The following is a 72,089-nucleotide window of genomic DNA, read 5'->3' on the forward strand; positions in this document are numbered from 1 at the left end:
AGACCTGCCAGTCTCTCTTTGGTGGGTACCTCTTTGTTTCCCCTGCATGCGGTTCATAACTTCTCTTCTGCGGTCCCTGATCCCAACTACGTGAGCCATACTGTGTGTCATGTTGTGGTCTAGGGGGTCGATATACCTTATGTGGTTCTTTAAAATTACAGTTTCGTGCGTAATGTCCTTCTCTCTGACATTTAAAACATGTTTTCACATACGACTTACCAACAGGGGTCTGGGGTTTCGGCTGATGTGGCCTTGTTGTAAGGGCCTGTATACTTACTGTCATCAGCTTATCCCCCTGTGACTCCCAGTGCCTAATGATGTTCCGATCATGCTCAATAGCGGACTCTCTCAAGGCAGCCACCGAGATACCTCTCCAGCTAAGTTGAGTGGTTTGTACCCTGATTCTCAACACTTCCTTTAACCCGTCCATTAATACAGACACCGCTACCTCCCTATGGTGCACATTATTCTTAATGTCTTCGATCCCAGTATATCTAGCCATTTCCTGCAGTGCTCGATGGAAATAGTCAGAGGCAGTTTCACCTTCTTTTTGTCTAATGGAGAAGATTTTGTTCCACTTGACAACAGTTGGGAAATTTAATCCTAACTGCAGATTGATCTGTTTTACGTTCTCCTGATTGTACTCATCAGTGAGAGGTACTTCTGCATCTAATTTACAGTCAGCGATGAATTTCACGGGGTCAATATTGGAGGGCAAACATGCCTGTAGCACTGTCCGCCAATCTTTGTTATTGGGTTCGGCGGCGTTACCTAGTTCTTTAATAAACTTTTGACATGCGGCTAGATCTTTACTGGGATCGGGAAATTCAGACATAATTGTTCTCAATTCTGTCCGGGACCAGGGGCAATGCATAGCAATGTTCCTGACGGGAGTGATTCCCAGAGCGTCAGTCTTACCATTGGGGACTGCGATCACCCTGACAGGATTCAGTTCAATTACATCACTTTGTGTTGACTCTACAATGTGAGGTGCAATGGTTTCTGCATAATGTACAGTACCGTACTTACCTGTGGACACGACCTCACCTGTCCCTCCACTAGGGGCCTGTGCTACTGCTCTTACTGGAAGGGCCGTGCCCACTTGAGTATCTTGTATGGTGGCTGCTAGAGAGAGTGCCGATATCGTGCTGGGCTCATCTTTTTGGTCGCAGTCCTGAGGGAAGTTTAAGATGGGATACAACTTGCACGGGTTAGCATTAGCATTAATACATTTATCTACTTTACTCTTATCGTCATTAATACATTTATTAAGTGTACTCTTATCGTATACCAGTATGCCATTCTCTGTAGCCATTTTCTCCCCTGTAATGTACGGTGGTGGTGGTGCAGTTGCTATCAGTTTCCTGCTAGGGTTGGAACCAGCTGCTTGAGCTAATCCCTGTTGTATCTCACCCTCCTGTTGCCATAACTGTAAATAATCATAATGTCTAATCCTTTGTTTCCTGGATTTTATCAGACATATCCTTCTCCTTACATTTTGCAACACCTCAGGATTAAAACTGCCTACCCTAGGGAACGGTTCCCTATCTCCCACAGTCATTCGTTCCCATTCATTGCATAAGACCTCTGCGTGTGATCCATATTTCTCACGCATTATGTACCTCGCCGACCCTTTGGGCCGCGGAATATCAACCTGAACCCTGGTTGATCGTCCCTTACTTGAGCAACTGGCCCCCATTCTTTGCAGGTATTGCCTTCTCAGCTAATTCCTACAAAAACCAAATTACTCAATATAAGGCAACGGTGAAAGTTCAACGAGTGCTCTCACCCACTCTCGCCCACGTTGGCCAATACACCTACACACTGTCCGCAGCGCTGGTCGTACCCAACCTAGGGCCCCTGTGTAACCTCTATATACTGAGAGCGTGTGGGAGTATGCTACCCCTCCCAGTAAATATCAGTTGTTGGAGATTTCCTGAGTGAACAGCGAAACTCCCTTAAAATAAAAAAAAACCTGTTACACAAATCACGTTTCGTGTACAATTAGCGTCTATGATACCGCGATTGTACGCAAATTGCGTAATGGGTATCAAGTTGAACTAACTAATGCACACAGTAACGTGCGGTACAGTCGCACTGCGTATAAGTAACTGTTACTTATCCGCTGCACGACCAACGGAATCGATTGTTTAGGCTGCGAAACCTCAGCCGGAGCGTATTCTCTAAACGGGCCTATATGGGTACTACGCAAACCCCCGGGGCTGCGCTCTCACCGCTGACATTTCTCAGGCCACGGTTTTCAGAGCTTCGCTTGACTTAGTCAGCGGATTTCTGACTTCGCCGACCTCTTGGTCTGCTGTTAAACTTGCTACCTTGCTCCTTTATACCTTATCAACGTTAACGTGAGCAAGCCAATTTCACGCCACCAAGTGTTCACTCCACTGGTGTACAATGGGATCCCGGATCCCGGGTTCACAAAACCTTTATTTGCATACACACGCTCGTTCACTCATATACACTTTGATTTTTCTGTACAGAAAATTAACTTTCATTCAGGTGTAACAGCCTAGTCCCAGAGGTGATGCAATAAGAGAAGGATCTTTTAAATTAAATTTTGGACACTGATCAATTTGTGCTATTATCGCGTGGCTACCGTGTCGCCTAAACTAAAACAATGCTATCGTGTGATTTGTATTAAGTGGGCGTACCTGTACGCACGTTGCGTAAAATACGCCACGTGTGTAGGCCTTTGCGTTGCGTACGCAGTCTCGCATGCTGTCCGAGACACGTGTACAAAGGCCGGATACGTCCGCAGTAACACAAATAACACGCTTCTATAAATGTAAACAATATTCAGCTATAATCGCTTACCAAACACCACACAATATCTCCTGTATGAACCTTTATAACTGGGCCAGGCTGCGTGTGTGTTTTACACTTACTCCCATAAATATTACTCTATATTTTTAATTAAATAGCAACAAATTTCTCAGCACGTAATCAATGCTAATGGCAAACAAGCGGGTAGATATGCAAAATACACAAATAAAATACAGGTGTGTGCGTGTGTTACGTGTGTTGCGTGCGCAGTTGGCACCAAACAGAAATTTAACAGATTTAAAAAAACATTAGCTTTACGTTCTTACCTTTCGGATCCCACCAGCATCCCTACAAACCATGCGGAGCAGACGCTTATCTAATCAGCACTAGTGTATCCCCGACCACAAAAAGGCTAACAGGGGATACTACCTTCCCGCCCTTTGCTGATAGATAAAGCCTGCCTTGTCCTGCTAGGCTGCGGATATGAGGAGGACCGGACGATGCCCCCAATTGATAATGTCAAATATTATCTTAAAACATAAAGCTATACACTACTACTGTGGAGCTGCTATGGCCGCTAGACTTATTACACACACTACGGACTAAGTACGCTATTTGCGTACTGAGTACCGTATGGGTACACACTTAGCGTAACAGACGCTGAGCCGTGGGCGTGACGCGCGAGCGGAACGTACGCTCACAGAATGATATACAGTATCCCTTTAAGTAATGAACAGTGTAAGGATGTGCTTATACTTTAAACCTTAGCAGTCTAGTACTGCAACGATGTAATACCTTAAAAACCTTATAATTGCCTATACACCTTATAGCGATTGATACGCTAAGAAAGCCCTTATGCAGAAAAGTGACAACACCACACCGGTTTGTGTAAACCACTGGGCTCTAACACCGCAGCGGATTATTCAGAGAAAAAGGGGTAAACAGATACAACTTATACACTACAAGCTAACAAGGAAATCTAACAGAATAACAGAGAATAATGGCTACAGAGAATATACATACGTGAGAATGTTCGCAAGCGCAACCTGGATCTCAATCCTCCGCTCGTCAAGTAGATAGCGTTCAGAGTCTTGTGTCCGGCCAGGCAACAGTGGTCTTTTTATACACAACATGCATACACAATACAATGGTCACTGTAATCTCATTGTTCATTGGACACAGGGATGTGTCTCTACATTACAGCAAAGGTCATAGGTGGATTTGAACAGGTAGGCGATGTCCTTTCCCAACTGCTCTGGTGGGAGGTATCCTCAGGATTCCCGCCGCATGTGTAATTTACAGCAAATACAGTTAATGTTCATAATCTACTTCTGTACATAACTATACGCAGGAGCGAGCAATCCTTTCCTAACTAACACCGGAATGTTAACCTTAAAATACCCTACAGCCGGATACTAGACATCACCTACCAACCTTTATCTGACCCTTCCTATCATGCAAAGAGGAATCTCTCTGTCCAGGAACTGTTTAAACTAACATTACTCGCTGACATGATCTAGGGGAACAATATCTACAAAATGCACTATTTGGGTTAAATATGCTACGTTCGAGTCGCACGCTAGACGCTCACAAACTCCGTCGTAAATACACATATCATGCGCACAATCGCCGGAGCGATCTTACGCAACTTGCGGGTATGTGTACGCACGGGGGACCAGGTGCACGAGCAGCGTGCATGTGCATGAGGGGTTAGTAACAAGGGATATGTATCATGATATTTTTCGACTTTGACAGTATGCAAAAAGGAGGGATGGTGGTGAGGAGGGGTAAATAATGAGTAGTATGCAAAAAGGAGGGGTTGTGGAGAGGAGGGGTAAATAATGAGTAGTATGCAAGAAGGAGGGATGGTGGTGAGGAGGGGTAAATAATGAGTATTATGCAAAAAGGAGGGGTTGTGGAGAGGAGGGGTAAATAATGAGTAACATAGAAACATAGAAACATAGAATTTGACGGCAGATAAGAACCACTTGGCCCATCTAGTCTGCCCCTTTTTTATTTTATCCTTTAGGCAATCTCAACCCTTTTTTAACCTTGATTCTTTGTAAGGATATTCATATACCTGTCCCAAGCATGTTTAAATTGCCCTACAGTCTTAGCCTCTACCACCTCTGATGGGAGGCTATTCCACTTATCCACTACCCTTTCTGTGAAGTAATTTTTCCTTAAATTTCCCCTGAACCTCCCCCCCTCCAGTCTCAATGTATGCCCTCGAGTTCTAATACTTCTTTTCCTTTGAAGAATGTTTCCCTCCTGAACTTTGTTAAGACCCTTTATATATTTGAAAGTTTCTATCATGTCTCCCCTTTCCCTTCTCTCCTCCAAACTATACATGTTAAGATCTTTTAGCCTTTCCGGGTAAGTTTTGTGATGTAGGCCATGCACCATTTTAGTTGCCCTTCTTTGTACACTCTCTAATGTATTTATATCCTTCTGGAGATAGGGTCTCCAGAACTGGACACAGTATTCCAGATGGGGCCTTACCAATGACCTATACAGTGGCATTATCACTTCTTTTTTCCTGCTACTGATTCCTCTCCCAATGCAACCAAGCATCTGACTTGCCTTTCTCATTGCTTTGTTGCATTGCTTTCCTGCCTTCAAGTCACTTGAAATAGTGACTCCTAAATCTCTTTCCTCCTCAGTAGTTTCCATTATAGTACCCTTGATACTATACTTAGCCTTTGGGTTTTTGAGACCCAAGTGCATGATTTTGCATTTTTTAGCATTAAACTGTAGTTGCCACGTTCTTGACCATTTCTCAAGCCTACCTAGGTCATCAATCATTTGTTTGACCCCTCCCGGTGTGTCTACCCTGTTGCATATCTTTGTATCATCTGCAAAAAGGCATATCTTCCCTTCAATACCATCTGCAATGTCACCAACAAAGATATTAAAGAGAACTGGACCTAGTACAGATCCCTGGGGTACTCCACTGGTATGCAGGAAGGAGGGATGGTGGTGAGGAGGGGTAAATAATGAGTAGTATGCAAGAAGGGGGGATGGTGAGGAGGGGTAAATAATGAGTAGTATGCAAAAAGAGGGGATGGTGGTGAGGAGGGGTAAATAATGAGTAGTATGCAAGACGGGGGATGGTGGTGAGGAGGGGTAAATAATTAGTAAATTAGCAAGAAGGCAGGATGGTGGTGAGGAGGGGTAAATAATTAGTAGTATGCAAGAAGGGGGATGGTGATGAGGGTTAAATAATGAGTAGTATGCAAGAAGGGGGGATGGTGGTGAGGAGGGGTAAATAATGAGTAGTATGCAAGAAGGGGGGATGGTGGTGAGGAGAGGTAAATAATGAGTAGTATGCAGGAAGGGGGGATGGTGGTGAGGAGGGGTAAATAATGAGTAGTATGCAGGAAGGAGGGATGGTGGTGAGGAGGGGTAAATAATGAGTAGTATGCAGGAAGGAGGGATGGTGGTGAGGAGGGGTAAATAATGAGTAGTATGCAGGAAGGAGGGATAGTGGTGAGGAGGGGTAAATAATGAGTAGTATGCAGGAAGGAGGGATGGTGGTGAGGAGGGGTAAATAATGAGTAGTATGCAGGAAGGAGGGATGGTGGTGAGGAGGGGTAAATAATGAGTAGTATGCAAAAAGAGGGGATGGTGGTGAGGAGGGGTAAGTAATGAGTAGTATGCAAGAAAGGGGATGGTGGTGAGGAGGGGTAAATAATGAGTAATTAGCAAGAAGGCGGGATGGTGGTGAGGAGGGGTAAATAATTAGTAGTATGCAAGAAGGGGGATGGTGATGAGGGTTAAATAATGAGTAGTATGCAAGAAGGGGGGATGGTGATGAGGAGGGGTAAATAATGAGTAGTATGCAAAAAGGAGGGATGGTGGTGAGGAGTGGTAAGTAATGAGTAGTATGCAAGAAAGGGGATGGTGGTGAGGAGAGGTAAATAATGAGTAATTAGCAAGAAGGCAGGGATGGTGGTGAGGAGGGGTAAATAATTAGTAGTATGCAAGAAGGGGGATGGTGATGAGGGTTAAATAATGAGTAGTATGCAAGAAGGGGGGATGGTGGTGAGGAGTGGTAAATAATGAGTAGTATGCAAGAAGGGGGGATGGTGGTGAGGAGAGGTAAATAATGAGTAGTATGCAGGAAGGAGGGATGGTGGTGAGGAGGGGTAAATAATGAGTAGTATGCAGGAAGGAGGGATGGTGGTGAGGAGGGGTAAATAATGAGTAGTATGCAGGAAGGAGGGATGGTGGTGAGGAGGGGTAAATAATGAGTAGTATGCAGGAAGGAGGGATGGTGGTGAGGAGGAGTAAATAATGAGTAGTATGCAAAAAGAGGGGATGGTGGTGAGGAGGGGTAAATAATGAGTAGTATGCAAGAAGGGGGGTGGTGGTGAGGAGGGGTAAATAATGAGTAATTAGCAAGAAGGCGGGATGGTGGTGAGGAGGGGTCAATAATTAGTAGTATGCAAGAAGGGGGATGGTGATGAGGAGGGGTAAATAATGAGTAGTATGCAAAAAGGAGGGATGGTGGTGAGGAGGGGTAAGTAATGAGTAGTATGCAAGAAAGGGGATGGTGGTGAGGAGGGGTAAATAATGAGTAATTAGCAAGAAGGCGGGATGGTGGTGAGGAGGGGTAAATAATGAGTAGTATGCAAGAAGGGGGGATGGTGGTGAGGAGGGGTAAATAATGAGTAGTATGCAAGAAGGGGGGATGGTGGTGAGGAGAGGTAAATAATGAGTAGTATGCAGGAAGGGGGGATGGTGGTGAGGAGAGGTAAATAATGAGTAGTATGCAGGAAGGGGGGATGCTGGTGAGGAGGGTTAAGTAATGAGTAGTATGCAAGAAGGAGGGATGGTGGTGAGGAGGGGTAAATAATGAGTAGTATTCAAGAAGGGGGGATGGTAATGAGGAGGGGTAAATAATGAGTAGTATGCAAGAAGGGCTTATAATGGTGAGGAGGGGTAAATAATGAGTAGTATGCAAGAAGGGGGATGGTGGAGAGGAGGGGTAAATAATGAGTAGTATGCAAGAAGGAGGGATGGTGGTGAGGAGGGGTAAATAATGAGTAGTATTCAAGAAGGGGGGATGGTAATGAGGAGGGGTAAATAATGAGTAGTATGCAAGAAGGGCTTATAATGGCGAGGAGGGGTAAATAATGAGTAGTATGCAAGAAGGGGGATGGTGGAGAGGAGGGGTAAATAATGAGTAGTATGCAAGAAGGGGGGATGGTGATGAGGAGGGGCAAATAATGAGTAGTATGCAAGAAGGGGGATGGTGGAGAGGAGGGGTAAATAATGAGTAGTATGCAAGAAGGGGGGATGGTGATGAGGAGGGGCAAATAATGAGTAGTATGCAAGAAGGAGGGATGGTGGTGAGGAAGGGTAAATAATGAGTAGTATGAAAGAAGGAGGGATGGTGGTGAGTAGGGGTAAATAATGAGTAGTATGCAAGAAGGGGGGATGGTGGCGAGGAGGGTTAAATAATGAGTAGTATGCAAGAAGGGGGGATGGTGATGAGGAGGGTTAAATAATTAGTAGTATGCAAGAAGGGGTATGGTGGTGAGGAGGGGTAAATAATGAGTAATTAGCAAGAAGGCGGGATGGTGGAGAGGAGGGGTAAATAATTAGTAGTATGCAAGAAGGGGGATGGTGATGAGGAGGGGTAAATAATAATAAGTAGTATGCAAAATAATGAGTAGTATGCAAAAGGAGGGATGGTGGTGAGGATGGGTAAGTAATGAGTAGTATGCAAGAAGGCGGGATGGTGGTGAGGTGGCGTAAATAATGAGTAGTATGCAAGAAGGGGGATGGTGATGAGGAGGGGTAAATAATGAGTAGTATGCAAAAAGGAGGGATGGTGGTGAGGAGGGGTAAGTAATGAGTAGTATACAAGAAGGCGGGATGGTGGAGAGGAGGGGTAAATAATGAGTAGTATGCAAGAAGGGAGATGGTGATGAGGAGGGGTAAATAATGAGTAGTATGCAAAAAGGAGGGATGGTGGTGAGGAGGGGTAAGTAATGAGTAGTATGCAAGAAGGCGGGATGGTGGTGAGGAGGGGTAAATAATGAGTAATTAGCAAGAAGGCGGGATGGTGGTGAGGAGGGGTAAATAATTAGTAGTATGCAAGAAGGGGGATGTTGATGAGGGTTAAATAATGAGTAGTATGCAAGAAGGGGGGATGGTGGTGAGGAGGGGTAAATAATGAGTAGTATGCAAGAAGGGGGGATGGTGGTGAGGAGGGGTAAATAATGAGTAGTATGTAAGAAGGGGGGATGGTGGTGAGGAGAGGTAAATAATGAGTAGTATGCAAGAAGGGGGGATGGTGGTGAGGAGAGGTAAATAATGAGTAGTATGCAAGAAGGGGGGATGGTGGTGAGGAGAGGTAAATAATGAGTAGTATGCAGGAAGGGGGGATGCTGGTGAGGAGGGTTAAGTAATGAGTAGTATGCAAGAAGGAGGGATGGTGATGAGGAGGGGTAAATAATGAGTAGTATTCAAGAAGGGGGGATGGTAATGAGGAGGGGTAAATAAGGCTTATAATGGCGAGGAGGGGTAAATAATGAGTAGTATGCAAGAAGGGGGATGGTGGAGAGGAGGGGAAAATAATGAGTAGTATGCAAGAAGGGGGGATGGTAATGAGGAGGGGTAAATAAGGCTTATAATGGCGAGGAGGGGTAAATAATGAGTAGTATGCAAGAAGGGGGATGGTGGAGAGGAGGGGAAAATAATGAGTAGTATGCAAGAAGGGTGGATGGTGATGAGGAGGGGCAAATAATGAGAAGTATGCAAGAAGGAGGGATGGCGGTGAGGAGGGGTAAATAATGAGAAGTATGCAAGAAGGGGGGATGGTGGCGAGGAGGGTTAAATAATGAGTAGTATGCAAGAAGGAGGGATGGTGATGAGGAGGGGCAAATAATGAGTAGTATGCAAGAAGGAGGGATGGTGGTGAGGAGGGGTAAGTAATGAGTAGTATACAATAAGGAAGGATGGTGATGAGGAGGGGTAAATAATGAGTAGTATGCAGGAAGGGGGATGTGGTGAGGAGGGGTAAGTAATGAGTAGTATTCAAGAAGGAGGGATGGGGTAAGTAATGAGTAGTATGCAAGAAGGAGGGATGGTGGTGAGGAGTGGTAAGTAATGAGTAGTATGCAAGAAGGAGGGATGGTGGTGAGGAGAGTTAAATAATGAGTAGTATGCAAGAAGGAGGGATGGTGGTGAGGAGGGGTAAGTAATGAGTAGTATACAATAAGGAACAATGGTGATGAGGAGGGGTAAATAATGAGTAGTATGCAGGAAGGAGGGATGGTGGTGAGGAGGGGTAAATAATGAGTAGTATGCAAGAAGGAGGGATGGTGGTGAGGAGGTGTAAATAATTAAGCAGTATGCAAAAAGAGGGGATGGTGGTGAGGAGGGGTAAATAATGAATAGTATGCAAGAAGGGGGATGGTGGTGAGGAGGGGTAAATAATGAGTAATTAGCAAGAAGGCGGGATGGTGGTGAGGAGGGGTAAATAATTAGTAGTATGCAAGAAGGGGGATGGTGATGAGGAGGGGTAAATAATGAGTAGTATGCAAAAAGGAGGGATGGTGGTGAGGAGGGGTAAGTAATGAGTAGTATGCAAGAAAGGGGATGGTGGTGAGGAGGGGTAAATAATGAGTAATTAGCAAGAAGGTGGGATGGTGGTGAGGAGGGGTAAATAATTAGTAGTATGCAAGAAGGGGGATGGTGATGAGGGTTAAATAATGAGTAGTATGCAAGAAGGGGGGATGGTGGTGAGGAGGGGTAAATAATGAGTAGTATGCAGGAAGGAGGGATGGTGGTGAGGAGGGGTAAATAATGAGTAGTATGCAGGAAGGAGGGATGGTGGTGAGGAGGGGTAAATAATGAGTAGTATGCAGGAAGGAGGGATGGTGGTGAGGAGGGGTAAATAATGAGTAGTATGCAGGAAGGAGGGATGGTGGTGAGGAGGGGTAAATAATGAGTAGTATGCAAAAAGAGGGGATGGTGGTGAGGATGGGTAAATAATGAGTAGTATGCAAGAAGGGGGATGGTGGTGAGGAGGGGTAAATAATGAGTAATTAGCAAGAAGGCGGGATGGTGGTGAGGAGGGGGTAAATAATGAGTAGTATGCAAAAAGGAGGGATGGTGGTGAGGAGGGTTAAGTAATGAGTAGTATGCAAGAAGGGGGATGGTGGTGAGGAGGGGTAAATAATGAGTAATTAGCAAGAAGGCGGGATGGTGGTGAGGAGGGGTAAATAATTACTAGTATGCAAGAAGGGGGATGGTGATGAGGGTTAAATAATGAGTAGTATGCAAGAAGGGGGGATGGTGGTGAAGAGAGGTAAATAATGAGTAGTATGCAGGAAGGGGGGATGCTGGTGAGGAGGGTTAAGTAATGAGTAGTATGCAAGAAGGAGGGATGGTGGTGAGGAGGGGTAAATAATGAGTAGTATTCAAGTAGGGGGGATGGTAATGAGGAGGGGTAAATAATGAGTAGTATGCAAGAAGGGCTTATAATGGCGAGGAGGGGTAAATAATGAGTAGTATGCAAGAAGGGGGATGGTGGAGAGGAGGGGTAAATAATGAGTAGTATGCAAGAAGGGGGGATGGTGATGAGGAGGGGCAAATAATGAGTAGTATGCAAGAAGGGGGAAGGTGGAGAGGAGGGGTAAATAATGAGAAGTATGCAAGAAGGGGGGATGGTGATGAGGAGGGGCAAATAATGAGTAGTATGCAAGAAGGAGGGATGGTGGTGAGGAGGGGTAAATAATGAGTAGTATGAAAGAAGGAGGGATGGTGGTGAGGAGGGGTAAATAATGAGTAGTATGCAAGAAGGGGGGATGGTGGCGAGGAGGGTTAAATAATGAGTAGTATGCAAGAAGGGGGGATGGTGGTGAGGAGGGGTAAATAATGAGTAGTATGCAAAAAGAGGGGATGGTGGTGAGGAGGGGTAAGTAATGAGTAGTATGCAGGAAGGGGGGATGGTGGTGAGGAGAGGTAAATAATGAGTAGTATGCAAGAAGGGGGGATGGTGGTGAGGAGGGGTAAATAATGAGTAGTATGCAGGAAGGGGGGATGCTGGTGAGGAGGGTTAAGTAATGAGTAGTATGCAAGAAGGAGGGATGGTGGTGAGGAGGGATAAATAATGAGTAGTATTCAAGAAGGGGGGATGGTAATGAGGAGGGGTAAATAATGAGTAGTATGCAAGAAGGGCTTATAATGGCGAGGAGGGGTAAATAATGAGTAGTATGCAAGAAGGGGGATGGTGGAGAGGAGGGGTAAATAATGAGTAGTATGCAAGAAGGGGGGATGGTGATGAGGAGGGGCAAATAATGAGTAGTATGCAAGAAGGGGGATGGTGGAGAGGAGGGGTAAATAATGAGTAGTATGCAAGAAGGGGGGATGGTGATGAGGAGGGGCAAATAATGAGTAGTATGCAAGAAGGAGGGATGGTGGTGAGGAGGGTTAAATAATGAGTAGTATGCAAGAAGGGGGGATGGTGATGAGGAGGGGCAAATAATGAGTAGTATGCAAGAAGGAGGGATGGTGGTGAGGAGGGTTAAATAATTAGTAGTATGCAAGAAGGGGGGATGGTGGTGAGGAGGGGTAAATAATTAGTAGTATGCAAGAAGGGGGGATGGTGGTGAGGAGGGGTAAGTAATGAGTAGTATGCAAGAAGGGGGGATGGTGGTGAGGAGAGGTAAATAATGAGTAGTATGCAGGAAGGGGGGATGCTGGTGAGGAGGGTTAAGTAATGAGTAGTATGCAAGAAGGAGGGATGGTGGTGAGGATGGGTAAATAATTAGTAGTATGCAAGAAGGGGGGATGGTGGTGAGGAGGGGTAAGTAATGAGTAGTATGCAAGAAGGAGGGATGGTGGTTAGGAGGGGTAAATAATGAGTAATTAGCAAGAAGGCGGGATGGTGGCGAGGAGGGTTAAATAATGAGTAGTATGCAAGAAGGGGGGATGGTGGTGAGGAGGGGTAAATAAAGAGTAGTATGCAAAAAGAGGGGATGGTGGTGAGGAGGGGTAAATAATGAGTAGTATGCAGGAAGGGGGGATGGTGGTGAGGAGAGGTAAATAGTGAGTAGTATGCAGGAAGGGGGGATGGTGGTGAGGAGGGGTAAATAATGAGTAGTATGCAGGAAGGAGGGATGGTGGTGAGGAGGGGTAAGTAATGAGTAGTATGCAAGAAGGGGGGATGGTGGTGAGGAGAGGTAAATAATGAGTAGTATGCAGGAAGGGGGGATGCTGGTGAGGAGGGGTAAATAATGAGTAGTATGCAGGAAGGAGGGATGGTGGTGAGGAGGGGTAAATAATGAGTAGTATTCAAGAAGGGGGGATGGTAATGAGGAGGGGTAAATAATGAGTAGTATGCAGGAAGGGCTTATAATGGCGAGGAGGGGTAAATAATGAGTAGTATGCAAGAAGGGGGATGGTGGAGAGGAGGGGTAAATAATGAGTAGTATGCAAGAAGGGGGGATGGTGATGAGGAGGGGCACATAATGAGTAGTATGCAAGAAGGGGGATGGTGGAGAGGAGGGGTAAATAATGAGTAGTATGCAAGAAGGGGGGATGGTGATGAGGAGGGGCAAATAATGAGTAGTATGCAGGAAGGAGGGATGGGGGTGAGGAGGGGTAAATAATGAGAAGTATGCAAGAAGGGGGGATGGTGGCGAGGAGGGTTAAATAATGAGTAGTATGCAAGAAGGGGGGATGGTGATGAGGAGGGTTAAATAATTAGTAGTATGCAAGAAGGGGGATGGTGGTGAGGAGGGGTAAATAATGAGTAATTAGCAAGAAGGCGGGATGGTGGAGAGGAGGTGTAAATAATTAGTATGCAAGAAGGGGGATGGTGATGAGGAGGGGTAAATAATGAGTATTATGCAAAAAGGAGGGGTTGTGGAGAGGAGGGGTAAATAATGAGTAGTATGCAAGTAGGGGGAAGGTGATGAGGAGGGGTAAATAATGAGTAGTATGCAAGAATGGGGGATGGTGATGAGGAGGGGTAAATAATGAGTAGTATGCAGGAAGGAGGGATGGTGGTGAGGAGGGGTAAATAATGAGTAGTATGCAAGAAGGAGGGATGGTGGTGAGGAGGTGTAAATAATGAGTAGTATGCAAAAAGAGGCGATGGTGGTGAGGAGGGGTAAGTAATGAGTAGTATGCAAGAAAGGGGATGGTGGTGAGGAGGGGTAAATAATGAGTTATTAGCAAGAAGGCGGGATGGTGGTGAGGAGGGGTAAATAATTAGTAGTATGCAAGAAGGGGGATGGTGATGAGGGTTAAATAATGAGTAGTATGCAAGAAGGGGGGATGGTGGTGAGGAGGGGTAAATAATGAGTAGTATGCAAGAAGGGGGGATGGTGGTGAGGAGAGGTAAATAATGAGTAGTATGCAGGAAGGGGGGATGGTGGTGAGGAGGGGTAAATAATGAGTAGTATTCAAGAAGGGGGGATGGTGGTGAGGAGGGGTAAATAATGAGTAGTATGCAAGAAGGGCTTATAATGGCGAGGAGGGGTAAATAATGAGTAGTATGCAAGAAGGGGGATGGTGGAGAGGAGGGTTAAATAATGAGTAGTATGCAAGAAGGGGGGATGGTGATGAGGAGGGGCAAATAATGAGTAGTATGCAAGAAGGGGGATGGTGGAGAGGAGGGGTAAATAATGAGTAGTATGCAAGAAGGGGGGATGGTGATGAGGAGTGGCAAATAATGAGTAGTATGCAAGAAGGAGGGATGGTGGTGAGGAGGGGTAAATAATGAGAAGTATGCAAGAAGGGGGGATGGTGGCGAGGAGGGTTAAATAATGAGTAGTATGCAAGAAGGAGGGATGGTGATGAGGAGGGGCAAATAATGAGTAGTATGCAAGAAGGAGGGATGGTGGTGAGGAGGGGCAAATAATGAGTAGTATGCAAGAAGGAGGGATGGTGGTGAGGAGGGGTAAATAATGAGAAGTATGCAAGAAGGGGGGATGGTGGTGAGGAGTAGTAAATAATTAGTAGTATGCAAGAAGGAGGTATGGTGGTGAGGAGGGGTAAGTAATGAGTAGTATACAATAAGGAAGGATGGTGATGAGGAGGGGTAAATAATGAGTAGTATGCAGGAAGGGGGATGTGGTGAGGAGGGGTAAGTAATGAGTAGTATTCAAGAAGGAGGGATGGTGGTGAGGAGGGGTAAGTAATGAGTAGTATGCAAGAAGGAGGGATGGTGGTGAGGAGGGGTAAGTAATGAGTAGTATGCAAGAAGGGGGGATGGTGATGAGGAGGGGTAAATAATGAGAAGTATGCAAGAAGGGGGGATGGTGGCGAGGAGGGTTAAATAATGAGTAGTATGGTGATGAGGAGGGGTAAATAATGAGTAGTTATGCATAAAGGAGGGATGGTGGTGAGGAGGGTTAAATAATGAATACTATGCAGGAACGGGGGGATGGTGGTAAGGAGGGGTAAATAATTAGTAGTATGCAAGAAGGGGGTATGGAGATTAGGAGGGGTAAAAAGAGATTTATGGTAGACCTAAGATAGTTAAATCTCTTTCTGTGAGGTACACTGGATTCCACAGGGAATAACATCGGGGGTGTAGAGTTGGATCTTGATCTGAGGCACCAACAGGCTAAAGCTTTGACTGTTCCCAGAATGCACTGCACCGCCTCCTCTATAACCCTGCCTTCAGGCACTGGAGCTCAGTTTCGTTAACCAGCCCAATGCAGTAGCAGGTAAGAGAAACGGCAGATGTTAGTCACATAGAACCAAATTCTCACAACAGGAGAAGGGACCAGCGGCTAATGCCATACAAACCCAAAGAAGCTTTGTGCGTCAGGGTGGGAGCCCTGTGGAATCCAGTGTACCTTGCAGAAAGAGATTTAACTGGTAAGTCTGCCATAAATCTCCTTTTCTGCAGGGGGGTACACTGGTATTCCACAGGGAATAACATCGGGGATGTCCTAAAGCAGTTCCTCATCGGAGGGGACGCACCTTAGCAGGTATAAGGTACGGCGTCCAAAGGAAGCATCCTGGGAGGCGGAAGTATCAAAGGCATAGAACCTAATGAACGTGTTCACAGAGGACCACGTAGCTGCCTTGCACAATTGTTCTGCGGATGCGCCAAGGCGGGCTGCCCAAGAAGGTCCAACCGACCGAGTAGAATGGGCCTTGATAGCAGCAGGAGCTGGAAGACCAGCCTGTACATAAGCTTCTACAATCACCATTCTAATCCATCTGGCCAAGGTTTACTTATTCACAGCCCAGCCACGTTTGTGAAAACCAAAAAGTACAAAAAGGGAATCTGACCTCCTGATAAAGGCAATCCTTTCCACATATATACCGACAGCCCGTACCACATCCAAAGACAGCTCTTTGGAGGACAAGTCAGAAGAGATAAAGGCCAGAACCACAATCTCTTGGTTAAGGTGAAAAGATGACATCACCTTAGGTAAATAACCTGGGCGAGTTCTAAGAACCGCCCGGTCATGATGAAATATCAGAACGGGTGGACCTCAGGACAAGGCACCAAAGTCCAAAACCCTTCTAGCAGAGGCAATAGCAAAAAGAGGACCATGGCAGTGAGCCACTTAAGGTCCACCGTCTCAAGAGGTTCAAATGGAGACTCTTGTAGGGCTTTCAGGACAACAGACAAATCCCATGGAGCCACAGGAGGGACATAGGAAGGTTGAATCTGTAATACGCCCTGAGTGAATGTATGAACGTCAGGAATAGATGCAATTTTCCGCTGAAACCACACCGACAAGGCAGATATGTGAACCTTGAGGGAGGCCAGACGAAGTCCTAAGTCCAGGCCTTGTTGCAAAAAATAGGATTTTAAATACCTACCGGTAAATCCTTTTCTCATTGTCCATAAGGGATATTGGGGACAGAATTAGTAAGATGGGGTATAGACGGGTCCAAAGGAGCAAGTGCACTTTAAAATTATTCCACTGGGTGTGCTGGCTCCTCCCCTCTATGCCTCCTCCTACAGCTCAGTTATAGGTAAAACAGTGCCCGAAGGAGAATGACATACATGAGAGAAGGAACATAACTACATCAGGTGTGGTGAGATTTAAACACCAGCACACCAATACATAACTTAGCCAGCAAGGTCTAGAAACATATACATAATCTTAGCCAGCAAAGTCTGGCAACGATAACAGCAACAGCTGAACAGGAACATGCAGAAAGTCACCGCACAGAGGCGGGCACCCACTATCCCTTATGGACTACGAGAAAAGGATTTACCGGTAGGTATTTAAAATCCTATTTTCTCTGGCATCCATAAGAGATATTGGGGACAGAATTAGTACAATGGGGATGTCCCAAAGCTTCCAGTATGGGCGGGAGCGTGCGGAGACAACTGCAGTGCCGCCTGCCCAAACTGGGTATCCTCTTTTGTCAAGGTATCAAATTTGTAGAACTTCCCAAAGGTGTTCATCCCTGACCAGGTAGCAGCTCGGCATAGTTGTAGGGCCAAGACTCCACGGGCAGCCGCCCAGGAAGAACCCACCGATCTAGTAGAGTGGGCCTTCAGAGACTGTGGAACCGATGCATAAGCCTGTTGGATAGTAAGCTTAATACAACGAGCAGTGGACTGCTCAGGGCAACCCTTTTTTTTCCGCATCTTACAACACGAACAAGGAATCTATCTTCCTGATCCGAGCCGTCCTCTTGACATAGATTTTCAAGGCTTGTACAGCATCCAATGCCTCCAGAAGAGAAGCAGTGTCAGAACTGGATGGAATCACAATAGGCTAATTTAAGTGAAACGTGGAGACCACCTTTGGCAGGAACTGCTGTCGAGTCCTGAGCTTTGCTCTGTTCTCGTAAAAGACCAAGTACGGACTTTTGCACAACAAGGCCCCCAATTCTGAGACACGCCTAGCAGAAGCGAGTAACATCCCTGTTTTCCACATGAGGTATTTATCCTCTACCGTCGTCAGAGGTTCAAACCAGGAGGACTGTAGAAAGCATAACACAACATCCAGATCCCAAGGTGCCATAGGCGGCACAAATGGAGGTTGTATGTGAAGAACCCCTTACAAGAAGGTCTGAACTTCCGGCAAGAGAGCCAACTTTTTCGGTAAAAAAGATGGAAAGTGCTGAAATCTGGACCTTAATGGATCCCAGACATAAGCCTTTTCTATTCCAGACTGTAGGAAACGTAGGAACCTTCCTAAGTGGAATTCCGCAGAGGGATATTTGCGTTCCTCGCACCACGAGACATATCTCCGCCAGATATGATGATAGTGTTTTGACGTCACAGGTTTTCTGGCTTGCACCATAGTGGCGATTACCTTTTTGGAAAGCCCTTTGTGAGCTAGGATGTTCCGCTCAACTTCCATGCCATCAAACAAAGCCACCATAAGTCCAGTTAGATGAAAGGTCCTTGTTGAAGAAGATCCCTTCTTAGTGGTAGAGGCCAAGGGTCCTGTACGGACATGTCCAGAAGAGCCGCTTACCACGCTCTTCTGAGCCAATCCAGGGCAATCAAGATTGCTTCCACTCTTTGATGTCTGATCCGCTTGAGCACCCTTGGGACCAGAGGAATCGGAGGAAACAGGTAGACCAGCTGGAAAGGCCAAGGCGAAGTCAGCCCATCCACTGCGCTTGCCTGAGGGTCCCTGGTTCGTGAGCAATAGCAGCGAAGCTTCTTGTTGAGATGAGAGATCATCAAGTCGATCTGTGGGCAATCCCACCTGTTGATGATCAGTTGAAATACCTGGGGGTGTAGTATCCACTCCCCCCGGGTGGAGGTCGTGGCAACTTAGGAAGTCCGCCTCCCATTTGTCCACTCCCGGAATGAAGATTGCGGACAGCGCTCTTGCATGTCTTTCTTCCCAGAGGACTATTCTTGACACTTCTCGCATGCAGGCCCTGTTTTTTGTCCCTTCTTGTCGATTGATTTATGCCACTGCCGTGGCATTGTCCAACTGCACCTGGATCGCTCGATCCCGTAGTAGAGACGCCTGAAGCAGAGCATTGTGGATAGCCTGCAGTTCCAGAATGTTGATTGGAAGTAGGGTCTCCTGGGCAGACCACCTGCCCTGGAACTGCGCACCCTGGGTGACAGGCCCCCATCCTTGTAGACTCACATCTGTTGTCTGGAGGATCCAATCCTGAATCCCAAAGGTTCAGCCTTCCAGGAGGTTGGAAGACTGTAGCCACCACAGGAGTGTAAATCTGGCCCAGGGTGACAGCTGAATCATCCAGTGCATCTGAAGATGGGAACCGGACCACTTGTTCAGGATGTCCAATTGGAAGGGTCTGGCGTGGAACCTTCCATACTGTATCACCTCATAGGAGGCCACCATCTTTCCCAGTCATTTTATGCAAAGATGGACGGAGACTCGAGCAGGTGTGAGTACCATGCAAACCATTTCCTGGAGCGTTCTCGCTTTGACCTCTGGAACACTTTCTGTGCTGCAGTATCCAGTAGCATCCCCAGAAACAGGAGCCGCTGAGATGGTTCCAGGTGGGACTTCTGTAGATTGAGGATCCACCTGTGGTGAGATAGAAGATGGATAGTGCGATCTATATGGAACAATAGAAGCTCCCTGGAGCTCGCTTTTATCAGGAGATCTTCCAGGTATGGCATCACATTGACTCCCTGGACCTTGAGTTGAAACATAATTTCTCCCATCACCTTCGTGAACACCCTCGGAGCTGTAGACAGGCCGAAGGGTAATGCCTGAAATTGGTAGTGATCATTCAGCAGGGCGAACCTCAGATAGGCCTGATGAGGAGGCCAACTTGGAATATGTAGATAAGTGTCCTTGATGTCCAGGGACACTAGGAATTCCTGTTGAACCAGGCTTGCGATCACTGCCCTCAAATATTCCATCTTGAATTTGAAAACCTTTAGGTAAGGCTTCAAGGACTTCAGATTCAGAATGGGTCTCACAGACCCATCTGGTTTCGGTACTACAAACAGACTGGAGTAGTAACCCTGTCCTTGTTGCAGGAGTGGTACTGGAACAATGACCTGGGACTGGATCAACTTCATTATGGCCAGTAGTAGCGTACCACGCATACTTCCCAAAACTGGTAAGCCTGATTTGAAAAATCGTTGGGGAGTTCCGTCGAACTCCAGCTTGTAGCCCTGAGAGATAAGGTCCCTTACTCAAGCATCTTGGCAAGAACCGTCCCAGATATGATTGAAGTGATGTAACCGAGCTCCCACCACGAGATCTCCTCGGGGTGGGTGGGCACCGTCATGCTGAAGTTTTTGCAGAAGCAGAACTGGTGTTCTAGTCCTGAGACACAGCAACTGCTGGTTTTCTAGGCTTTCCTCTGGAGCCTCTAGCTGTGTTGGAGGCTTCTCTGGCTATAGATCGAAATCTGGAATATTCCATACGGTGAAATCTGGTCCAATACTATTTAAAAAAATGATTATATTGCCTTTGAAGACACAAAAGATATTTGTCCAAATTTTGATCATTTGACCATACTGTACCCCTGATGAAGTCTGTAGGACAAAACGCGTTGGGTTAGGACTGGATCTCTGTCATTGCTTCAGGAAAGAACATTTACTGTTTTTTGATTGAAATGGAATAATATCAACACAACTATTGTTTGTACAAATACATCTTATTGTCAACCTGGAAAAATTGTCAATCAGTTTTTATCAATTGTATGTTTTAAATAATAATAAAACTTAAATTTTAAAATTGTATTAGTAAACTTGTACATATCAAAGGACAACAAGCTCCCTGGGGAAATCTTTTCCCTATCTTTTCCAATATCATATCCCATCTAACAGGGGGTATCTTTCCCTAAGGTGTAGCTCTCCATACCATATATGCGCGAGAAAGGTCTTATCCCTTTTAAGTGAGATATATATATATATATATATATATATATATATATGCTGGTCCAAACGGGAAACAATTAAAGGCACTCCGAGAGGCAAAAAAAACAAAGTGCTCAAATTATGATTAATCAACGTTTCGGAGCTGACGCCCTTTTATCAAGACATATCATACACAAACATAACAGCACACTTACCCACATTAAATAGCAGCAGGTCCCCGTCTCACCCGCCCGCCGCGCGTCGCCCAGCCGAAGGTCGTCCCGCATGATGCGCTTCCTGGCCGCTGCTTCCCATGGTCGTCAAGGCAACCCGTTAGCTTGCGTTGCACAGTGTGGCACATGCAGGCAACGTCATCACTGGGGATCTGCAAATAGGGCTGGAGGTCTGGGACCTAAAGTAAAAAATACATAAGCACCATTACAAACATAACGTGAAAATAAACACCAGCTTTGTGTAATAACCGCAACACAAGAGAAGAGTACACAGTACAATAAATACAGTAAATACAGTACATATTTAAGTTTATATATACATAGATGTCAATACTGCAAAGAGAGTGTATATAGTCCCCAAATTCCAAAGCCTATAAGCAAAAAACCACCATGATCTAATCTGACTAGAAAGAAATTACATCAAGGTGTTCCAATTTATCTTGTCATTAAGACCATCAGGGACCATCGTATGGAGCCGGAAGATCCATCTCGACTCAGCCAACAATAACATCTTCTGACCATCTCCCCCCCTCGCAGACAGCGGGAAATGATCAATCATGAAGTGTCGCAATGGGGACAAGGGGTGACCCTTATCCCTAAAGTGACATGCCACAGGTTGATCCAAATTTTTTCCTGAGAGATGAATGGCCGAACGATGTAGAGCCATCCTATCCCGTTTGGACCAGTATACTACTTTGGACTAGGGCACCGGGGCATGTTGCTATTTACAGCTGAGTGCCGGCCGTCATGGGACTGTATGTTTTGGGGTCTCTTTTCATGTTTCATGTAGAGATCTGAGTGGCATGGTACCTCTAGGATCATTTGTTCTATTTGGATAATAACAGACATCCATCTCGTTCGTTGTTTTTAAAACTTCACGTGGGTCACTGCAGCAGTGTTCTGGTGAAGACTCAAGGGAGCAGTGTCTGTACAGCGTGTTGTCTGCACACAGTGGACTGTAGTAGGATCATTATGGAGCAGGCAGGCCCTTCTGGTTCCCAGGATCTGGTAGGGTGCCAGAATTTTGCAATCCCCCAAAATGAGACTTTTAGCTTCACCGATGAACAGGTGGAGGGGATTCTATTCAATGAAAAAGTGCCTGGGAATGATCCTAAAGAAAGCATTGAAGATCTCTATTTCCGACTATTTAAGCTCAAACGCCGTGAGAATGATTACATGCTTCATGCGTCATCATTATCTGAGTATTACAGAGAAAGAAAAATCCCACAAGGTTTTCGATGTAGAAATACGCCTACTATTGGTAGGAACAATCCTGTCAGAAAATGGGTCGGTATTCTAAACCGATGTGCACTGGACTTGATGGTCCTAGTGATTGATGAATCACGACATGAATTGGAGAGCGCACGTGTTAAGATTAAATCTCTGGAAAAAGGGTCTAAAAAATTGCTGAATGATCCTGTGAATTCGAGCTGGAGCTCTAAATTACAACAGAATTGTGACCAATATCGCAAAGAGTTGGTTAAGTTCAAGCGCAATAAGAAATCCACTGTCGACAATGATTATGAAGACACCTATGTGTATCGGTGGCTGTCGGGTAGTAAACTAGTGATAAGGAAGAATGGCGTAGCACATCCCATAATCAAAGACAGAGGCCCTGGAACAAAAAGTGCCCTAGTCCTAGTACTCCCAGAAGTCACAGCGACAGTGAATTCTTTATATCTGATTCTGATGACCCAAGTATGAGCACAAATGTCCCTTTAGGTCAGGCCAGAGAGAAGTCAACCCCTCAAGACGACCTGCCACCCGCAGGGGTGTCCAGAACAAAAGGGGTAAGAAATGCAGACAAAAAGAAGACACTTTGATCTTTAATTTATCTAATCGTGTCTATCACTGACCTGGTTTGGGAGTGTTGTGGACTCGGGGCTTCTTCGATGACCGGGAAGAGGAACCGCCACTGGGTCGTAGTAGAGATGGCCGGATGTAGGTCTTCCTCATGCAGGACTAAGACGGCAGGCGGGAGGCCCAGAGGAATTCTTGAAGGTCTCCTGTAAGACAAGACTTGTAGAAATACTGAAGGCTGGGGTACTGAGATATTGGAGACACTGTGGTATTGGAGGCACTGAGGTGCTGGGAGTACAGGGAGTGCTGGGAGGCCCTTGGAGGCACGGAGGTGCTTGGAGGCACGGAGGTGTTTGGAGACACCGAGGTGTTTGGAGGAATGTGGTGCTTGGAAGCACGAGGTGCTTGGAGACATGGAGGTAACTGGAGGCACGAAGGTGCTTGGAGGCACGGAGGTGCTTGGAGGCACGGAGGTGTTTGAAGACACCGAGGTGTTTGGAGGGATGAGGTGCTTGGAGGCACGAGGTGCTTGGAGACACGGAGGTAACTGGAGGCACGGAGGTGCTTGGAGGCACGGAGGTGCTTTGAGGTGCTTGGAGGCACAGAGGTGCTTGGAGGCACAGAGGTGCTTGGAGGCACGAGGTGCTTGGAGGCACAGAGGTGCTTGGAGGCACAGAGGTGCTTGGAGGCACGAGGTGCTTGGAGGCACGAGGTGCTTGTAGGCACGGAGATAATTGGAGGCACGGAGATAATTGGAGGCACGGAGGTGCTTGGAGGCACAGAGGTGCTTGGAGGCACGAGGTGCTTGGAGGCTCAGGATGCTTGGAGGCTCAGGATGCTTGGAGGCACAGGATGCTTGGAGGCACAGGATGCTTGGAGGCACAGGATGCTTGGAAGCACAGGATGCTTGGAAGCACAGGATGCTTGCAGGGACGAGGGAGCTCTGGAATCACAGCTTCCGCAGGAGAAACGAAGATACTCAGGCACCGGATCTCTGCCTGGTATCTGATTTTAAATTCCCCGCCCTAGCCTGATTGGCGGAGCAGGCAGGTGACGTCAGACCTGCTCCGCCTCCTTGCCCTCGCTTGTGATGGCGGCGTCCTTGCTTCCGGGAAGCCGCCGGAGAGCAGCGCCGACCCGCCGCTAAAGCCGGAGACCGTCAGGGGAAGAGAGGCGCCGGGCAGACCAGGCCACCCGCAGGGACAAGCGCGGTCGCCGCTGCCCGAGGTTCGTGACAGTACCACCTCCTCCAGGAGTGGCCCCTGGACACTTCCCGGGCTTAGTCGGATGTCTGGAGTGGAAGATCCGAATCAGACGAGGAGCCGTTACTTCAGTAGCCCCAATCCAACTTCTCTCCTCAGGACCATAACCCTTCCAGTCCACCAAGTACTGTAATTTTTTATGAAGATAACGAGAGTCAAGAATAGCTTTGATTTCAAACTCCGCTCCAGCTTCTGCCACTACGGACGTTGGCCTAGGGAGTGCTGAGTGGAACCGATTCAGAATGAGGGGACGGAGTAGAGAAACATGAAAGGCGTTAGGTATTCGAAGATGGGCAGGCAAACCCAGTTTACAGACCACAGGATTTAAGACTTGTAGCACAGGGTAAGGACCGATGAACCTTGGAGCAAATTTCATGGTGGGCACCTTCAACCGGAGATTCCGTGTGGACAGCCATACCCTGTCCCCAACTTTATATTGAGGTGCGGCTTGCCGTTTCTTATCTGCGAAGAACTTGTACCGAACAGAAACCTGCTTAAGATTAGCATGAACCTTTCTCCAAATTTGTCCAAAGTGTCGTAGAGTGGACGCTACAGCAGGAACCTCTATTATCGGAAGGCTTGGAAATTCCGGAACACGGGGATGGAACCCGTAGTTGACGAAAAATGGTGATTCCCCAGTGGAAGAATGAAACAAATGGTTATGGGCAAACTCCGCCCAAGGCAACAACTCCACCCAGTTGTCCTGTGAAGGAGAGAGATACAAACGAAGAAAAGTCTCTAGATCTTGATTGACTCGTTCCGTTTGCCCATTTGTTTGGGGATGATAAGCAGACGAAAACTTAAGTTTAATGTGTAGAGTTGTACAAAGGGCTTTCCAAAACCTGGCGGTGAACTGTACTCCACGGTCAGAAACAATCTCTTGTGGCAACCCATGCAAACGAAAATGTTCTCGGATAAACAATAGAGCCAGTTTCGGTGCTGTCGGGAGACCAGTCAAGGGCACAAAGTGTGCCATCTTCGAAAAACGGTCAACGATAACCCAAACGGTGTTGCAACCCTTGGAACAAGGCAAGTCAGTGATGAAGTCCATGGAAATGTGAGTCCAGGGTCTCACAGGGATAGGCAGAGGACGAAGTAACCCTGCAGGAGGCAGACGAGGAGATTTATGTTGTGTACATTGGGGACACGAATTAACGCAATCTTGTACATCCTTCCTCATGGTGTTCCACCAGTAAGACCTTTGCAGAAACTTGTACATCTTCTGAGCGCCGGGATGACCGGAAAACTTGGAGTTATGGGCCCACAGTAGTATTCCTGGGCGGAATCTAGCTGGCACGGACATTCTTCCAGGAGGAGGAGCTGGAGTAGTTAAAGCAGCAGAGACAGAAACTGGATTCAGAATTAAACCCCGCTCCGGAGGTTCATCCTCGTCTGTGGGAACTTGTGAACGAGAAAGCGCATCTGCTTTAATATTGAGAGTCCCGGCCCGGTACTTGATAATGAACGAGAATCGGGAAAAGAAAAGTGCCCATCTCGCCTGGCGAGGATTCAAGCATTGTGCGGATTTGATGTACAGCAAATTCTTGTGATCCGTGTAGATGGTAAACACATGTTTAGCCCCTTCTAGAAGATATCTCCATTCTTCCAAGGCAGATTTGATTGCCAAGAGTTCCTGGTCTCCAATAGTGTAATTTCGTTCGGCTGGAGAGAATTTACGAGAATGGAAACCACACGGATGTAATTTTTTATCAGAGGAATACTGGGAGAGAACAGCCCCAACCCCGACTGAAGATGCATCAACTTCTAAGAAGAAGGGTTCCTCGAAATTTGGTTGTTGGAGAACTGGAGCCGTCATGAAAGCTAACTTTAGGCGAGAAAAAGCTACAATGGCTTCCGGAGGCCACAAACTAGGATTAGAACCCTTCCTCGTCAGGGCAGTAATGGGCGCAACAATGGTGGAGAAACCCTTAATGAATTTCCTGTAGTAGTTCGCAAAGCCCAGGAACCTTTGTATTGCTTTCAGGGAAAGAGGCTGAGTCCAGTCACGAATGGCCGACAACTTTTCCGGATCCATGCGAAGCTCCGTCCCCGAGATGACATAACCGAGGAACGGAATAGATGTTACTTCAAAGGTACATTTGGAAAGCTTGGCGTAGAGATGATTCTCTCGTAAACGGTGTAGCACCTCTTTGACTTGAGTCCTGTGTTCGACAAGATTCTTGGAAAAAATCAGTATGTCGTCCAGATATACCACAACGCTCTGATACAGCATATCACGAAAGATTTCGTTGACGAATCCCTGGAAAACCGCGGGAGCATTACTAAGACCAAACGGCATCACCAAGTATTCGTAATGCCCATCTCGGGTATTAAAGGCAGTCTTCCATTCATCCCCCTCTCGGATGCGTATAAGATTATAAGCTCCTCTCAAGTCGAGTTTTGAAAAAATGCGGGCACCACGAACCCTATCAAATAACTCTGTGATTAGTGGCAAGGGGTATTTATTCTTAATAGTAATGTCGTTTAGGCCGCGGTAGTCGATGCATGGTCTCAACCCCCCGTCCTTTTTCTTCACGAAAAAGAAGCCTGCACCAGCAGGGGAGGAAGAGGGGCGAATGAATCCCTTGAGCATATTGGACTTAATATACTCCGACATGGCTTGAGTCTCGGGAAGAGACAGAGGATATGTGCGATCACGAGGTGGCGTCTTCCCTGGGACAAGGTCAATAGGGCAGTCCCAAGGCCTGTGAGGTGGTAACAGGTCAGCAGCTTGTTCCGAAAATACGTCCTTGTACCCTTGATATGCCTCCGGAATGTGCTCTTCATCCGTTTTGGAGGTAACACGGAGCGGACAAACAGGAGTAAGACAGTTAGTGTGACAAAAGGGACTCCAGGACAGAATTTGTGACGACTTCCAGTCGATGTGGGGATTATGACTTTTCAGCCAAGGCATTCCAAGAACCAGATCATGGGGCATTTCTGGGATTACCAAGAGTTCCAAATCTTCCTGATGTAGAGCCCCGACCTGCAGCTTAACTGGCCCCGTGCGCCACATTATAAGACCTTTGGAAATTCTAGTCCCGTTGATAGCCGTCAGTGAAATTGGCCGCTCGATAGGCCGTAACTTTAAACCCAAACTTTGGGCACAGAAGGAAGAAACGAAGTTCCCTGCAGCTCCGGAATCCAATAGGGCTTCACAAGACCTGGAGACTGAATTGGAGACTAGAGTTACTGGAAGCAAGCAGTCCGAAGTTGGAGAAGCTTTTGTCGTAACTCCCAGCTTGACTCCTCCGGAACAAGCTAGGCCTGCCCGTTTCCCGGACGGGCTTTACAAGATTTAAGAAAATGATCTGCGGCTCCACAGTAAAGGCAGAGTTTACCCTCACGACGACGCTGTCGTTCTTCCGGAGACAGTCGGGAGCGGTTAATTTGCATGGGCTCTTCTGAGCTAGGTGAGGCCACCGGCCTAGGAGTAGGATTCCGGAACCTGGAACGATCCGAACGGCTACGTTCTCTTCCACGCTCCTGCATCCGAAGATCCACCTTGACGCAAAGGGAAATCAAATCTTCTAATGGATCCGGCAGATCTCTAGTAACCAGCTCATCTTTTAGCCGGTCGGAAAGACCGTTCCAGAAGGCAGCTCTCAGGGCGTCATTATTCCAGCGTAGTTCGGTAGCAATGGTCTGGAAATGAACCACGTACTGGCCCACGGAACGGGCGCCCTGCCGAACACGGAGCAAATCGGAAGAAGCAGTGGTCATTCTGCCGGGCTCGTCGAAAATCCTTCGAAAGGACGAGATGAAGTTGGTGTAGTTGGAAACCATGGGATCAGATCGTTCCCATAATGGAGACACCCAATCCAAAGCAGAACCTTCCAACAGAGAAATAATATATGCTACCTTGGACCGGTCTGTAGGAAAGTTGTGTGCAAGTAGCTCGAAATGTACCTCGCATTGGTTCAAGAAACCACGACAATTTTTGGGATTCCCATTATAGCGGGACGGAGTAGGCAACTGAAGGCGTGGAGTGACACCGGCCGATGGTTGAACATTGCTGGCAACGGCAACTGGTGCGACTACTGGAACAGGTGCCGGAATTACTGAGGCCAGAGACGCCTGAATCTGATCCAGACGCCCGGACAACTGCTGGAGGTACTGCATCACCTGGCCTTGCGCTGCTTCCTGACTTTGCACTCGAGAAGCCAGGTTCTGGATGGCACTCGAGTCCGTGTTCCGATTCCCCGAGTCCATGTGGCCTGAGTATACTATCACTGACCTGGTTTGGGAGTGTTGTGGACTCGGGGCTTCTTCCGATGACCGGGAAGAGGAACCGCCACTGGGTCGTAGTAGAGATGGCCGGATGTAGGTCTTCCTCATGCAGGACTAAGACGGCAGGCGGGAGGCCCAGAGGAATTCTTGAAGGTCTCCTGTAAGACAAGACTTGTAGAAATACTGAAGGCTGGGGTACTGAGATATTGGAGACACTGTGGTATTGGAGGCACTGAGGTGCTGGGAGTACAGGGAGTGCTGGGAGGCCCTTGGAGGCACGGAGGTGCTTGGAGGCACGGAGGTGTTTGGAGACACCGAGGTGTTTGGAGGAATGAGGTGCTTGGAAGCACGAGGTGCTTGGAGACACGGAGGTAACTGGAGGCACGAAGGTGCTTGGAGGCGCTTGGAGGCACGGAGGTGTTTGAAGACACCGAGGTGTTTGGAGGGATGAGGTGCTTGGAGGCACGAGGTGCTTGGAGACACGGAGGTAACTGGAGGCACGGAGGTGCTTGGAGGCACGGAGGTGCTTGGAGGCACGGAGGTGCACAGAGGTGCTTGGAGGCACGAGGTGCTTGGAGGCACAGAGGTGCTTGGAGGCACGAGGTGCTTGGAGGCACGAGGTGCTTGTAGGCACGGAGATAATTGGAGGCACGGAGATAATTGGAGGCACGGAGGTGCTTGGAGGCACAGAGGTGCTTGGAGGCACGAGGTGCTTGGAGGCTCAGGATGCTTGGAGGCTCAGGATGCTTGGAGGCACAGGATGCTTGGAGGCACAGGATGCTTGGAGGCACAGGATGCTTGGAAGCACAGGATGCTTGGAAGCACAGGATGCTTGCAGGGACGAGGGAGCTCTGGAATCACAGCTTCCGCAGGAGAAACGAAGATACTCAGGCACCGGATCTCTGCCTGGTATCTGATTTTAAATTCCCCGCCCTAGCCTGATTGGCGGAGCAGGCAGGTGACGTCAGACCTGCTCCGCCTCCTTGCCCTCGCTTGTGATGGCGGCGTCCTTGCTTCCGCCGGAGAGCAGCGCCGACCCGCCGCTGAAGCCGGAGACCGTCAGGGGAAGAGAGGCGCCGGGCAGACCAGGCCACCCGCAGGGACAAGCGCGGTCGCCGCTGCCCGAGGTTTGTGACAGTGTCCTTACAGATGCTGAACTGCATGTATTACAGAAAGGCTTGTCTTTTGTGCCAACCAATCTGCACAACGATTTTGATTGGAAGTGTGATCAACATAAATTGGCGCATAAGTTGCGGCTCAAAGAATACTATCAGCACAAACCAAGCTCTGTTGTTGCATCTGGACTTGATGGGTTCATACGTTCTTGCTCTAAGTCATCGTTTGATCCAGTGTTGATTAATTCATCAATTAAAACCTTCAATAGGTTACTGGACGAATCAGTGTCCAAGTTTGTGTCAGCACCTGCCAAGATTCAATTGAATTTGTCCAATGAAAAATCTGAAGATCTTAAAAATATGGGCAAATATGAAGACATCATAATAAGATCTGCGGACAAAGGTGGGGCCATAGTAGTCCAAAATTTGGATGACTACAGAAGAGAAATTGAACGCCAGTTGGCTGACTCTGAAGTGTATGTGCAGCTTCCACACGATCCGACCAAAGAATATCTTAAAGAGTTAGGTGACAGTCTGGATATGGCTGTTCATGATGGCCTAATTACATCAACTCTACATAAGGTACTACTGAAGAAGTTTCCTTGTACGCCGGTGCTGTATAGACTTCCGAAATTGCACAAGGATAGTGTCAACCCTCCCGGGAGGCCGATCATATCTGCTCGAGATTCGTTGTTCCAGAACATTGCCCTTCATTGGACTTCACCTTGAAACCATTACTTCCACTTAATAAATCCTTCCTCAAGGACACGACAAGTTTCATTAACCTATTACTTGGGTTTCAGTCAGTGCCTGCTGGCACTATGATGTGCTGTTTAGATGTTTGTAGCCTGTATACCTCCATAAGACATGTGGAAGGTGTGGAGGCTATGCACATTTTTCTTGATGATTTTCTTGATCCAGAAATTTTCAGTCATGATTTATTTTTGCAATTACTAAAATTAACCCTATTTAGAAATTATTTTCTGTTTGATGACAAGTTTTTTTTTGCAGCTTCGTGGTTGTGCCATGGGGTCGGTTGTGGCCCCTTCATATGCAAATGTTTTTATGTTTCAGTTAGAAGAACAAATGTTCTCAATCGGGTTGAAGTGTGTCGGAACATTCTGCTGTACTCCCGGTACATAGATGACATTTTCATTCTGTGGAGCGGGGGTATGGCAGACTTTGAGAACCTAATGCAGGAAGTGAATGGTTTAGACTCACTCATCAAATATACTTATTCTTGCAGCACTGAAGTTATGAATTTTCTGGATATGGAAGTGAGGATTAGTAATGGCACAATAAGTACTGATGTCTATTTTAAGAATGTTGACCGTAACACTTTTCTCAGGGCAGATAGTCATCACCCGGTGGCATTAAAACAGGGACTGCCTCTCTCTCAGATGATGCGTATAGCCAGGGTAGTGAGTGATCCTATGAGGATCTCTTCTAGACTAGATGATCTTATTGGTAAATTTATTGCATGTGGGTATGATTCTAAATTACTACTTACGCAAAAGGAGAAAGTATTGAAGATGCCCCGATCTCGATTGTTACAACCAGTTGTACGCCATACGGAAAACACTATCTCCTGGGTCAGTACCTACACGGTAGCCAGTCCGATTATTAAATGAGCAACTCAGGCCCTTTGGCTCATTGTTAAAACCGACAGAGATCTTCCGTGCTTTAGTAATGTCAGACCTATGGCGGCGTTCCGGAAGGGACGGAACCTGAAGGATAGGCTAGCTGAGGCTGATATTTCTGGTATGGGTAAAACAATTGGACCTAACATTTATGTTAAACCCCCGGGCTGTTACAGCTGCTACAACTGCACCACCTGCAAGTACATGACAACTTGTAAGAAGTTTAAGCATCCACACTTAGATAAGTTCTATGATATCTGTCATGTAGTGTGTGAGAAGGAGGAGTAACAAGCTGTATGCAGTCATTTGTACATGGTGACAGCTGCGTTTCCCTGTCATTGCTGACTTTCAGGTGGTGCAGCAAATCTCAGCTCATTGATCTCCTTAAGGAAGGATATACAAGAGAGGTATTGGACCACAACAAACCGTGCATTGTCATCAGCGACTGGTAAGACGAGAGGCTCTGCTCACACACCTACCGCATACTGCCCCCGCGCCTACTGCCCCCCACGCCAACCGCATACTGCCCCCCACACCTACCGCATACTGCCTCCGTGCCTACTGCCCCCCACGCCTACCGCCCCCCACGCCAACTGCATACTGCACCCCACACTTACCGCATACTGCCCCCCATGCCAACCGCATACCGCCGCCCACGCCTACCGCCACCCGGCCAAACGTATACTGCCCCCCACGCCTACCGCCCCAAAACTGCCTGCATATTGCCCCCAGACCTAATGCATATTGCCCCCACACCTACTGCAATATAACCATGATTACCTTACAGGAGCAGAGTAATCAGCATAGCACCTGTATTCCCACAGTCACAGCATGCCATAGATGTGTTATGTGTATAGTATGATGGGGCAGTTCTCCTGCCCTCCTCCCACAGTCTCTGTGCCCATGTGTAAGGTATACCGGCCAGTAATCACGGTACATGGAATTATTGCAGGTACGGATCGCGTGCTGATACCGGATCAAGCTATGAGCTGACTGTGCAGCTGGGTGACAGTCATCAGGTGATCGCCGAGTACAAGAGCGGCCCAATCAGCATCCCCGAGTCCCTGGAGAACTACTGGCACCAGGTGAGTGAGGTTCATGGGATTAATCTGTGTTACATTTAGAATGAAAGAATGTGAGAGCCTGGAATATTGGAATGTTGCTATATATATATATATATATATATATATAGCAAAGAGAGGTATATAGGCGGCACTCAGCAGGCTGGAACAAACGTAGTTACTTTATTGGCAACAGATTGACATGTTTCGGAGAAAACCTCTCCATCCTCAGGGCCAGATGTATATATCTCATCACATATCCATCCCGCAACTCCAGGGTTAAGGTAAGGACAGAACCAGCACACTGTCGAATTTCAAGCAGTTTTTACTCCATATATCAAATAAACATTAAGTGCTAGGCTCAGCATATACTCGTCAGTTAGAAGCAGTTGATAGCCACTGGTACACTCCTGAAAAAGTGTCTGCGTGCAGCGTAAACTTTACATCACCTGAGAGCACTACTTATACTCACAAGTCACCAATCACCACCGTTACCCGCTTTCCCGGGCCGCTGTCCCGTAGGCCGGTCCTGCTGCGCGTCACACTACGGGTAACTCCCGCTGATGGAACGCACTGCATAAGTCACTTGACAAACCGCCCATCACAGGGCTATCCCGCCCCGCATGTCAGTGCCGCCCCCCCCCCCCCCGCAGAAGTGCACAAGCATCGAACAGTTGCGATGCTTTTGCACTTTAGCAGTAGCTCCCGGCCAGCGCAGCTTTAGCGTGCTGGCCGGAAGCTACTCGTCGGGAATAGTATAAGATAATTCCTGATCTTTCTCATCTACTGTTAATAGAAGATTACTATACCGTAAATAAATAATGTTCCTATACATCTGATTCTCTGGATTTTTTTTTGGCACTACAGATCGGACATACATTCTCCAACTACGGCCCTGGGGTGCGCTACATAAGTTTCAAACATGGCGGTCAAGACTCTAATGGCTGGAAGGGCTGGTACGGCGTGCGGGACACCGAAAGCAGCGTGACGATCAATATTTAACAAACTCCCAGAGACACGGCCGGAGCTACTGATGTTTAGGCTTACGGCGGCAGAAGAAGTGACAGGAGATTGTGAGGGTGTAGGGATCGTGGGGATAACAAACACTACAAATGGTACAATAATGACATAGGGATCCCTCTGCATATATATATATATATATATATATATATCTCCCATAGGGTACAGTGGTGATAGCCGTCAGGGACAAGCCGTGGAAACTGCTTCTGCCATTGAGAAAAGAGACTGTGAAAGATAACGGTCTTTCTTGGAGGAACCCAAATTGTGACTTTGACAGCTATGAAGTCTGGATATTTGCCCGGAATGGCTGTTGGTGCGTCTAGTGATTAATGGTTGTTTATATCAGACCACAGTAGCAGAAAACCCATTGCTGTGGATAAGTATAAATCTGACTGTCATCATAGATTAGAGAATAAAAACAAGTGAAAATAAGAAACTTGGGCAATTTTTTTTTAACATATTAATTTTAATGAGGAAAATAACTTGTCCAGCCTGTGCATTTATACACTGAATACAGAAATAAAAGAAACATCTTGACTTTCTGCAGCAAACGTGTGTGTATTTTCTATGCAAGGAACTGTGGAGGTAATAATATGAAGGGGTAAGGGGGATGGTGGTGAGAAGGGGTAAAGAATGAGTAGTAGGTGGGAAGGGGGATGGTGGTGAGAAGGGGTAAAGAATGAGTAGTAGGTGGGAAGGGAGGATGGTGGTAAGGAGGGGTAAAGAATAAGTAGTAGTTGGGAAGGGGTGGTGGTGGTGAGAAGGGGTAGTTGGGAAGGGGGGGGGTGAGAAGGGGTAAATAATGAGTAGTAGGTGGTTAGGGGAGGATGGTGGTGAGAAGGGGTAAAGAATGAGTAGTAGTTGGGAAGGGGGATGGTGGTGAGGAGGGGTTAAGAATGAGTAGTAGTTGGGAAGGGGGATGATGGTGAGGATGGGTAAAAAATGAGTAGTAGTTGGGAAGGGGGATGGTGGTGAGAAGGGGTAAAGAATGAGTAGTAGGTGGATAAGGGAGGATGGTGGTGAGAAGGGGTAAAGAATGAGTAGTAGTTGGGAAGGGGGATGGTGGTGAGGAAGGGTAAATAATGAGTAGTAGTTGGGAAGGGGGATGGTGGTGAGAAGGGGTAAAGAATGAGTAGTAGTTGAGAAGGGGAATGGTGGTGAGGAGGGGTAAAGAGTGAGTAGTAGTTAGGAAGGGAGGATGGTGGTGAGAAGGGGAAAAGAATGAGTAGTAGTTGAGAAGGGGAATGGTGGTGAGGAAGGGTAAAGAATGAGTAGTAGTTGGGAAGGGAGGAGGGTGGTGAGAAGGGGTAAAGAATGAGTAGTAGTTGAGAAGGGGAATGGTGGTGAGGAAGGGTAAAGAATGAGTAGTAGTTGGGAAGGGGGATGGTGGTGAGGAGGGGTAAAGAATGAGTAGTAGTTAGGAAAGGAGGATGGTGGTGAGAAGGGGTAAAGAATGAGTAGTAGTTGAGAAGGGGAATGGTGGTGAGGAAGGGTAAAGAATGAGTAGTAGTTGGGAAGGGGGATGGTGGTGAGAAGGGGTAAAGAATGAGTAGTTGGTGGGAATGGGGGGATGGTGGTGAGGAGGGGTTAAGAATGAGTAGTAGTTGGGAAGGGGGATGATGGTGAGGATGGGTAAAAAATGAGTAGTAGTTGGGAAGGGAGGAGGGTGGTGAGAAGGGGTAAAGAATGAGTAGTAGTTGGGAAGGGGGATGGTGGTGAGGAAGGGGAAAAAAATGAGTAGTAGTTGGGAAGAGGGATGGTGGTGAGAAGGGGTAAAGAATGAGTAGTAGGTGGATAAGGGAGGATGGTGGTGAGAAGGGGTAAAGAATGAGTAGTAGTTGGGAAGGGGGATGGTGGTGAGGAAGGGTAAATAATGAGTAGTAGTTGGGAAGGGGGATGGTGGTGAGAAGGGGTAAAGAATGAGTAGTAGTTGAGAAGGGGAATGGTGGTGAGGAGGGGTAAAGAGTGAGTAGTAGTTAGGAAGGGAGGATGGTGGTGAGAAGGGGAAAAGAATGAGTAGTAGTTGAGAAGGGGAATGGTGGTGAGGAAGGGTAAAGAATGAGTAGTAGTTGGGAAGGGAGGAGGGTGGTGAGAAGGGGTAAAGAATGAGTAGTAGTTGAGAAGGGGAATGGTGGTGAGGAAGGGTAAAGAATGAGTAGTAGTCGGGAAGGGGGATGGTGGTGAGGAGGGGTAAAGAATGAGTAGTAGTTAGGAAAGGAGGATGGTGGTGAGAAGGGGTAAAGAATGAGTAGTAGTTGAGAAGGGGAATGGTGGTGAGGAAGGGTAAAGAATGAGTAGTAGTTGGGAAGGGGGATGGTGGTGAGAAGGGGTAAAGAATGAGTAGTTGGTGGGAATGGGGGGATGGTGGTGAGAAGGGGTAAAGAATGCGTAGTAGTTGAGAAGGGGGGATGGTGGTGATGAAGGGTAAAGAATGAGTAGTAGTTGGGAAAGGAGGATGGTGGTGAGTAGGGTTAAAGCATCAGTAGTAATTGGGAAGGGGGATGATGATGAGGAGGAGTAAAGAATGAATAGTAGGTGGGAATGGGGGGATGGTGGTGGGAAGGGGTAAAGAATGAGTAGTAGGTATAAAGGCGGAAGGTGGTGAGGAGTAAAGCATCAGTAGTAGGTGGGAAGGGGGATGGCGGTGAGGAGGGGTAGAGCATCCGTAGTAGGTGGGAAGGGGGGATGGTGGTGAGGAATGATAAAGAATTAATATTAGGTGGCAAGGGGAATGGTGGTGAGGAGGAGTAATGATCAGTAGTAGGTGGCAAAGGGGATGGTGTGAGGAAGGGTACAGAATGAAAATTAGTTGGGAAGGGGGAGGGTGGTGAGGAGGGGTAAAGCATCAGTAGTAAGTGGAAGTGGGATGGTGGGGAGGAAGGGTAAAGAATTAATATTAGGTGGGAAGGGGGGGTGGTTGTGAGAAGGGGAGAAGAATGAGTAGAAGTGGGAAGGGAATGGTGGTGAGGAGGAGAAAAGCATCAGTAGTACAGTTGGTGGGAAGGGCGATGGTGGTGAGGAGGAATAAAGAATGAATAGTAGGTGAGAAGGGGGGTGGTCATGAGGACGGGTAAACAATGAGTAGTAGGTGGGTAGGGGGATGGTGGTTGTGACGGAACGTAGCCATGCCCACGTCACGTCACATATTTTTTGGCCAGCCTGGTCCTGCGCTTCAGTAGTGATGGCAGAATGCCAGAGATAACTGTATTTTATCCTGTATAGCACCCAGCTGTTATTCGTATCTGAGCTGTACACCCCATACTACTGTATGCAGTGAACATATGTATTTAGGTAATTGTCCCTTTTCTTTATATGCTTGTGACTCTCAGCGAATATCTTTCTAGCCCTGATTGGCTTTCTACACAATGCCTCTGAAATGTATATGTGTGATTGTATTGGATTGCACTAATGGGGGTAAGTGCTTGGTGTCAGGTGGGTGCCCAGCCAGGTAAACGGTCAGAGACATCTGGCTATGGGATGTATAGGAAGTGCAGGGCTGACCCCCCCCTCTGTCACAGCCCCCCCTTCACAGGAAGCATCACTTAGCGGAGGAGGCTGTGACATCACTAATGACTATTGTCAAAGTCAGAAAAATGTCTCAATGCACGTTGCCATATTTGCACCGCACACTGGTCCGCGCTGCGCGTGCATGCGCTCTCCCGTGGATTCGCATACCCGCAATAACGTGCACTCGCAGGCGCGGTATGCGTATTTACGGTAGAGTTTATGTAGTCGTAGCGTGCGACTCATTCGTTACAAATGTTCACAATTAATGTAGTTTATAGATCATGGTCCCTTTGATAGATTCTGAAAGTTTGGTTAAAATACAATGTCCCAGAGCTGAGGAATCCCTCTTTATATCGTACAAAGGGTCTAACAGGAATCATACAGCAGTGTTTGGTACCCATCGGAAGAGTATTTAATTAGCAATATTCCGGTGTTGGTTTGGAGCGTATTAATCGCTCGTGCGAATAGTTATGGACATAAGAAGTTTATGTCCATTTCTATTATTTACACATACTCAGGTATGCGGCGGGAAACCCAGTTTCCCACCCACCTGAGCTGTTGGAAATCGTCACAGCCCACCTGTATGAATCACCCTATGACCTTTTGTTATGATACAGGGCCGAATTCCTTCGGCCAATGGACAATGGGATTGTAGGACCAGGAGATTGCATTGTGTGTGGGGCATAAATAGGCAGGCCGACCACATCCAGCTCTCACTCTCTCATCAACGGTTATCTGCTGATAGCCGGGAGCTGGATATCGAGGCGCAGGCGATCATACCCTTTGTGCGTAAGTTTCTCTCCGTTATCATTGTCTTTCTGTGAGCCAATTTCTCTCATCTCATCTCTCTCTCTCTCTCTCTCTCTCTCTCTCTCTCTCTCTCTCTCTGGTCTGTTCTCTCATATCTCCCCTAGACTAGGCTAGTATTGTATTGTATTAGATAGTATTGTATTGTATTGCATTTAGGTCAGTGTAGTATTGTCTTTTTGTATTTATTGTTTAGTTCTGTGGTTAGGAAGTCTCTGTTATATTGTAGTGTATCATTTGTACTGTTATCCCCTTTTACAAGTATATTAGATATAATACAGTTAATAGGCCTTGGAACCTAAACCAGTATCTGTGTATTTTCTATAGTGTTAAGTGTTCACTTGAGCGTCGGTGACGCTCAAGCAGCTTTGTAGTTAGTCAGGTTACACAAGGTTGCACTTACACCCTGTACTCACATTAAGGTATTCAGTGTATTTCATTGGTATAAGGTTTTATCATAAAGGTATAGTGTTGTGAGCGTCTGCATCGCTGGTGACCTCCTCGTGGTCTCGAGCGTAAGCTACGCCATAGCGAATCATTACCCTAGACATAACCAATAACGTGTCCTGTGATCCCTGGGCCGTGAGCGAACGTGACGCTTGAGCGTCTCGCCTACGGCTGAGCGATCGTTACGCAACTAGCGTACCATTACGGTACTTCTTCAGTAAACAGCGTACAGTGTTCTTAGCTTCATAAAGGGTTGTTTATACGACAAAGGAATTTAGCATTGTCAATTGGGGACTCGTCCTATCCTTCTCATATCTGCACTAGGTAGATCAGCAGACATTATCCCTCCAGCAAAGGGTGGGAGGTTGTCTCACAGTGCTGACGGGATAAGCGTCTGCTTCGCTTAGATAAAGAATGCTGAAGGAATCCGGGAACCGGAAGTAAGAACAAAACGCTTGTGTCTTTTAAAACTGTTTTATTTCTCTTCTGTCTTGCGTATACACGCACGCATACATATATCTGCATTTCTGTTTCATTTTTCGTATATCACTATTCCTGTTTGCCAATTTTATGGTTGATAGAAAGTGCTAAAAAGAGATTTGCTGTTATTTCATAGTAGAGGTGATAGTTAAAGTATAGAACAAACACACGGTTTGTCTGAGATACAAGGCAGTCAGTGTGGATTGCGGTAGATGATCAGGGATCATTTACATTGATAAAAATATATTGTGTTACGGTGGATCCTTTGCATTGCATACACGTGTCGCTAACAAAGACTAGCGTACGCAATCCAAAAGGCAGACGCACGCAGCGTTCATTACGCAACGTAGCGTCCGGTTACGCCCACGTAGCTCAAGTTGTGATAAAGTGAAGTAACGCAAAGGCGATAATTAACACACAGCGGTAGATAACGCGAAGCGGTAAATAACGCAAATCTATTTTTGGAAAATCTGAAATTTAGGTTAACAGATCCTGCTCCTAATTGGTAACACTTTTGGCCTAAAGACAATTTCTGCGCAGAAATAGATATAGAAACAAAAGTGTACTTGTGTTGAGTGAGTGTGTTTTGTATACAAAAGTTTATATAACTTTAAGGTGGAACCAAAAGGAAAGCCGGGTACTCGTCAAGGGACATACGTGTAAGTGACATATACGGTGGCCAGGGAGGCATCCCTGGTTAAATAATATTTGAGCATTAGAGTATAGCGGACCATAAGGTAACAAGACCAGGAGGTCATAAGGTAACAAGACCAGGAGGTCGTAAGGTAAAAGGTCCGCTATAAAAGTCCAGTGGCACAACGCCTGGGGTGTTGGTGCAGAACCCATATAGGCCATAAGCTCTGGCTGAAGGAATCGCAGCCGGAAACATAGATTCCATTGATCTTTCAGTACATGACAAGTAGTGCTCGTATACTGAACGATTGGACCGCACGTTATTGTGTGCAGTAGTTAGTAATCTGACCTAATACCATTAGAGTAAAGTGGTCACAAACGCTATCTGTACATTCTGACGTGATTTGTGTAATTTTTTATTTTTGGAAGGGAAGTTCGCTGGTCACTCAGGAACTATCTAACAACCCCAACTTTACTGGAAAGAGTAAGTGTCCTGCGGGTAACCCTCATATGTTCCAGTAAATAAAGGTTCACAGGGGCCCTAGGTTGGGTACAGCAGCTCTGGCTACAGTGATTGCAGCACAGGCCAACGTGGGCGAGAAGTAAGTGGGGTACTTGATAAACCACCACCGCCGGCCTGCCCAAGGACATCTTGGTTTGTTTGTAAGGGTTCGCTGAAAGCCTTGATATTCAAGGAGGAATAAGCAACGCCTGCAGATTATGGGGGCCATTTGTTCAGGTAGGGGGCGATCAACCCTGGGTCAGGTTGATTCTGTGAACCGACCAGTTGGGTCGGCACGATATGTAATGTGTGAAAAATATGGAATTCACACCGAATCTTTATGTGATGAATGGGAGAGAATGACTGTACAAGACAGGGACAAATTCCCAAGAATAGGTAGCTTTAGTCCAGAAGTGTTACAAAATTTAAGGAGGAGGATATGTCTCGTAAAATCAACAAAGAGACGAATTCAACATCATGATTGTTTACAGTTATGGCACCAGGAAGGTGAGATACAGAGAGGTTTGGCTCTGGCGGCAGGATCTGGGGCAGTCAGGAAGTTGATTGCCACAGCTCCTCCTCCACCATACATTGCAGGAGAGAAGTTGATTGCGGAGAGAAACGCACTGGGTTGTAAAACACAAACTCTTAGTAACCCTGTAAATGTTAATGATGTTAACCAAATAACTCATGCAAGTATTAACCCGTGCAAGATGTACCCTGTTTTGAACCTTCCTCAGGAGTGTGATCAAGAAGACGATTCAGCAACAATTTCAGCTCTCTCTCTTGCAGCCACCATAGCAGAGACCACAGTAGGCACAGCGACACCCACGAGATTAGTGAAAGCCCCTAGCGGAGGGATAGGTGAGGTCGTGTCAACGGGTAAGTACGGCACCATGCACTACACTGAAACAATTGTACCACAACAAGCTGTAGAATCTACACAGGAAGAGGCCGTTAGAATTGCTCCTGTAAGGGTAATAGCAGTTCCCAATGGAAAAACAGATGTGTCTGGAGCCACTCCCATAAGGAACATTGCCATGTACACTCCATTTTCCAGAATGGAATTAAGAACAATAGTGTCCGAATTTCCTGACCCCAGGAAGGATTTAGTTGCTAGCCAAAAATACATCAGGGATCTAGGTAACACTGTAGAACCCAACAACAAGGATTGGCAGATACTGCTAAGAGCTTGTTTACCTTCCAATGTTGATGCAACTCAGTTTTTAGCTGATTGTGCATTGGATAAAGATGTACCGCTTACAGACGTGTACAACAAGGATAATGTAAAAAGGATAAATTTACAGCTAAAAGAGTATTTCCCAGCCGTTGTTAAATGGAATAAAATATTTTCCATTAAGCAAAAGGAGTCCGAAACGGCAACAGAATATTTTCACCGGGCACTATTAGAAATGGCAAAGTACACTGGTATAGAAGACATTAAGACCAACCCAAACCATCGGGAAGTAGCAGTATCCGTACTGATGGATGGTTTAAAGGAAACATTAAAGACTAGGGTTCAGACCACGCAACCGTGCTGGCGAGGTCTGTCAGTGTCCGGCTTGAGAGAGGCTGCTATTGATCACGACAGAAACATCACTAGGCACAGGGAATCGCAAAGTGATAAGTTGATGTCCGTAAGTATACAGGCACTGACCACAAGGCAGCCTGCGTATGTACCACCGAATCCTGTGGGTAAGGCAAGTGTAATAACATGTTTTTCTTGTAACAGACCGGGACACTTTGCACGAGAATGTAGAACAAAGAATGTACAAAGATCTTTTCAACCCCCTAGACAACAACACAACACACGACATTGGGAGCAGGGTCCACAGAGGCGGAGTTTTGAGCCACATACAGGGGAAACAAAAAGATATCCCCCGAACAGAGATTGGCATGCCTCTGGTAGTTCCCAGCTAACTCCCTCACAAGTAGTTGCTGCCAGCGGGATTCAGGGAGGTCAGCATACCCAATAGGGGTGTGGCCATACCTGTAATCTGCACCCAGTTAAGTTGATTGCCAGTCTTGGAAGCGAACCAGAAATTGCAATCAATGTAGCTGGTAAAACTTTAAACTTTCTTGTAGACACAGGGGCGGCCAAGTCAGTGATAAATTCGACAGTGGGCATGAGAACCACTGGTAGGACAATTCCAGCCATGGGAGTAACAGGAGTAGTCCAGCACTACCCTGTTAGCAAACCAGCCGAGATTACAATAGGGCCTTTGCATACCAAGCATTCCTTTTTGCTGGCTGCATCTGCACCAACTAATCTCCTGGGAAGAGACTTACTATGTAAAATGGGTTGCGTCATTTATTGTACTCCTGAAGGTGTATTCTTGGACATTCCTGAGAATCACGCTCAGGAAGTACGAGACATGTTAGACTCCCCATCAAAATTAATGTCACATTCCATTATGACAAATAGGAATCCATCCCAAGTAGAAGAGATGATATCTCAGATACCAGAGTCACTTTGGACAAAAGATGGACAGGACACTGGATTAATGGCAAACGTAGCTCCAGTAGTTGTGCAAGTAAAAGATGGTAGGATAGCTCCAAAAATCCCACAGTATCCTCTGAAGCCAGAGGTGGAGCTAGGAGTTTTTCCCGTAATAGAGCGCTTGCTACAACAGGGCATTCTAGTAAGAACGTCCAGCACCGCAAATAGTCCCATCTTCCCTGTTAAAAAGAGTGGGGGGAGGGGTTACAGGCTAGTGCAGGATCTAAGGGGGATTAACAAAATAGTTGAGAGCCAGTTCCCCGTAGTGCCTAATCCAGCTGTCATCCTAATGCAAATTCCTCCCACTGCCAAATTTTTCACTGTTATTGACCTCTGCTCCGCTTTCTTTTCGGTACCTCTGCACCCTGACAGCCAATATTTGTTTGCATTCACATACAGAGGAGTCCAATACACGTGGACTCGGTTACCCCAAGGTTTCATAGATAGTCCAAGTATATTTTCTCAGGCTTTGCATGATTGTTTACAGTCTTTCCAACCAGACAGTGGATCAGTATTGATACAGTATGTGGACGATTTATTACTGTGTTCAGATTCACTGGAAGCATCTCTGAAGGATACGAAACAGCTCCTGTTTCATCTTTCAGACACAGGTCACAAGGTTTCCAAAGACAAGTTGCAATTATGCAAAGCTAAGGTAAAATATTTGGGACACTGTCTAACACAAGGACTGAGACACCTGACCGCTGATAGAATCCAAGCCATTAGAGACATGACACTGCCACAAACCCAGCAACAGATCAGGACGTTTTTAGGAATGTGTGGGTATTGCCGTAATTGGATCCCAGGGTTTTCCATATTGGCGCTACCTTTGCAGGAAATGGTCTCTTCAAACAAACCTGATCGGATTTCGCATACAGACGAATCTGAAACAGCATTTGAGAGACTCAAACAGTGCCTAACGCAGGCACCAGCACTAGGTATGCCAGACTATGGGAAACCCTTTGAACTATACGGAACAGAAAGTGCTGGGTGCGCAGCAGGTGTACTAACACAAAAACACGGTGATGCCAGCAGGCCAATTGCATACTACAGCGCCCAGCTAGATACGGTAGCGCGATCCCTCCCCACATGCTTGCGTAGCGTTGCGGCGATAGCATTGCTAGTGACAAAAAGCGAAGATGTCGTGCTAGGCCACAACCTCACAATCCATACACCGCATGCGGTATCTGCCTTATTGAATTCTGCCCAAACCAGACACGTCTCATCAGCAAGGTTTACAAGATGGGAATTGGCATTAATGGCCCCCGTAAACATCACCATAAGGAGATGCAGCGCATTAAATCCTGCAACATTTCTCCCAGGTGTGCCTGGTCAGACACAAAGGGTGGAAGGTGAGAGTGATGGGGAAGGAGGATTTAATGCAAAGGAAGACACACATGATTGTATGGAATATTTGACCCAAAATTTTACCGCAAGGCCTGACATCAGTGACAATCCACTGGAAGAGGCAGAACTCACGTTCTACACGGACGGTAGTTGTCACAGACAGTCAGACTCGGGAGACTTGTGTACTGGATACGCAGTCGTAGATGACCAAGACACCATAGAAGCGGAACCGCTAGGCCCACCTCACTCAGCCCAGGTTGCTGAACTGGTCGCCCTAACCAGAGCATGTGAATTGGCTAAGGGTAAGTCAGCCAATATCTACACCGATTCCAGATACGCGTTCGGGGTAGTCCATGATTTCGGAGCCCTATGGCGGCTCAGAAATTTCATGACGGCAGCTGGTACACCGATAGCGCATGCAGCTCACATAAAAAGGCTTCTAACAGCGATACAGGAACCCGACAGAGTGGCTGTTATCAAATGTAAAGCACATACATATAGCCAAGACCCAGTATCCCTTGGTAACAGCCGAGCAGACGAAGCCGCAAAGCTTGCAGCTGCTACCCCCACACGGACAAACACCACACAGTTGATGGTATTTAATACCATCAACACACAGAAGTTGTGTGAGATGCAGAATTTGTGTTCCACACAGGAAAGAGCAGTCTGGAAGGCAAAGGGATATGGCCAGGAGTCCTCAGGGCTCTGGACGGATGGACATGGTAAACCAGTGGCCCCCAGGGCATACCTTCCATGTCTGGCTGAAGCAGCTCACGGGCTGACTCATCTAGGCAAGGAGGGGATGTGCAAATTGGTAAGAGCATACTGGTGCGCCCCAGGATTCTCCTCTCATGCGAGTAAAAGAGCAATGTCATGCCTTACCTGTCTGAGAAAGAATATTGGAAAAGCAATACCTACAGAACCATCCCATATCCCACCTGCCGGCGGCCCTTTCCAGGTAATACAAATTGACTTCATTCAATTACCCCCATGTCGAAATTTGAAATATGTACTTGTCTGTATAGATGTTTTCTCGAATTGGGTCGAAGCTTTTCCAGCAGCTACAAATACCGCTATGTTTACAGCTAAGAAAATTGTGCAGGAATTTGTATGTAGATATGGTATCCCTAGAATCATTGAAAGTGATAGGGGTACCCATTTTACAGGTGATGTCTTTCAAGGAATGTGTAAATTGATGGGTATTGATAGCAAGCTGCACACTCCGTACCGTCCACAGGCGAGTGCGAAGGTCGAAAGAGTGAACAGCACTATTAAAAATAAATTGAGTAAAGTAATGGCAGAGACAGGATTAACGTGGCCAGAAGCTTTACCCATTGTTTTGTATAGCATCAGAACCACTCCCAGGTCCCCTCTTAATCTGTCTCCTTTTGAAATTCTGTTTGGTCGACAACCGCATGTCATGATTAACCCTCAGGATGATTTGAAATGTAACAATGAAGTAACTGTAAAGTACTTGATTAACATGAGTAAACAGTTGAGGAATCAAAATGATAATCTGAAGTTGGTGATTCCTGATTTACCAGATAGTAATTGTCATGACATTGAACCTGGGGATTATGTAATGATACGAAATTTTCTACGCTCAGGTTGTCTTATTGATAGATGGGAAGGACCATACCAGGTCTTATTGACTAGCACCACAGCATTGAAGGTTGCTGAGAGACTTGGGTCCATTCATCCCACTGCAAAAAGGTTGCTGATCCAGAGAAGTCCCGCGATAAGGAACAGACGGTAGAGGTTGTATCACTGGAGTGTCTGTTCCAGGAGGATTGAGGCGGCACCTGAGCCTTGAAGAACGAAAGCAGTTGTCGACTCCCCTCTCCCTTTTATTGTTTTTCTCCACTTCCCATCCCCTCTTCCTTGAAACTTCTTTTTCCCCCTTCTCATTCTTCTCCATTTCCTCCTCAAAGATGGACTTGCCCCAAGAGACTGTGATCCGGATTTTGATGTTAACCATGATGTTGACCAGAGCAGTCTGTTCCGGCGAGAGTACCATAGAGGTCGAAAGAGGTTCTGGAATGGGTTCCGATTATGATGATGGAGGCGTAGTTTTCCAAGATCAACCAAACCAACAAGCAAAGGCGAGTATCAGAAAACGATCCGATAGAAGAAATTGTGATGGATTGTTAGCTGAAGAAAATTGTATCTGTAGGCTCTGTGATAATCTGGTTGAAGATGGATGCATAAAGAAATGCCAATCTAGTTTTAATATCCATATAGACCGGCATCCATTGAGTGACTATCACTCCTTAGTGGGTAACGTGTTAAACCAAACAGATTGTTGGGTATGCTCTCAAGTACCTCAGGGTCACAGCAAATCAGGGCTAGTACCATTTCCTTTAACGTTAGGGGAGGTACTTGAGCTAAGTGGTGGGAGACCGGTGGACCGGAGGTTTAACATCTCCAGCCCTCCTAGTTTGAAGCTCCACCAATACCATGTGGATAGGTCCCTCTTATGTTTTAACATCTCCAATCCCAGAAAACCGGGAAATTGGGAAGTGTCATGGAGCAACCTTACCATGACCTTTTCACACAGAGCAGATAGAATGCCTACAGATACAGAGCTCGTACGCCATATAGCTAGTAGAGGAAAATCTTTCCGGTATCGATATACCTTAGGAAATAGGATTACTAGAGTTGGAGAGGTATCACCAGGATACTGTGCACATATCGTACAAACCGATACGTGCATTAGGCAGATGGAAGAATTAGGGTCAGGAGATTTCACCTGGAAGGTTTGTAACATGGTCATGTCCTTCTCCGTCCCTTATGTTCTCCCCGATGATGCATATTTCATATGCGGGAGAAAGGCGTACAAGTGGCTTGCCCCAAACTCTGAAGGATTGTGTTATATTGGAAAAGTATTGCCTGAAGTGATGACTGTTACACATGACAAAATGAAGGACATACACCGTGGTGCCCAAGCTCCTTATACTCACACTCATTACGAGCACCGAGTTAAAAGACAACTGTCAGAAAGGTTAGAGCATCCGGCCTCTGATCTTATCCATGAATCCACCGGGATTCAGGTTCTGGTAGCGTTAGATTTCACTCGTACCGCTCGGGGAGTGATGAATTATAGATACATTTCCGCACTCGCCAATTTGTTAGATAATATCACTGAAATGTATGATGACACGTTTAGATACACTGGAAGAGAACTTCAAGCTTATAAAACAGAACTAGTTCAGCATAGGATGGTTCTTAATTATCTTACAGCAGTAACAGGCGGATATTGTGTTACATTGGCAACACAGTACGGCATAAAGTGTTGCACGTATATCACAAATAGCACCGAGGATCCGGTAGAGGTCATAGACCAAAAGATGGACGATATTCTCCAATTGAAGTGGGAATTTCGTCGAAAACACAATCTCACCCTTGCTGCTGTAGGTAATGAGCTGACTGGTTGGGTGTCATGGTTGAACCCGCGAAATTGGTTCTCCGGTTTAGGAGACTGGGCTCAAGGAGTCATAATGGATGTTGGAAAGTTTCTACTATGTATCTTGGGTGTCGTTATATCGATTGGATTGATATTTAGATGCGGGCAGGCTTTAATGAGGTGCAAACAAAGTACAAAAGTGATGAGCTTGAGGAGTGAGGAAACTGTAATTAACCTGGATTTGATTTATGACCCAATGATAGAAACCAGAATGTGATGAAAATGCGATTATACGGTCCGTTTCTTTCACCTGTTTTTCTGCTTTTTCTCCAAGATACAAAGACCCCCTTGGACGAGGAAGCTGACGAGACGAGATGTATACAGACAACAGACAAGCACCAAAGAAGAAGATTTGACAACTTTAAATATGGACACTTGATGAACTTTGCCATGGATCCCCAGTTTCCCTAGTATCTTTAAACTCACGCTAGCCCAACATTTTTGTAAATCTGATGGCTCAGACAAAGCTATTTGCTCATGCCTAAGGAGCAATACAGCGCAAAGAAGACGACTCTCAACAGATACCGAAAACAACTTCGACGACAGATGTACATTTCCCTGACATAGAATATCATTGCATTTTTCGTAAGTGTTCTTTATCTTCATCTCTACAACCCTCAGGTAACGACACACATAGACGATAGGGAATACAGGCACAGATATCAGCAACCACATACCTCCCCCATTCATGTATCATCAACTAAAATGTGCATCCCCATTTTGTTACAACCACAGCCGAAAAGAGCTCGGTAAAGTTTGACAGCCCATCCACAGACCTGTACCACAGGATAAGAAGGAATTCAAATGTATACTTCGCAATACCTCGAAGCTTGATTTACCACACGTACGGCACGATGATACATGACCCTCCAAACATGGACTCATACACACATGCTTCTGCTTTCTCACTAGGTCATACCCTCTTCACACCTTCTCCTCTCTCCTCCCCTACCCAACCATGGAAATCAATTAACCCCTGACTTACATTTTTCTCCTTAAATGTTTTGTGGCAGTTATTATTGACTGCCAAAGGGTGGACTGTCAAAGTCAGAAAAATGTCTCAATGCACGTTGCCATATTTGCACCGCACACTGGTCCGCGCTGCGCTCTCCCGTGGATTCGCATACCCGCAATAACGTGCACTCGCAGGCGCGGTATGCGTATTTACGGTAGAGTTTATGTAGTCGTAGCGTGCGACTCATTCGTTACAAATGTTCACAATTAATGTAGTTTATAGATCATGGTCCCTTTGATAGATTCTGAAAGTTTGGTTAAAATACAATGTCCCAGAGCTGAGGAATCCCTCTTTATATCGTACAAAGGGTCTAACAGGAATCATACAGCAGTGTTTGGTACCCATCGGAAGAGTATTTAATTAGCAATATTCCGGTGTTGGTTTGGAGCGTATTAATCGCTCGTGCGAATAGTTATGGACATAAGAAGTTTATGTCCATTTCTATTATTTACACATACTCAGGTATGCGGCGGGAAACCCAGTTTCCCACCCACCTGAGCTGTTGGAAATCGTCACAGCCCACCTGTATGAATCACCCTATGACCTTTTGTTATGATACAGGGCCGAATTCCTTCGGCCAATGGACAATGGGATTGTAGGACCAGGAGATTGCATTGTGTGTGGGGCATAAATAGGCAGGCCGACCACATCCAGCTCTCACTCTCTCATCAACAGTTATCTGCTGATAGCCGGGAGCTGGATATCGAGGCGCAGGCGATCATACCCTTTGTGCGTAAGTTTCTCTCCGTTATCATTGTCTTTCTGTGAGCCAATTTCTCTCATCTCATCTCTCTCTCTCTCTCTCTCTCTCTCTCTCTCTCTCTCTCTGGTCTGTTCTCTCATATCTCCCCTAGACTAGGCTAGTATTGTATTGTATTAGATAGTATTGTATTGTATTGCATTTAGGTCAGTGTAGTATTGTCTTTTTGTATTTATTGTTTAGTTCTGTGGTTAGGAAGTCTCTGTTATATTGTAGTGTATCATTTGTACTGTTATCCCCTTTTACAAGTATATTAGATATAATACAGTTAATAGGCCTTGGAACCTAAACCAGTATCTGTGTATTTTCTATAGTGTTAAGTGTTCACTTGAGCGTCGGTGACGCTCAAGCAGCTTTGTAGTTAGTCAGGTTACACAAGGTTGCACTTACACCCTGTACTCACATTAAGGTATTCAGTGTATTTCATTGGTATAAGGTTTTATCATAAAGGTATAGTGTTGTGAGCGTCTGCATCGCTGGTGACCTCCTCGTGGTCTCGAGCGTAAGCTACGCCATAGCGAATCATTACCCTAGACATAACCAATAACGTGTCCTGTGATCCCTGGGCCGTGAGCGAACGTGACGCTTGAGCGTCTCGCCTACGGCTGAGCGATCGTTACGCAACTAGCGTACCATTACGGTACTTCTTCAGTAAACAGCGTACAGTGTTCTTAGCTTCATAAAGGGTTGTTTATACGACAAAGGAATTTAGCATTGTCACTATACAGGGTTAACTTCCACTCAGGTTATGGCCAGAGGGCAGCCAACCTTCCTATCTCCATGATTAGTGCCTATTGTCCAGGAGGGCCTTCCAGTAGACTTAGGGACTCCAAAGCTACAGAGGGCCACCTGGTGTTCCTGGACACTTTTACAGATGAGGATTGAAAATCCCTCCAATCAGGACACTCTGCCGCATCACCAGGTGAGCAAAGCATCATGGGAGTTTAGGAGGTTTCAAAAGGGCCCGCAGAGAGATTGGAAGGGAATTCTGACTAAGGAAACGCAGGCTGTTGCCAGGAGTCGAGAGATCCTGTCAGCCCGTTTGTCTGGAGACCAGGCTTTGTGGAGAGGGTCCCGTCTACACAGTTAAGCGTTAGCTCCATCGGGAGTTGTCCCAGGTGTGTGACTGGTGTGCCGGCTGGAGCCGGGTGACTGGTCAGCACACCCTACCTCTGCATGGTAGAGGACCATCAGGCCATGCGGCCGGGATCAGCAAACCAGTATCCGTAAGGAGTCGCCAAACGCAAGTATTCCCTGAGGTGGCTAGTGACTGTAGGGGCAGGAGTTGTTGCTTTGTGTGGTTCTTTTCTCTTATATAATCTTAATCGTAATCATTATTAATGCTACCTGTATATATTGTACAAAGTGTGTTACGGATTTTCCTGTATAATTAGTGTGTATGAAAATAAAGGTGCCATTGTACCTTGCTATTGCTTTCTTACTGTGTGATCTGGGAACTTGGTAGTGACCCTGGGGCGCCGTGCAGAACTGTAAACGCTGCCTTTCTCAAGGTGGAGATGAGCGATAGGCGAGAATAATGCACACATGAACCCGGGGTCCTCACAATTGGTGGCAAGCGGTGGGATCACACAGTCCCAACGTACGGGCAGAGCCAGGGGTTCGTATCGGTATATACGGCCAAGCTCTGAAGGCACAATAGCCCGTAACCCAGTAGTATAGAACCACACAGAGGAGAGCTCCTGTAAACCTAGCAGGGATGCCAGGGAGAAGTAAAATGAATCATGTGTGAGGGCATTAAGCGAGGGCAAAATTCCGCTTAAGTGTCCGCTTGTCCAGGGGAACATTCCCTGCAAGCGAGGGAGCAGCAGACTGTGCTGTAGCCCAGAAACGGAGGCTGAAGTGAGGGGATCCAGCAAGTGAGGCTGACCGAGCCCTACTAGTGCAGCCCGTTGGAAGAATGGCGCCAGGAAAGAAGCGCCTGCAGAGAGGCAAGAAGTGCCCAAAGTCTCCCAGAGCAGGAGAACTCATGGATGAGGGATCATCATGGAGTCGGCTGGTTGAGGAATGGGACCTGAGGAGTCCATCCACAGAGATGCAGCCCTTCTGGGAGCACTGGGAGGCAGTGTGCCTGTGGACTACCTTGTGGACCGGAGCTACCACTGAGGAGAAAGTTGCCTACCTGACAGAGGAATTTCTGCAGTATGAAAGTGATGCTGCTGCGGACAATCTGCTAGGAACTCTGGAGTGGAGAGCAGTAGTTACAGAGGTGAGTAACTCCATGTCGCAGATAATGCAGAGAAGCCGGATCGCTGAGGCCAGCGCGCCAGCACCGGGTGATCTGGCTCCTGGGAAGGAGCCAGCGAAGAGAACCCAGAGGGAGGAGGAGTTGATGGTGCCATCTGGGTGGACGACCGAGGGGTCCACTGCAGAGGAAATGTGGTGTGTAGAATCGGGAGATCCGTTAACACGAATGAGTCTAGAGGACCTAAGTGCAGAATGGAAGCTACGATGCAGCACCCCCACCGAAGGCCGCTCACACCGCACCCTTATACGATGGGTGTATGAGCAACAGGATGACCCACTACATGCATTCAGTGTGTACAGGAAATGGGTCCTGTGTCCAGGAGAACTGAGAAGTGTCTGGGAGCAGCTGCAGTGTCTCCTGCAATGCTTTGAGGATGCAGAGGAGGTCGCAGCGGCACAGGGACAGTTGAATTCCCCAGAGTGGCTGGACCAGTGTCGCAGAGGGCAGTCCGAGGAGCGCCGTCTGCTACAGCTTATGCACACTAAGAAAGCGGCAGAACTAGACCCCCCACTGACGCAAGGAGAAATAACAGAACTGTTCCCATTTAGTGAATTGGAAAATGAGGAGCTAGCTGTGGAGTGTCCCTGCTGTGTGACACCAGGGCCCTGTGACTCAGTAGGAGCCCTAACATCAGAGACTGGGGCTGTGGCAGATAAAATTCTGGGAGAGGATATTTATTCCCCCTACCTGGTGTCTGGGAGTGTGGTGGAGCTGGACGCTGTGACCCTGCAGGACGGACCGATGCACCCAGAGCATGCAATGGATGAAGCAGAGCCAGGGTCCAAGGTGAGTGCTGCACCAGAATATAGCCCCATAGCAGACCAGAGCCCAGAGAATGTGCCTGTTATTGCAGAGACTCCAGCGCCAGAGACAGAAGAGGCAGAGGGCTTCTGCCTGCAGCTGTTACAAGCTGTCGCCCTGGGTACTAGGCTGGGAGAGAAGGAGATGGAGGTGCCCGGTGTGTACTTTGCCCCCCTAACACCCCAGGAGGATTCTGAAGTATTGTTCCTGTTTAACGAGTCAGACAATGAGTAGCTGAAACCAGAGATGTCTAATACAAGATCCGAGCCAGAAGTGGATGGTAAGAGGCACAGCGCACAATCCCCCTGCCCCTCAGAGGAGGACTCCTCACTACCCAGCACTACACCAGCGAGAGAAGGGGAGGACACACCTGGAGGCGGCCAGAAGGTGTCAGTAGTACCGATGTACCGTGTTGTCCCACCAGTCCCTATGCCAGTCAGGCTGGGGAAGCCGGGTGAGCTGGAGAAGATGGAAGGTCCCCCTGGTGAGGCCCCACAGTTGTTGTTTAAGGGGGTAGGGGAGGAGCTAGGCCCAAGTGAGGGACTTGGGGAGGCTTTTGAGGGGGGAGCACATGGAGAATTGCTGATATTCCCTGCTCCTCTGCAGCTATTGTCCCCCTTGTTGCCCAGTGTGGGAGGAGCCCACCCACCACTGCCTATGACAGGTGGCAGGGGGGTGCGGATTATGCTCAGACCCTGGGAGGTGGGTGAGCAGGAAGAGATGGAGAGTTGCTCAGGTGAGACCCAGCGATTATTGTTTAAGGGGTTAGAAAATGTTGTAAGCCCCTGGAAGGGAGTAGAGGCTTTTGAGGGGGGAGCTTGGGGAGACGCATTGTTAATACCCACTGCTCCCCTGCAGCCGACGTCTGCACTGTCGTTAAGAGCAGAAGGAGAGTTCCCGGCCAGGTTCCCTGATGTTGGTCTGCCTGCGCAGATTGGGCCCCTCCCGGTTGCGCCAGAGGCGAATGGAGGGCAATCACCTATAAAGGAAAGACAATTTCCCCAGGAAGGAGACAAACCCAGTACCTGGGATACTGGAGGTTGTGCTAAGAACTGTGACCTGTAGAGCCCAGACCCAGAGGACACTTTGAGCCCATGGTTGCTGAACGTAGGAGTTCCAGGTGTAAACCTTACCCAGGGCCACTGGGTGGCTGTGGTCACTGAATCGCAGTGGCTGAAAAAAATGGAGAGGTGTGTGACGGAACGTGGCCATGCCAGCGTCACGTCGCGTATTTTTTGGCCAGCCTGGTCCTGCGCTTCAGTAGTGATGGCAGAATGCCAGAGATAACTGTATTTTATCCTGTATAACACCCAGCTGTTATTCGTATCTGAGCTGTATACCCCATACTACTGTATGCAGTGGACATATGTATTTAGGTAATTGTCCCTTTTCTTTATATGGTTGTGACTCTCAGCGAATATCTTTCTAGCCCTGATTGGCTCTCTACACAATGTTTATGAAATGTATATGTGTGATTGTATTGGATTGCACTAATGGGGGTAAGTGCTTGGTGTCAGGTGGGTGCCCAGCCATGTAAACGGTCAGAGACATCTGGCTATGGGATGTATAGGAAGTGCAGGGCTGACACCCCCCCCCTCTGTCACAGCCCCCCCTTCACAGGAAGCATCACTTAGCTGAGGAGGCTGTGACATCACAAATGACTATACAGGGTTAACTTCCACTCAGGTTATGGCCAGAGGGCAGCCAACCTTCCTATCTCCATAATTAGTACCTATTGTCCAGCAGGGCCTTCCAGTAGACTTAGGGACTCCAAAGCTACAGGGGGCCACCTGGTGTTCCTGGACACTTTTACAGATGAGGATTGAAAATCCCTCCAATCAGGACACTCTGCCGCATCACCAGGTGAGCAAAGCATCATGGGAGTTTAGGAGGTTTCAAAAGGGCCCGCAGAGAGATTGGAAGGGAATTCTGACTACGGAAACGCAGGCTGTTGCCAGGAGTCGAGAGATCCTGTCAGCCCGTTTGTCTGGAGACCTGGCTTTGTGGAGAGGGCCCCGTCTACACAGTTAAGCGTTAGCTCCATCGGGAGCTGTCCCAGGTGTGTGACTGGTGTGCCGGCTGGAGCCGGGTGACTGGTCAGCACACGCTACCTCTGCATGGTAGAGGACCATCAGGCCATGCGGCCGGGATCAGCAAACCAGTATCCGTAAGGAGTCGCCAAACGCAAGTATTCCCTGAGGTGGCTAGTGACTGTGTAGGGGCAGGAGTTGTTGTTTTGTGTGGTTCTTTTCTCTTATATAATCTTAATCGTAATCATTATTAATGCTACCTGTATATATTGTACAAAGTGTGTTACGGATTTTCCTGTATAATTAGTGTGTATGAAAATAAAGGTGCCATTGTACCTTGCTATTGCGTTCTTACTGTGTGATCTGGGAACTCGGTAGTGACCCTGGGGCGCCGTGCAGAACTGTAAACGCTGCCTTTCTCAAGGCGGAGATGAGCGATAGGCGAGAATAATGCACACATGAACCCGGGGTCCTCACAGTGGTGAGGAGGAGTAAAGCATCAGTAGTAGGTGGGAAGGGGGATGGTGGTGAGGAGGGGTAAAGCATCAGTAGTAGGTGGGAAGGGGGATGGTGGTGAGGAGTAATCATCAGTAGTAGGTGGGAAGGGAGGATGGTGGTGAGTAGGAGTAAACAATGAGTAGTAGGTGGGAAGGGAAATGGTGGGAAGTAAAAGTAAAAATGAGTAATAGATGGGAAGGGGGATGGTGGTGAGTAATAATCCGTAGCAGGTGGGAAGGGAGAATGGTGGTGAGAAAGGGTAAAGAATGAGTAGTAAGTGGGAAGGGGGATGGTGGTGAAATGGAGTAATCATCATTAGTAGGTGGGAAGGGGGGATGGTGTTGAGGAGGAGTAAAGCATCAGTAGTAGTTAGGAAGTGGATGGAGGTGAGAAGTGCAAGGAATGAGTAGTTGGTGGGAAGGGGGATGTTGGTGTGGAAGGGTAGAGCATCAGTAGTGGGTGCGAAGGGGGATGATGGTGAGGAGGGGTAAAGAATGAGAAGTAGGTGGAAAGGGGGATGATGGTGAGGAGGTGTAAAGAATAAAAATTAGGTGGGAAGGGGTATGGTGGTGAGGAGGAGTAATAATCAGTAGTAGTTGGGAAGGGGGATGGCAGTGAGGAGGGGTAAAGCATCAGTAGTAGGTGGAAGGGGGATGGTGTTGAGGAAGGGTAAATAATTAATATTAGGTGGGAAGGGGGGATGGTTATGAGGAGGGGTAAAGAATGAGTAGGAGTGGGAAGGGAATAATGGTGAGGTAAAGCAGGTGGGAAGTAGGTGGGAAGGGGCAAAGCATCAGTAGTAGGTGGGAAGGGGATGGTGGTGAGGAGGGGTAAAGAATGAAAAGTAAGTGGGAAGGGGGATGATGGTGAGGAGGAGTAAAGCATTAGTAGTAGTTGGGAAGGGGGATGGCGGTGAGGAGGGGTAAAGCATCAGTAGTAGGTGGAAGGGGGATGGTGTTGAGGAAGGGTAAATAATTAATATTAGGTGGGAAGGGGGGATGGTTATGAGGAGGGGTAAAGAATGAGTAGGAGTGGGAAGGGAATAATGGTGAGGTAAAGCAGGTGGGAAGTAGGTGGGAAGGGGCAAAGCATCAGTAGTAGGTGGGAAGGGGATGGTGGTGAGGAGGGGTAAAGAATGAAAAGTAAGTGGGAAGGGGGATGATGGTGAGGAGGAGTAAAGCATTAGTAGTAGTTGGGAAGGGGGATGGTGGTGAGGAGGGGTAAAGCATCAGTAGTAGGTGGAAGGGGGATAGTGATGAGGAGGGGTAAAGCATCAACTGTAGGTGGGATGGGCAATGGTGGTGAGGAAGGGTGGGGAGGGGGTGTTGGTGAGGAGGAGTAAAGAATGAATAGTAGATGGGAAGGGGGGATTGGGGTGAGGAAGGGTAAAGCATTAGTAGTAAGTGGGAAGGAGGGTAGTGGTGAATAGGAGTAAAGAATGAGTAGTAGGTGAGAAGGGTGATAGTGGTTGTGACCAATCAGAATCTGTCATCATCATCATCATCATTGTCAGTGAGACATTGGCACCATGGTGAGAGCACTCATGTGCGTTTGCTGGGCATTTCCATGTGCCCACACCATATTGTGCACTCACTGCCGGCATGTGTACGTCCATTTCAGCTCCAATACCAGCTCATTAGTGAGACCCGGATTCAGCAAGTGCATACACATGATAAGATATATGGAAGGTGTAAATTCCCAATGTGGCAGCATATGAGCCTATTGTATCCTATAAGGTGACATTGGCCGTGTACGGCTATAAGACTATCCTGAGGAATACTCCTTTACAAGTAGTATGTAAGGAACACTTGAGCCTGATGCACTCCCCGGTGTACAAGTGTGTACATTAATGTGCAAGCAATAAGACGCCAATTCGCAGCTTGGCACTGGTCGCACCATGGAAGCGCACATTAGTCCTATGGCAGGCGCAGTTTCTCTGTCTGAGTACGGCCTCCTATGTGAGCGACTGCGCGTCTCTGTACATAACTGCTCTCACTCCCATAGGACACAACACCAGCGAGCTTCTGCTTAGCCGCCCCCTTGTTGTCTCCCAGTTACTGTCCTGGAACAGGTCTGTGCGTGAGTCTCTGTCAGTGCTGCAAGTATGGCGGTATGGAGGCAGTATGGCGTACTGGTAAGAAATCCACAGCGCCATCCACAATACCTGCAGCCCGCTGCTGTGTGAGGGGAGGAGAGCGCAGCACCTCTCCTGCCCCTCAATGCTCTGTGATGTGTCCAGTCTCCGGTGGCAGCGTGAATCTCAATAAGGCACCGGTTTGTTAGACAATCAGAGTTCACGGACCAGCAGCTGCGGCTTATTGGTTGCTGGTCCACAAGCTCTGATTGGCTAACAAACCGACGCCTCATTTGAGATACCCACTGCCGGAGACCAGACTTCACGAGCATTGAAGGGCAGGAGAGGCGCATGCTGTGCTCTCCTCCCCTCACACAGCAGAAGCAGAGGCAGCGGTGAGCTGCAGGGGGGGGGGGGGGGCGCTGCACTCAGGGGCAATGTGTATCTGGCACTGTGGGGTAATGTGTATCTGGCACTGTGAGGTAATGTGTATCTGGCACTGTGGGGCAATGTATATCTGCCACTGTGGGGTAATATGTATCTGGCACTGTGGGGCAATGTGTATCTTACACTGTGGGGTAATGTGTATCTGGCACTGTGGAGCAACGTGTATCTGACACTCTGGGTCAATGTGTATCTGGCACTGTGGGGTAATGTGTATCTGGCACTGTGAGGCAATGTGTATCTGACACTCTGGGTCAATGTGTATCTGGCACTGTGGGGCAATGTGTATCTGACACTCTGGGGCAATGTGTATCTGGCACTGTGAGGCAATGTGTATCTGACACTCTGGGGCAATGTGTATCTGACACTGTGGGGTAATGTGTATCTGACACTCTGGGGCAATGTGTATCTGACACTGTGGGGTAATGTGTATCTGACACTATGGGGCAATGTGTATCTGACACTCTGGGGCAATGTGTATCTGACACTGTGGGGTAATGTGTATCTGGCACTGTGGGGCAATGTGTATCTGACACTCTGGGGCAATGTGTATCTGACACTGTGGGGTAATGTGTATCTGACACTCTGGGGCAATGTGCATCTGACACTGTGGGGTAATGTGTATCTGACACTATGGGGCAATGTGTATCTGACACTCTGGGGCAATGTGTATCTGGCACTGTGAGGCAATGTGTATCTGACACTCTGGGGCAATGTGTATCTGGCACTGTGAGGCAATGTGTATCTGGCACTCTGGGGCAATGTGTATCTGGCACTCTGGGGCAATGTGTATCTGGCACTGTGGGGCAAATATGGCCCTACAGGAGGCATTTGTGTATCTGGCACTCTGGGGCAATGTGTATCTGACACTGTGGGGTAATGTGTATCTGACACTCTGGGGCAATGTGTATCTGACACTGTGGGGTAATGTGTATCTGACACTATGGGGCAATGTGTATCTGACACTCTGGGGCAATGTGTATCTGGCACTGTGAGGCAATGTGTATCTGACACTCTGGTGCAATGTGTATCTGGCACTGTGAGGCAATGTGTATCTGGCACTCTGGGGCAATGTGTATCTGGCACTCTGGGGCAATGTGTATCTGGCACTGTGGGGCAAATATGGCCCTACTGGAGGCATTTGTGTATCTGGCACTCTGGGGCAATGTGTATCTGGCACTGTGGGGTAATATGTATCTGACACTCTGGGGCAATGTGTATCTGGCACTCTGGGGCAATGTGTATCTGGCACTGTGGGGTAATATGTATCTGACAATCTGGGGCAATGTGTATCTGACACTCTGGGGCAATGTGTATCTGGCACTATGGGGTAATGTGTATCTGGCACTGTGGGGTAATACGTATCTGACACTATGGGGCAATGTGTATCTTGCACTGTGGGGTAATGTATATCTGGCACTGTGGGGCAATGTGTATCTGACACTCTGGGGCAATGTGTATCTGGCACTGTGGGGTAATGTGTATCTGGCAGTGTGGGGTAATATGTATCTGACACTGTGGAGTAATGTGTATTTGACACTCTGGGGCAATGTGTATCTGGCACTGTGGGGCACTGTGTATCTGGCACTGTGGGGCAATGTGTATCTGGCACTGTGGGGTAATGTGTATCTGGCACTGTGGGGTAATGTGTATCTGGCACTGTGGGGCACTGTGTATCTGGCACTGTGGGGCAATGTGTATCTGGCACTGTGGGTTAATGGGTATCTGACACTCTGGGGCAATGTGTATCTGGCACTGTGAGGGCATATATGGCCCTAGTGGGGCATTTGTGTATCTGGCACCATAGGGGATTTGTGCATCTGGCACCATGGGGCATTTGTGCATCTGGCACCACGCGGCATTTGTGTATCTGGCACCGTGGGGCATTTATGTATCTTGCACTGTGGGGGGCATATCAGGCACTGTAGGAGCTTATCTGGCATGGTGGGGGCATATCTGGCACTGTGGGGGCATTTGTGTATCTGGAACCGTGGGGCATTTTTGTATCTGGCACTGTGGGGGCATATCAGGCACTGTAGGAGCTTATCTGGCATGGTGGGGGCGTATTTGGCACTGTGGGGGCATTTGTGTATCTGGCACTGTGGGGCATTTTTGTATCTGGCACTGTGGGGGGCATATCAGGCACTGTAGGAGCTTATCTGGCATGGTGGGGCGTATCTGGCACTGTGGGGGCATGTGTTTATCTGGCACTATTGGGGTCATATGTGTATATGGCCCCCCCATATGTGTATCATGCCCCCATTTTCATTGGCCACACCCCATGTGGCATTTGTACCTATAAGACATTTTTTCTACTTGCACCACTGGTCTCTGTGTTGTGCGAGCACCATCGGAACGCATGCACATCGGCCATCTGTGTGAATATCAGCCTAGCGTGTCGCCCTGAATCCGGCGCTCTGTGTTTCACGTTTGCGCTCATGATTTCCGTAGTTAATATAAGACTTACATTGAGCAATGCTGCCCGGCGGATTTTATACGGCAATAACCACAACAACCAAATGTTATTGCCTTTCCGTAGAGAACCTTTTCCTGGATTTAGTCTCAGGAACGGGCAGATTCCAGAGAATACGGATTCCAGTGCAAAGAGTCAGAAATAACTTCCTACCACAAACCAGGACAAACATTATAAAGTGCGCGTCATTCCGAGGATTTTATTGAAGAACTGCACAATACAAGTTACATTAAATCAATTTCAAAAGACAAAGTCTGTGTACACGACAATTACAATAAGACTGGAGTAAAATATTATGCAGAACAATAACATATTGAGACCAAGTGCTCCAGTATGTAATAAGGGTGACCCCTGAGGCAGGGGCGGAACTACCGGAGACAATGGAGTCAGCCGCTGATGGTAGCGGTAGAACAAATCAAAAACATAATACGAGGTGGTGATCAGTATAATCTTTTATGTAGGCAAGAAGCCTATTGGATTTATAAAATGGACACATTGGTGTCGGGCGGCTTAAATTATATGGTAGAATTAAATGGTGTTTGAGAAGTGAGGAATGGGTGTTAAGGGGGTCATACTGTCTATATATGTTGGGCGGCGGGATGGAAGTCTTAGGAATACATATGAGATTATGTGGTAAAGGTAACTATGTTGTTGGTTTATTTACTAGGTTATGATCACATAATAATAATAATAATAATAATAATAATTGAATTAATCAAAATAATTAATAATTAATAATAATAAAAAAGTGAGAAGTACAAAATGTTATAATATGGATGAAATATATACATACATATATATATAAAAAAACTTTAATCTTTATAATGTAGGACTGTTGTGATATATATTATCATTTATTATGAATAGTATTATGAATGGTATTACAAAGTATTATTTATATTTATTTGAAGGTCATTTGTGCAATCTAATTCTGATTTTTTGTCACTAGATGGCGCTGAGACAATATAGTAAATGCAGCGCCAGTGTGAGAGATACAGAGTAGTGGAATAATGTATGTAATATGTGTAATCGGTTTTTAAATGGTGAACAACAGTGCATGATATAACAATTAAAATTAAATAATATTTTAAAGATGTGAAGGAATAATGTTATAGCTGTATTTATTAAGTCCAGGGAGTATTTCATTATGAATTGAAATTAAAATGAGGCTTGGTTTAGCAGTCTCTGAGTTGCACATGCTCAGACAGCGCTATTGAGAAGGAGGCTTGATCCGCAAGTGCAGTGCGCATGCGCGAACCGTGAAATCCGGTATTTAAATGCCTTAATGAATAGAGAGACATTATTGACACTGAGGAAGTCCCTGACACCAGTCCGGAGGCGAGGAAATGTGTTTGTACAGGAGAGGACATTGGTGGTCATTCAGAGTTGTTTGCTCGTTGCCGATTTTCGCTATGCTGCGATTTGTTGCTAAATGTGCATGCGCATGGTACGCAGAGTGCATGCGCTAAGTTATTTAACACAAAACTTAGTAGATTTGCTGGTGTTTGTGCAACGCTTTTCAGTCGCACTGCTGATCGGTGAGTGATTGACAGAAAAGGGGCATTTCTGGGTGGTAACTGAGCATTTTCCGGGAGTGTGCTAAAAAACGCAGGCGTGTCAGTGAAAAACGCGGGAGTGTCTGGAGAAATGGCGGAGTGGCTGGCCGAATGCACGGCGTGTTTGTGACATCAAACCAGGAACTAAACGGACTGAGCTGATCGCAATCTAGGAATAGGTCTGGAGCTACTCAGAAACTGCAGGGAATTATTTAGTTGCAATTCTGCTAATGTTTCGTTCGCTATTCTGCTAAGCTAAGATACACTCCCAGAGGGCGGCGGCCTAGCATGTGCAATGCTGCTAAAAGCAGCTAGCGAGCCATCAACTCGGAATGACCACCATTATTCCTAACCACTGCAGCATTTATTTGCCTGGTTTTACATATTTCTGAGCCAGCCGGGTAATCGTTACACTGCTATACCCCAGTGCTAAGGGGAGAGGAACAGGAATTCATCTACACGCGTGCAATCCTGGTTAAAAGCTGTTCGTTATCACAGCAACGGGGAAAGGTATCTATTTGGGTGCATTGCATGGTGTACCCTAAATGTTTGCTGGATCCGATTTCTGCTGCATTGCATGTGTGCACTAACTGCTTTGAAAGTGCTGATAAGTGGGAAAATCCTGCATGCTAAACTAACTGAGTTATATTAACCCATCACTAACGTGCATGTAAAGATGGAATCATTTTAAGTGGAAGCCCCACTGGGACTGAGATCTAAGATATCATCTTTATAGGAAACCTATCATCAAATAAGAACTATTTGTGTGGAAATATCGGCATATATATTTTTTGCTAATATTTATGGGCTTATTTTTAAAATTGTGATTGTATTCATTTTTGAAGCGCAAGATACTGGCCGGTATCTATGTTTTTGTTCATGTTTTAATTATTACTATATATAAATATTGTGATCAAAGTAAGAAGCGCTGTCTCATTATTTTTGTGTGATCGTTTCTGTTTGAGATAATTGAGATAAATTCTTCAAGACTAGCCGCTCCTACTTTGATTAATGAGGGCGCCAGGTGTATACTTGCAGTAAAGTGACCAAAGTACCATGGCCTCCTGCAATTTATTAAAATGTATTTAATTTGGAGGAGCATATTCTATAAGATCATAAATATATTATTATTATTAATATTATTATTATTTCATTTCAAATATATCATCATGACACAGTCATATATTTAATGAGCAAGATAGTGTAATATTGGTGGTCATTCTGAGTTGATCGCTCGCTAGCTGTTTTTAGCAGCCGTGCAAACGCTGTGCCGCCTCCCACTGGGAGTGTATTTTAGCTTAGCAGAAGTGCGAACGAAAGGATCGCAGAATGGCGGCAAAGTTTTTTTGTGCAGTTTTAGAGTAGCTCAAAACCCAGAGCCGGCGCTACCCGCTCAGCAAGGGTATGCAATGCAGGGAGGCGCTGAGGTGAAGAGGCGCTCTCCCTGCTCTGCTACCCTGCTGCTGCCGCCAGCCCCTGTGCCTGTCAGACTGCATGACAGGTAGCGGTGCTGGCAGCGGGTAGCGCGTCTCCCTCCTCCTCCTCCTCCTCCTCCTCCTCCTCAGTGAGACTGCAGCAGGCAGCGCGCACTGTGCATACTCACCCCTCTCACAGCTCCGCTGCCGCCGCCGACCTCTCGCGCTCCGAATTGTATTGGGGGCGGGGCCAAATCGCGGGATGCGTGGCCACGCCCCCTTATGGAAAACGTAAAAACAAAAAAATCTTTATAGTGCCTGATGATCCCTGTGCCCTCAGCCCCTCAGCCAGGGTCATTTCGGTGTGGGAGGGTGATTAGTGTGATCACCCCCGCCCCCCCAACCCCCACCTCACCCACCTGTACAGGGACAGGCAGAGGCTCAGCATTAGCAGCATGTGCTGTGCTCCCAGGATGAGAGCCTTATGCTGCTGCCTGGTAAAGAGGGATGGTGGTGGGAGTGCTGCAGACCAGGCTAAGTCCCAGGCCCGGGTAATTAGCACCAAATCCCCCCCCCCCCCTCGGCATCACTACCGACATCCTACAGCCATTGCTGCTGAAGTAACAGAGCCTGCAAGAAACCGAAGGCAGAGAAGGAAGAGGAGGAGCAGCGCCTGAGCCGGGACCTCCTGCAGGTACCGGGACCGCACTGTGCAGGGAATGAGGGCTGTACCTGGCATAGGGGGTTATTCAGAGATGAACGCAGATGGATGCATAGGCATCCGGATCTGCGTTCATCTCTGCACATGCTGAGGGCCGCCCAGCATGTGTGGTGCCACCTCCCGATGCATCCAAAATTTGACTGAGGACGCATCTGATCTAAGGTGTTGCCTGGTCAGCAGCCATTTTTTGGGGGGAGCGGCTGCGTGTGATGTCCCGGCCTGCCCCCATTTTTCCAGCATCACCCCAGCAACAACTTAACTCCGCTACCCTGTCGCCTATCAATCACTTAGTGGTCGCATCCATTGGGGAAGTGACCACAATGTGTGTGGCCTCACGCCCACTGCGCATGCACAGTTTGCTGCACTGGCAAACTGCGCTGAGGGCCACCATTGCAGTGGGATCTCAATGACCTTCATAATGTGTATAATGAGCTCTACTCTGGCGTAACGTGTAATAGCGGCTCTCCTGTATGGCATAAGGTGTATAAGAGTACTACTGTCCGGTGTAATGTGACTAACAGACACTACTGTGCAGTGTAATGTGACTAACGGACACTACCGTGCTGTGTAATGTGACTAACGGACACTACCGTGCTGTGTAATGTGACTAACGGACACTTCTGTGCTGTGTAATGTGACTAACGGACACTACTGTGCGGTGTAATGTGACTAATGGACACTACTGTGTGGTGTAACGTGACTGACGGACACTACTGTCCGGTGTAATGTGACTAACGGACACTACTGTCCGGTGTAATGTGACTAACAGACTCTACTGTGCAGTGTAATGTGACTAACGGACACTACTGTGCGGTGTAATGTGACTAACGGACACTACTGTGTGGTGTAACATGACTAATGAACACTACTGTGCTGTGTAACGTTACTAATGGACACTACTGTGCGGTGTAATGTGACTAATGGACACTACTGTGCGGTGTAACGTTACTAATGGACACTACTGTGCGGTGTAAAGTGACTGACGGACACTACTATCCGGTGTAATGTGACTAACAGACACTACTGTGCAGTGTAATGTGACTAACGGACACTACTGTGCAGTGTAATGTGACTAATGGACACTACTGTGCGGTGTAATGTGACTAATGGACACTACTGTGTGGTGTAACGTGACTAATGAACACTACTGTGCGGTGTAACGTGACTAATGGACACTACTGTGCGGTGTAACGTTACTAATGGACACTACTGTGCAGTGTAACGTGACTAATAGACACTACTGTGCGGTGTAACGTGACTAATGGACACTACTGTGCGGTGTAACGTGACTAATGGACACTACTGTGTGGTGCAACGTGACTAACGGACACTACTGTGCGGTGTAACGTGACTATTGGACACTACTGTGTGGTGTAACGTGACTAATGGACACTACTGTGCGATGTAACGTGACTAATGGACACTACTGTGCGGGGTTATGTGAACTGGCACTATTCTGTGGCCCTAAACCTTTTGCGCGCGCCTTCGACGCGCACTGTCCCTGTTCTGAGCATGGCCAGAGAAAACTGTTGCCCTGAGGTCTTCAAGATCTAGAACTAGCCCGGTCATCGATTTTAAATGTGAATAAGTGGCACTATTATGTGGCATAATATGAATCAGGGGCACTACGTTTGGGTTAATGTGCATAAGATTGTAATACTGTCTGGCGTAATTTGAATTGTGGGTACCTTTGTGGTCATGCCGCTTCCTTGTGTGGCCACACCCCTTTTTGCAGTGCACGCTATCCCTTTTTTATGGATGGGAGGGCGCAAATGTATTATTTGCAGGGGGGCGCCAAACACTCTAGCACCGTCCCTGTCAAAACCTACTCAGCGCTTGCAATCACTTCAGACTGTTCACTTCCTGTTTTGGCGTCACAAACACGCCCTGCGTTTGGCCAGCCACGCCTGCGTTTTTCCTGGCACGCCTGCGTTTTTCCTAACACTCCCTGTCAGAGAGACACCCAGAAACGCCCACTTCATGTCAATCACTCTGCGGCCACCAGTGCGACTGAAAAGCTTCGCTAGACCCTGTGTGAAACTACATTGTTTGTTGTAATAGTACGACGTGCGTGCGCACTGCACCGCATACGCATGTGCAGAAGTGTCTTTTTTTTGCCTCATCGCTGCACAGCGAACTATTGCAGTTAGCGATCAACTCGGAATGACCCCCATTGTCTTTATGACATAATTTGCTACTGGCACCCAGAATAGCAGGGGTGGGGGGATCATCTGTGATCTTATAAGAAGTCACGCAAACAGCATATGTCTGCAATCAGGACTGACGGAGGAGGACTGAGGTCCTCTGAAACATCGACAATGAGACACGTAGTGACTGCTTATAAGATATGTTTGAGTGACTGCTTATAAGATCACCTATAAAGCCCCCCTCACTGTTTAATATACCGTATATACTCGAGTATAAGTCGACCAGAATATAAATCGAGGCACCTTATTTTACCACAAAAACCTGGGAAAACTTATTGACTCGAGTATAAGCCTAGGGTGGGAAATGCAGCTCTAGCCGTACACAGCCCTCATAGTGCCAGATATGCCCTCATACTGCCAGATATGCCCCCACAGTGCCAGATGTGCCAGATGTGCCCTCATGCTGCCAGATATGCCCCACAGTGCTAGATATGCCCTCATGCTTCCAGATATGCCCCCACAGTGCCAGATGTGCCCTCATGCTGCCAGATATGCCCCACAGTGCCAGATATGCCCTCATGCTTCCAGATATGCCCCCACAGTGCCAGATGTGCCCTCATGCTGCCAGATATGCCCCACAGTGCCAGATATGCCCTCATGCTGCCAGATATGCCCCACAGTGCCAGAATGTGCCCTCATGCTTCCAAATATGCCCCCACAGTGCCAGATGTGCCCTCATGCTGCCAGATATGCCCCACAATGCCAGATGTGCCAGATATGCCCCACAGTGCCAGATGTGCCAGATATGCCCTCATGCTGCCAGATATGCCCCACAGTGCCAGATATGCCCTTATGCTGCCAGATATGCCCCACAGTGCCAGATGTGCCCTCATGCTGCCAGATATGCCCCACAGTGCGAGTTACTTACCCTCCATCGCTCCCGCGCTGTCTTCTGAAGGAGGGACACGGAGGGCACAGCGCGCGGCTCTCCTGTGTCCCTCCTGCGTCTCCGGTGGCAGCGGCGTGTGTGTGTTAAAGGAAGTGCCAGTTCATGCACTACCTTTAACACACACACGCCGCTGCCGCCGGAGACGCAGGAGGGACACAGGAGAGCCGCGCGCTGTGCCCTCCGTGTCCCTCCTAAATACTGACTCGAGTATAAGCCGAAGGGGCTTTTTCAGCACAAAAAAAAGTGCTGAAAAAGTCGGCTTATACTCGAGTATATACGGTATATATAAGCAGCGGTCAGGCTCGGCACTCCTTAATAGGGAGAGAATACTTGCTGCGGTACCATCTGAGGATATTTTCTTAATCCTGTATAGAACGTTGAAAGCAGCGGCACTAAGCAGACTGATAAATAAACAAACAGCCTTTATTCCGGTCCTACGCTGTTTCGGGGCTATACCCCGTCTTCAGGGACAAGCAATACATGCCGCTCCTTTCAACGTTCTATATATATATATATATATATATATATATAGTCCATGCAGGTAGCCCGGCACTCCGCTGTCCCCCACGGGGGATAAATGCTCCGGTGCCTTCCTAGGGGTGTGCTGGCCCCAATGTAAACTGGAAGGTGTCGGCGGCACTCAGAGTCTGTACACACTCGATCAAGGTGAAAAAGCCATGTGCATTTATTGACGTTTCGGAGGGCGAACCTCCTTCCTCAGAACACTCGCCCTCCGAAACGTCAATAAATGCACATGGCTTTTTCACCTTGATCGAGTGTGTACAGACTCTGAGTGCCGCCGACACCTTCCAGTATATATATATATATATATATATTAGAGATGCGCGGGTTCGGTTCATCGAGATCCGAACCCCCCCCCGAACTTCACCTATATTACACGGTTCCGAGGCAGTCTCGGATCCTCCCGCCTTGCTCGGTTAACCCAAACGCTCCCGAATGTCATCATCCCGCTGTTGAATTCTCTTAAGATTCGTATTCTATATAAAGAGCTGCGCGTCGCCGCCATTTTCACTCATGCATTGGAGATTGAACGGAGAGGACGTGGCTGCGTTCTCTGCCTGAAAAGCTCCATATCTGTGCTCTGTGTGCTGCAAATATCTGTGCTCAGTGTGCTGCAAATATCTGTGCTCAATGTGCGGCAAATATCTGTGCTCAGTGTGCTGCAAATAATCTGTGCTCAGTGTGCTGCAAATATCTGTGCTCAGTGTGCTGCAAATAATCTGTGCTCAGTGTGCTGCAAATAATCTGTGCTCAGTGTGCGGCAAATATCTGTGCTCTGTGTGCTGCAAATATCTGTGCTCAGTGTGCTGCAAATATCTGTGCTCAGTGTGCTGCAAATATTTGTGCTCAGTGTGCTGCAAATTTCTGTGCTCAGTGTGCTGCATTTTGGTGACCAACAGTATATAGTTGTACAGTACAGTAGGCCATTGTTGTATCTTGCAGCTCTGTGTCACTGCAAGTATCCATATCTGTGCTGCATTTTTGTGAGCAGTATATATAGTAGTACAGTGAAGCATTTTGGTGACCAACAGTATATAGTTGTACCAGTGGCGTGCGGTGAGGTAATTGGCTGGTGAGGCACTGCAGCCATAATGATCCGCAAAGTCCGGCGATGAACCTTACCGCCACTTGTGATGTCATGGAAGTAGGCTGACAGTGCCTGCCTACTTCTATTTTTTTTATTTAAACATTTTTTTATTTTTTACAAATATGTGTTTTAGGTAGCCCTTGAGTTGAAATAGTTGGAAGATTTGGGATCAGAGTTAGGTACCCCTTTTTATACCTTACAGGAGACAGTACCCCAATTTACACATTACGGCAGACAGATTCCCCTTTTTTACACATTACGGCAGACAACGTCCCGTTTTTACACATTACGGCAGACAGCGTCCCCGTTTTTTACACATTACGGCAGACAGCGTCCCCGTTTTTTACACATTACGGCAGACAGCGTCCCCGTTTTTTACACATTACGGCAGACAACATCCCCTTTTTTACACATTACGGCAGACAACGTCCCGTTTTTACACATTACGGCAGACAGCGTCCCCGTTTTTTACACATTACGGCAGACAGCGTCCCCGTTTTTTACACATTACGGCAGCCAAAGTCCCCGTTTTTTACACATTACGGCAGACAAAGTCCCGTTTTTACACATTACGGCAGACATCGTCCTGTTTTTACACATTACGGCAGACATCGTCCAGTTTTTTACACATTACGGCAGACAGTGTCCCCATTTTTTACACATTACGGCAGACAGCGTCCTTGTTTTTTACACATTACGGCAGACAAAGTCCCGTTTTTACACATTACGGCAGACATCGGGGTACATTTACTAAGATTCGTATTTTCCAGAATCATGTCCAAGTTCAATCACGAATGACATCGACAGTGTAAAATTGCAACTTTTTGAATTGATTACGATGGATTTACTAAGCTGTCGTATTCGGGTTTTTCTTTTCTTCCGATGTCGATGTCATTCGTGGTTTTTTACCTATTTTTACGGCAGTGATTAGCAAAACACTGCCGACTTTTTTTACAATCAATCTCGGCCGGATCTGTGTGATCCGTGCTGGGGTTTTTTTTTTTTTTTTAAATTAAACACTGTAAAATCATAAAAAAAAATGCGTGGGGTCCCCCCTCCTAAGCATAACCAGCCTCGGGCTCTTTGAGCCGATCCTGGTTGCAAAAATATGGGGAAAAAAATGACAGGGGTTCCCCCATATTTAAGCAACCAGCATCGGGCTCTGCGCCTGGTCCTGGTCCCAAAAATACGGGGGACAAAAAGAGTAGGGGTCCCCCGTATTTTTAAAACCAGCACCGGGCTCCACTAGCTGGACAGATAATGCCACAGCCGGGGGTCACTTTTATATAGTGCCCTGCGGCCGTGGCATCAAAAATCCAACTAGTCACCCCTGGCCGGGGTACCCTGGGGGAGTGGGGACCCCTTCAATCAAGGGGTCCCCCCCCCCCCAGCCACCCAAGGGCCAGGGGTGAAGCCCGAGGCTGTCCCCCCCCATCCAATGGGCTGCGGATGGGGGGGCTGATAGCCTTTGTTGTAAATGAAAAGATATTGTTTTTAGTAGCAGTACTACAAGGCCCAGCAAGCCTCCCCCGCATGCTGGTACTTGGAGAACCACAAGTACCAGCATGCGGCGGAAAAACTGGCCCGCTGGTACCTGTAGTACTACTACTAAAAAAATACCCAAAAAAAGACAAGACACACACACCGTGAAAGTATAATTTTATTACATACATACACACATACATACATACTTACCTTAAGTTCCCACGCAGGTCGGTCCTCTTCTCCAGTAGAATCCAAGGGGTACCTGTTGAAGAAATTATACTCACGAGATCCAGGGGTCCAGGCTCCTCGGCAAATCCAGGGTTAATCCACGTACTTGAAAAAAAAAAAAAAACGGTGTCCCGACCACGAACTGAAAGGGGACCCATGTTTGCACATGGGTCACCTTTCCACGAATGCCAGAAACCCACTTTGACTTCTGTCTAAGTGGGTTTCTTCAGCCAATCAGGGAGCGCCACGTTGTAGCACTCTCCTGATCAGCTGTGTGCTCTTGTCCTCACTGATGCTGCTTTCAGATCGCAAATGCCGGATCCCACCCGGTAAGAGAAACGTGTCCTTACCGGGTGGGATCCGGCATTTGCTCTCCTCTGCTGGCTTTCCGACCCGGCAATATACCGGGTCGGTTGCCATAGCAGCGGGGGGCGCAGCAGCAGCAGGGGCGGGGGTGGAGGCGGCGCTGGGAGATGAGCTCATCTCCTGCGCCGCCTCTCCCTATGCTGTGAATGGGAGCCGTGTCGCATCGGAGCGGCTCCCATTCACACTGCGCCTGACCCGGTATTCAACCCGGTAATAACCCTTCTTTTTTACCGGGTTGAATTACCGGGTCAGGCGACCCGCTAATTCTGCAAAGGACCTTTCACATCGCACACTGACCCGTTTCGACACGGCAATATGCCGTGTCGATATCGGGTTATTTGTGCGATGTGAAAGGGGTATGACAGGCAGCACACGGCAGTGTTACAATGTAGCGCCTATGCGCTACATTGTAACCAATGATGGGAACTTTCTGCCCTGCGGTTGACCTAAAGTGACGTCACCGCTGAGCAAGAAAGTTCCCAGCATTGGTTACAATGGAGCGCATAGGCGCTACATTGTAACACTGCCGTGTGCTGCCTGTCAGTGAGGACAGGACCACACAGCCGATCAGGAGAGTTCTACAACGTGGCACTCCCTGATTGGCTGAAGAAACCCACTTAGACAGAAGTCAAAGTGGGTTTCTGGCATTCGTGGAAAGGTGACCCATGTGCAAACATGGGTCCCCTTTCAGTTCGTGGTCGGGACACCGTTTTTTTTTTTTTTTCAAGTACGTGGATTAACCCTGGATTTGCCGAGGAGCCTGGACCCCTGGATCTCGTGAGTATAATTTCTTCAACAGGTACCCCTTGGATTCTACTGGAGAAGAGGACCGACCTGCGTGGGAACTTAAGGTAAGTATGTATGTATGTGTGTATGTATGTAATAAAATTATACTTTCACGGTGTGTGTGTCTTGTCTTTTTTTGGGTATTTTTTTAGTAGTAGTACTACAGGTACCAGCGGGCCAGTTTTTCCGCCGCATGCTGGTACTTGTGGTTCTCCAAGTACCAGCATGCGGGGGAGGCTTGCTGGGCCTTGTAGTACTGCTACTAAAAACAATATCTTTTCATTTACAACAAAGGCTATCAGCCCCCCAATCCGCAGCCCATTGGATGGGGGGGGGACAGCCTCGGGCTTCACCCCTGGCCCTTGGGTGGCTGGGGGGGGGGGACCCCTTGATTGAAGGGGTCCCCACTCCCCCAGGGTACCCCGGCCAGGGGTGACTAGTTGGATTTTTGATGCCACGGCCGCAGGGCACTATATAAAAGTGACCCCCGGCTGTGGCATTATCTGTCCAGCTAGTGGAGCCCGGTGCTGGTTTTAAAAATACGGGGGACCCCTACTCTTTTTGTCCCCTGTATTTTTGGGACCAGGACCAGGCGCAGAGCCCGATGCTGGTTGCTTAAATATGGGGGAACCCCTGTCATTTTTCCCCCCATATTTCTGCAACCAGGATCGGCTCAAAGAGCCCGAGGCTGGTTATGCTTAGGAGGGGGGACCCCACGCAATTTTTTTTAATAAAATAACAACTTTCCCACCCCTTCCCACTGATATACATGCACGGATCTCATGGATCCCTGCATGCCTATCCAATCACGGGAAAAAAAAGTAGGTCTGGTTTTTTTTAGCACTTTTTTACGAGTTGTAATTTTTCACGGCAGTGTTTGTTTGTTTTTTGCTTTGCACTTCTTAGTAAATGACCGAGATTCATACTTAAACAGCCGCGTTTTGACCGATGGTGTATTCATTCGTAATTTTTTACCTGAACTTGCAAAAAATTACGAATGCCCTCATCACTGCCGTGATTAGTGCTTAGTAAATTACCGAGATGACACTTTGATGAAAAAACGGCATCTCGGTCAAAATCGGGAGCTTAGTAAATTTCCCCCATCGTCCTGTTTTTACACATTACGGCAGACATCGTCCCGTTTTTTACACATTACGGCAGACAGCGTCCCCGTTTTTTACACATTACGGCAGACATCGTCCTGTTTTTACACATTACGGCAGACAACGTCCCGTTTTTACACATTACGGCAGACAGCGTCCCCGTTTTTTACACATTACGGCAGACAGCGTCCCCGTTTTTTACACATTACGGCAGCCAAAGTCCCCGTTTTTTACACATTACGGCAGACAAAGTCCCGTTTTTACACATTACGGCAGACATCGTCCTGTTTTTACACATTACTGCAGACATCGTCCCGTTTTTTACACATTACGGCAGACAGCGTCCCCGTTTTTTACACATTACGGCAGACATCGTCCTGTTTTTACACATTACGGCAGACAACGTCCCGTTTTTACACATTACGGCAGACAGCGTCCCCGTTTTTTACACATTACGGCAGACAGCGTCCCCGTTTTTTACACATTACGGCAGCCAAAGTCCCCGTTTTTTACACATTACTGCAGACAAAGTCCCGTTTTTACACATTACGGCAGACATCGTCCTGTTTTTACACATTACGGCAGACATCGTCCCGTTTTTTACACATTACGGCAGACAGCGTCCCCGTTTTTTACACATTACGGCAGACATCGTCCTGTTTTTACACATTACGGCAGACAACGTCCCGTTTTTACACATTATGGCAGACAGCGTCCCCGTTTTTTACACATTACGGCAGACAGCGTCCCCGTTTTTTACACATTACGGCAGCCAAA

This window comes from Pseudophryne corroboree, chromosome 10 (genome assembly GCF_028390025.1).
Source record: "Pseudophryne corroboree isolate aPseCor3 chromosome 10, aPseCor3.hap2, whole genome shotgun sequence".
Classification (NCBI taxonomy): Eukaryota; Metazoa; Chordata; class Amphibia; order Anura; family Myobatrachidae; genus Pseudophryne; species Pseudophryne corroboree.